Source organism: Pipra filicauda, unplaced genomic scaffold (genome assembly GCF_003945595.2).
Source record: "Pipra filicauda isolate LSUMZ 115617 unplaced genomic scaffold, ASM394559v2 scaffold646_size190468_pilon, whole genome shotgun sequence".
Taxonomy (NCBI): Eukaryota; Metazoa; Chordata; class Aves; order Passeriformes; family Pipridae; genus Pipra; species Pipra filicauda.
The window spans coordinates 99,522-156,189 of NW_024104805.1; the positions used below are offsets into that span (position 1 = coordinate 99,522).

General features: G+C 53.7%; 2 protein-coding genes across 6 annotated transcripts; one reads left to right on the forward strand and one right to left on the reverse strand.

Moving 5' to 3' along the window:
* Positions 1 to 10,576: 10,576 nt before the first annotated feature.
* WSCD2 (WSC domain containing 2) lies at positions 10,577 to 34,643 on the forward strand. Its single transcript, XM_027714862.2, has 9 exons — positions 10,577 to 10,618; positions 20,298 to 21,230; positions 25,383 to 25,497; positions 25,941 to 26,125; positions 27,073 to 27,194; positions 27,771 to 27,945; positions 28,826 to 28,990; positions 30,777 to 30,977; positions 32,753 to 34,643. Exons 2-9 carry the CDS (start codon positions 20,855 to 20,857, stop codon positions 33,103 to 33,105), a joined length of 1,692 nt encoding a protein of 563 aa, XP_027570663.2. The 5' UTR covers positions 10,577 to 10,618; positions 20,298 to 20,854; the 3' UTR covers positions 33,106 to 34,643.
* A 4,158-nt stretch (positions 34,644 to 38,801) lies between these two features.
* On the reverse strand, positions 38,802 to 50,334 carry CMKLR1 (chemerin chemokine-like receptor 1). 5 transcript variants are annotated; one of them, XM_027714869.2, is made up of 4 exons: positions 50,139 to 50,334; positions 44,294 to 44,445; positions 42,829 to 42,953; positions 38,802 to 42,367 (listed from the first exon to the last, which is right to left on the reverse strand). In XM_027714869.2, the coding sequence occupies exon 4, from the start codon at positions 42,309 to 42,311 to the stop codon at positions 41,226 to 41,228; it is 1,086 nt and encodes a 361-aa protein (XP_027570670.1). In that variant the 5' UTR covers positions 42,312 to 42,367; positions 42,829 to 42,953; positions 44,294 to 44,445; positions 50,139 to 50,334; the 3' UTR covers positions 38,802 to 41,225. The 5 variants fall into 5 exon arrangements, with proteins under 5 accessions (XP_027570670.1, XP_039244341.1, XP_039244340.1 ...); XM_039388407.1 differs by lacking the exon at positions 44,294 to 44,445 and adding an exon at positions 48,366 to 48,525; XM_039388406.1 differs by lacking the exon at positions 50,139 to 50,334 and adding an exon at positions 45,081 to 45,094.
* Positions 50,335 to 56,668: the final 6,334 nt, after the last annotated feature.

Genomic DNA, 56,668 nt, shown 5'->3' on the forward strand with positions numbered 1-56,668 from the left:
AAGTCTCCTGTGCTCATGCAAGTGGCCACTGGCAGATGGAGCTTTGGCTGCTGTCCCTGGGGCAGAGTGTGATGGGATCAGCGTGGAGAGGTGGGGGCAGCAGGGCCACCCATCCACAGGAACAGCTGCTGGTGGTGACAGCACAGCATTTATTCATCCCAGTTTAGTTTCCATGTCTTCTTCTCCTAATCAACTTGAAACACTTGACAGCATCCTACACAGGAGCTGGGGAGAAAGGCAGCGTGAAGAGGGAGGTGGAGCTGGGTGGTGCTGACATTTAATTCAGACAAGGATTTATGCTAAAATACAGTTAAAAATTACCGTCCTGGTGCAAACCAGCTGCAGCCAAGAGCATGGGAGAGCTGTGGGCACAGGGATCTGCTTTGTCCCTGGCATGGGGGAGGATGTGCACCCCAGGGGGGGATATTCCCAGCCAGGACCTGCTTTAGTAAAGACACAGGGGCATGGAAGGAGAAAAGGTGACATAGGTGTCAGTGGCCAAGCCTAAAGCTTAATAAAAAGCCTCGTGAGTGTTTCCAGCCCTGGGTTGCACTGTGCCAAGTGTGGGACTGGCCCGTGGCACCCAGCAGGATGAGGCTTTGAAGCCTGTTGGCAGCAGGTTGGTTTAATCATCAAATTGCAGGGCAAGGAGACGTGACAGGTCACCTTGGTCACTCAGCCGTCTGTTACATGTCCTTCCCCGACCCAACCAGCAAATTTCATCCTGCACCATCCCTGCTTCCCCCCATCATTAAGGATCCCACATCCCCCCATAGACACCTCCTGAACTGACACCTCCCTTTATCCTCAGCTGCCACCGGTGCTTAACAAGCAGCTCCCTCTGGTTCATCTTATTTTTTGCCCTGGCAGGGGGACGATGGGGTGGAAACTCATCACTCTCTTCAGCTCATGGAAAGGTCTGTCCCTGCCTGATCGGAATTGTGATGACCCAAAACTGCACCTCCTGAAATCCTTAAATACCAATGAATTTGTGCAAGGGATACATCTGCACTGGGGGGAATTCTTAAGCATTAGTGTGGAAAGGAGCATTTTAAACATATCAAGAGATGACTTTTTGCCTCAGTGAGGAAAGGGACATTTTGAAACACAGAGATTAATTGATGTGAGGGTTTTTTCCCTCAGCTTTTTATTACAGTTTTTAGACAGATGCTCCTCAGGGCAGGTCTGACCAGTGCCGTGGATCTATTGCTGCTGAGCACATGACAACAGCATCCAGGCAGCAGGTCCGTGGGAGAAATCCCACGTTTTAGAGCAGCTCGGGATGTGTTCCAGCCCCGAGGCAGGGCAGTGCCGCAGGAGCTGCTTTGAGGAGCAGCCTCCCGAGTCCTGCTCACGAGTCGTCCCTTGCTCCATCAGCAAATGGTCCTTCCTTGAGCTGAATAATTCAGGCTCTGCAGCGCTGCCGGTCCCGCCGGGTGAGCGGGGAATGCCAATGAGGCGGGCGCTGCGGAGCCGCACGGCAGCCGTCTGGGCTCAGAAAGCTGGAAATTAATCCTTTGCCCCCGTCTAAGAGGTACCACCCCGGCCCCCAGGGCAAACCCCCTTCCAAGGAGGACCCAGCTGCACTTTGAAGCCCTGGAGCCGAGTTGGATGGTTCAGGATGCGGCGCTGGTGCAGCAAATCTGCTTCTGGCTCCACTTTGAGATGCAGGTGATGTCGTGGCCTCGGGGACACAAGTGAGGACACGAGGTGGCTTCAGGACAAGGAGAACCCGGGGGCTGGTGGGAAAATAAACCTTGTTCCCAGGTCCTGGTCACTGCACTCCAGGAGGTGGTCCTGAGGCTGGAGCAGAGCTGAGACGCCCTGGGCTGTCCTTGCAGCATCCCTGTCCTTCATCCCTCCTGTCCCTGCCCTTTGCCTCCTCCTGCTCTCCGGGGGTTGCTCCTGGGCTGGGGCTTTGCTGGGGGGATGTTCCTGGCATCACATGGTGCAGAAATAAGTGGAGAGCAGGTGAGTTGATCCCCAAACTGGGAAGCAGGAGCATGGAGGCCACAGCTTCATGCCCCCCATTTCATGGTGTCCCACTGATGGGATGGATGGATGAATGGATGGATGAATGGATGCCAGCTGGGATGGAGGGAGATAGAAACCACCTCTACTCCTCTCTGGGTCTGTTTTTGTGCTGATGGAGCTGGGACTGGGGTCCTGAGCAGCACCTGGCACGTTGCACATTGTGGGGTATCAAAGGGGGGATAACAGTGCTGAGCACCCCGTGGTTCTGGTGTCCATCCCTCCCACAGCTGGTGGAGCTGTCAACATTCCTGCTCCATTTTCTGGATGAACCAGACCGTGGGTGAAATAATTTGCTGAGAATTGCTAACCTAATATGGAGACTTTTGATAAACAGCTTAGCCTGGCTGTGGGAAAATGGGGCTTAGTGATGGATCTGGAAAGAGGGGAAAAAGGAATTGGAATGAGTGGTGGGAGGCTCGGAGAGCACCAAGGCTGGGGTCCCCTCCCAGCCCCCTGAGCTCAGTGATTCTCAGTCCCATCTCTCTCCATCCTGGAGATGGAAAGGAGCAGGAATAGAGTGTGAGCACCAGAATCCTGCCAAGCCACGGGATTTATGGATAAAGCCTCAGGACCACATCCCAGTGCTGCTTTGGAGTAAAAAAGAAAACAAAAAAGCACCTTTGTGGCTACAAATATTGGAGACAGTGGGAAGTGGCACCAGTCAGAAGGGAGTTCGGAGTGAATATTCCCATTTATGTACAGAATTGTGCCAGACAAGCAGGTTTTGCCAAGAAGCTCTGAACAGGCAGAGGGAAAGGAAAGACCACCAGTTTCATCTTTAAGTCTCTGTGCAATTTTTCTGCCTGAATCAGAATTAACTTTGGAGCTGGGCAAGCTCTAACTGCCGATAATTAAGCCCAAAACACATCAGCCTCAACATCAGGTGCCCCCCCTCTCTCCCCATTCAGTCCCTGGCCCTATTATTTTAAATTGATGCAATTATTCATCTTGCAGAGTAATATATTTTAGTTCTCTGGTGCCCAGCAGACCTTAAAGCAGAAAAATGCTTTAATAAACCCAAGACGGGGCTTCCTGGAAGCCAGAGCAGTGGATTATTAAGAAGAGGAGCAGGTTTGGGAATCTTTAATAAATTTTTGCCTAATATTTCTTTCTTGTAATGAATTTCTATGATTAGTAAGTGTTTTCTGTTCGCTGATTAACTTTGTTTATTCCTTAATTAGATTTAGCTCCGTCTGTCTCGTGGTTCCGAAATAATTGTTTGATTAATGGGCCTGAATTTACATTTTCATTAAGCCCCCCAAATCAGCTCTGCATCAATTAACCACCCAGAACATGCAGATCTGGGACATTAGAATGACAATTTTAGCTCATTAAGTAATAACTGGTTGATTGGTGGTATTGATTGGTGATAATGGAGCTGAGGCAGTAAATCCAGAGGCGGGCATTCCAGGGGGAATGTTGGGAATGCACCCCAGCAGCACCATTCCCTATCCCATCAAATCCCATCCCCATTCCTCATCCCATCTCATTCCTCTTTCACCGTTCCCCACGCCCATCCCATTCCAACCCATCCCATCCCCATCCTCATCCCCATCCCATTAAGTCAGTGATTAAGTGGCTTTAATTGGTTCTTTCAATTTGGGCATCCACTGGAAAGGGAGGGCTCCCAGTTAGGGATCAGTGATGAAGGTGGAATCATCATTTCCCTGGATGGGATGGGATGGAAATGGGATGGAGATGGGAGAGTATGGGGATGAAATGGAGATGGGATGGAAATGGGAATTGGAATGGGGATGAGGATGGAAATGGAGTGGGTTGGGATGGGGTGGGCATGGGGAATGGTGAAAAGAGAATGAGATGAGATGGGATAGGATGGGATAGGGATAAGGAATGAGGATGGGATTTGATGGGATGGGATGGAACAGGGATATGGAATGGTGAAAGGAAAATGGGATGTGATGGGAATGAGAATGGGGATGGGATTGAATGGGAAATGGGGAATGAGGGATGGGAACAGGGTGGGGATAGGGATGGGGACAAGGACAGGAGAACAAATAGGGATGGAGATGGGGACGAGAACAGAAATAGGAATAGGAATAGGAATAGGAATAGGAATAGGAATAGGAATAGGAATAGGAATAGGAATAGGAATAGGAATAGGAATAGGAATAGGAACAGGAACAGGGATGGGGACAGGAAGGGCACAGGGACAGAGACAGGGCCACTGCCAAGAAGCCACTTGGCTGCTGATCCCGAGGGAAGGGAGATGAGTGTCTGGTTGTGTCAGACACAGCCTGAAGCGTGTCTGGAGGTGCTTTTCCAATGGGGAGGAGGAGAAAGTGGGGGACAAACAAGCACTTTTCCCCATTCCTAGGGGACACTCCAGGCTGTGGGATGTCACCCTGGCCTGGCTCTGCAGCTCGTAACACTCCAGCAGAGCCAGGGTGGGAGCCAGTTACTATATTTGCTCTCACCACAACTGTGGCTTTTCTTTTTTTTTCTGCTGGATTCTGCTCTCAAAAAGTAGGACACAGCCATTCCACGTGTCTGCTCCAAAGCTACATAATCTCCTGCCATGGGCTGGGCTGGGGCTGGCAGCACTCTGGCCAGGAGCAGGGTTTGCTGGATGCCTGAGGGATCCACGGGCACTGGATCCGGCACTGCCACAGCTCAGCTGCAGCAAGGGGGGGCTGGAGGGGACGGACACCCCTGGGGAGCCCCTTGGATCCCATCCTGTTTGTGGAGCTGGGGTTTTGTGGGACCTTGGAGCCCTGTCACCTGTGCCTGGGGACCACCAGGCAGTGATGGCCATGTGGCCCTTCCTCCCTCCCACCGTGATGCTCTGGCCAGCCATCCCACTGCCCTCATCCCAGCCCTTGGATGCTCCTCATCCTCAGAGAAGCTCAGAGCAAATCCCTCTGCCAGCAGCACTGACCAGGCAGGAGGATGAGAAAACAGGGGGGAAATGGGCATTTTTGAAGGTTTTCGTGAGTTTCCCCATTCCAAGCAGGAATAAGGCTGGACCTGCCTCACTGTGCCCCATCTTTTCCCCACCCTGAGCAGAAACCAGACCCCGGGAGGGTGAGGAGCATCTCCAGCTGCAGCAGCAGCGCTCGGCAGTGCCCGGCACAGCAGGGGGAGCAGCTCATTTATCAGCCAGCGCTAAGGGATGATGCCAAAATCCCACAGCAAAGCCACGGGAAGCAGTTTTGCCTCTGGATTTACTCCTCCACTGAAGCATCGGGACGAACCCGTGCACACAGATGGTTTGTCTGTTCCTCCCCCAGCCAAACACCTGCGCTACCTCCCAGAGCAGCTGCTGCTGGGAGGATTTGGGGACCTGCTCTACTTGGGGATGTCCTGGCCCACCTGGACCAAAATCACCCCCAGGGCCATGGCCAGGAGCAGCCACAGCCTCAGGCTGAGCCCCAGAAACGCTGGAGGGGGGACAAATGGTCACAAGGGCATGTACAGCCTTTCCATCCTCTCCAGGCATGGCTGAAGATCTGTGGAGCTGCCTCTGCCTGGGTCGGAGGGCAGAGCATCACCCCGGCTCCAGCCACAGCATTTCCCTACATCCATCACCATTATCCCTGGCATTTAATCATGCATGACCCATGGATTTGCTGCAGGCATCAAGGATTTATTTCCCTGAATCCCAGATGCTCCAGTCCTGGGTGTGCTGCCCTCCCAGAGTGGGTCCTGGTGGATCCCAGCTAGGTCTGGGCAAAGCCTCCATCAGGCAAGAAAATTCCCTCCTTCAGACACTTTTGCTCCAAAAGCCTGAAGTTTTCAGGGCATGAGAAAATTCTGGGGGCTGTGAGGAAGGGTTTGGTGATGGTTTGGTGATGCCATTCATGGCAACAGGGCACAGTCACATGCTGGTGCCCGCTGTGCTCCAACAGGCAGCTTGCAAACTACAAAAACACATGAAAGACAAACCCAGATCCATCAATTAGCGGAAATAAATGGAAATTAAATCTCTTTTTGAAGTTTAAGGGAAGGTGCTGAGCTGGCTGTGTGTGACAGAGGCTGTGGGAGTGGAGGCTGCAGCTCAGGACGTGCCTCTGATACTCATAGAGCACCAGGAGATACTCAGGACACCCCTGGGAGGAATCTTCATCACATTTGAGACCTCAGCAGCCCTGAAAAGTTAAGCATTGAGCCCAAGGTCACCCTGTAGCAGCCCCATGGATTGCAAAATGCCCATTCCTGGTGAATTCCTGCATGGCTCGATGCTTTGTATTCAGGGGGCAAATGGCTCTCACGGAGGACAAGGAGCTTTAAACTAAAAGAGAGGAGATTTAAATTGATTTTTAGGACGCAATTCTTCCCTGTAAGGATGGTGAGGCCCTGGCACAGATTGCTCAGAGAAGCTGTGGCTGCCCCATCCCTGGGAGTGTTCCAGGCCATGTTGGATGCACCATTCCCTCCTTCCCTGAGCCATCTCCTGCCCCAAACCATCCCCTCCTGCCCCACAATGCCCACCCACCCTGTTCCAGCCCAGCAACACAGGCCCAGAGTGTTGGGTTTTAGAATTTATTAGTAGGACAATCTGATTTATGCCCTGCTGACAAATGGGATGTTGTATTTCAGGAGTTTATCCCAGGAGAACAAATAAATAAACAACGATGGAAACCTCATGAATTTTTTAAAGAGCTTATCAAAATCTGTTTTTTTCCCCCTTTTTCCACTGGCAGAGTGGCTGAAAGGGGAAAGATCCCCTCCATCTGCATTCTCTGCACTTCTTTTCCCTTCAATCTCTTAATCCTCTTCTTTCCAGCTTTAATCCACACAGTTGCCTCTTTCTTGTTTGGGTGGGTTTTTTATCAATTCCCCCAACTCCAAATAATCACAAAATCAACACCAAGGCACCGTGTCCATCCTCTCAGCCCTGCTGCTCCAGGGAGCATCCACAGAAGCCTGGCTCAGTGTTACATCATCCCAGTTCCTATTTTTTTCCCTTTTCTCACCCTAAAATGACCCTTGGGGTGTTTCTTGAGCTTGGCCATCCATCACCGCCAGGTCCCTCCCCAGGGACTCACACCCCTGTCCTGACATCCTAATGAGTTAATTAAGGAAAACCAGGGCAGGAGGGGTGTGAGCCCTCTGGGGGATGCTTTCTGGGAGATGAATCTCCAGGAGAGGCTCCCGTTATTCCCAGAGGACCATGGCCACCACCTGCTTCCCAGGGAAATACCAGAATTGAGGAGAACTCTTGAGCACCTCACGGCGGTTGGAGCAGGATCACGGGTGGATTCCCATGCCAGAGAGCCACTTCCCAACATTCCCCCGCAGCTGCCAAGGGCTGGTCAATCCTTTTCAGCACTGGGGATGGTGCCAGGGATGCCAGTGATACTCAGGGCACTGAGAGCCCCTGCCTCCAACCTCTCCAGAGCCCAAATTTCACCCCTACAAGCAATTAAACCCCATCAGAACAACCCTGCTTGCCCTCATTTCAGTGATTTCAGCTTGTTCCCAGCAAAGTTGTAACAATGGGAAATGTATATGAAAAAGAAGAGTGGGAAAGGCGCCAGCATGGCCAGCAGGAGCTGATTATTCCACAGCATTCCTTATTTCTGGGCATTATCCCCTTTTCCTGCCCCACACAGCTGAGGTGGAGCAGAGACAGGCACCAAGAGCATGGGATTTGCTAATTATTGACTTTTAATCAGCTGCTCCACGATAACCTGGCCCAGCTCCCCAGTCCAGGAGAGCCAGGATTGCAGGGACATTTTCCACTCCCTGGGAGGTGGAAAAACACAGAGAAACACACCGGGGGGTCAGAGAGGATAGAAATAAGTAAATGACTCAAATGAGGCTCCTTGTCCTGCCTTTCCCTGGATGTCACTCCTTAGTGATCCAGTCTGCAGGCACCAGCCTCATCCTCAGAAGGAAGGCAAAGCCTCCGGGAGACTCCCAGGGCTGGAACGCTGCTGGTTCCTGGGGGCCAGTGGGAGAAAACCCTCTTTCAGCTTCACCTGCACCCCCCAACCAGGAAAAAATCAGCCACTAAAAAATTGACATTTCAAGTCACAAAAGGCCCAAACTGTGACTTCAAACCCAAACTTGTTTTTCCACATCCCTGCTCATTAGTGGAGCAGAGCAAGAAAGCACCGAGCGACCCATTTAAATTTTAGATTCTGACCTTTCTGCTTAAGATCTTTTCAGACATTCTGTTTACAGCTTTTTTTTTTTTTTTTATGCTGGCACTTCATAATCCTCAAAATGAGATTTGATGCAGCTTTTTTAATATTATAATGCACCTCATCCTCTTTTTTCCCAACCCTCCTGAGCCAGCTTTGTAATTAGGAGTTTCTAAAAAGACCATAAATGAGGGCTGCAGCCTCCTGCTGTGGTGGGGAGGAGGGGACAGTGACTCCAGTGTCCCCACTGGAATGGGGACCTAGAATTTGCCCTTATCCAAGGAAAGCCACTCCAGTGCCAGGGCACTGGGAGCCACCAGCTCCACTCCTCTGGATAAGGCTGTCGCCAGGAACCTCCACAATCACTTTTGGCTCAAGATCCAACACCCCTGACGTAGGGATTTATCTGGGAACACTTAAGGCTGATGTCAAAAGTCCCTTGTCAACAACCAAAAGGACTTTGGGGTCAAAACCACCGTGGAAGCCCTGCAGAACTGTGTCCTTCTGGTGCAGCATCGCTGGGAAAAGTGGAGTCACTTCCTTTGCACCACAGTCAATAAGGAAAATAGATTTGATGTCTCAGGAGGATCCTGAGAAGCCAAACTTTTTTCCAGCAGATGCTGGTCTCAGGGGGAACTGCGCATCCCATTAGGAGACCTGGAATTGTGAGCACCCCTCTGGGGAGCTGCAGAGGGAGAAGACAACCCCGTTTTTATAAAATACAGGGCAGAATTGCTGGTTTGGGAGGGAATGTGGGACTGTTTGGAAGCAGGGAAAGCCCTTGGGTGTGGGACCCACTGATCCAGCTGATGGCAGGTCTCATCTCCCCCCATTCCCAGCAGTCTCCCACAGCCTTGTCCGGAGGGAGGGAATGCTGCTGGGGCTCTGCATGGCCAACCCAAGGAACCAAGTGCCAGGAGGATTAAAATAGTACAAAGAGCTCCTCAGCCCCCAGCCTGGAGCTGAGGCAGCACTCCCAGCCTGGTTTCCTATGGAAACGAGCCGTGGTCCATCCGCCTGCGCCTGCCTGGAGGGGTTTGGGATCCTCCTTGCACATGGATGCTCCTGCATCCAGCATGGATAGAGCTGAGGATGCAGGTTCCCTCGGCAGGGACAGCAGCAGGATCCAGCCTCCCCTCAGCTGCTGCTTTCCCAAAACTCCCACCTTGGGCTCCAGGGCTGGGGGCTCCCAATGGGATGCATGAACCACCGTGGGCACGTTCCTTGGGGTCCCCCCACTCCACTGGCACCTGGAAAATGCCCCCTCCAAGCCCATATCCCTGTTTGCAGCAAAGCTGAATGTGGGAGAAGAGTCCATGGCCATGGAAGGTGCTGCCTTAGTCATGTTCAGCACAAGGTTTTCCTCTGGATCCTTTTTTAATTATCTCCTGACCTAAAGGGACTCGGTGTGTGCCACAGCCTGGAATGCTGAGGGAGAGGAATCCCCAGCACTGGACAGGGGATGGGGCTCCCAGCTCCCCCAGCACCCCTAAAAATCCTCCCCAGTGCTTAAAGCTGCCAATAAAAGGGGTGAGGAAAAAATCCCCTCTCACCATAATATCTTTAGAGTTGTAATTTTTCTTATTCCCAGAGCCTGGTCATTTACAAATTAATTTTCCATTGATCTGACACACAAAAAAAACCCCCAAACCCAACATATATGCATACTTACACATATATATCCCATTATATATATTTTTTATCTAGCTCTAATACGTTTATTTATAATGCTTATTAATATTATTTATGCACATTTCATCCAGACATCTCTACATTTCTATATTTCTATCTATATATTTCCATATCTCTATATTTCTCTATTTCTATATATATAGTTATATTAATATTTACATTAATATTTATTTATTTATTTATTCATTCATTCATTTATTTGTTGAATGTCTTTTTTCTCCTTGTTGGCCCCGCTCAATAACTCTCCGGCCGATCCCGAGTGCCGGGACTGGGACAACGCTGGGGATGGAGCCGGGTCCTCGTGGGGGTCCAGCGTCACCCACCGCCCGCATCCTCAGCATCCCTGCCCGGGAGCCGCTTCCCGGCACATCCCGCCTCCCTAAAAAAAAAAGAGGAAAAAATATAAATAAATTTTAAAAAAATTGCAAACGAGGTGGCGCGGGGGCGGGAGGGAAGGGGTTAAAAGGCAGGCGGGCGGCGGAGGGAGCGGAGCCGCTGGATGGAGACGTTAAGTACCGGCGCCCGGCAGCGGCTGCGGGCAGAGCCGAGCGGCAGCCGCCGGGCCGGGCCCCCCCCGGCCGGCACCGGCACCCCCGGAGCCCCCCCGAGCGGCACCGCAGCCCCCCCGACCGCGGGGCCGGCCCGCAGTGCGCGCCCGGAGCCCCCCCGGCCCCGCCGCTCCCGGGGGCGGCCGGGGATGGAGGGACGGAGGGATGGATGGAGGGATGGACGGATGGAGGGATGGATGGAGCGGCGGCGGCCGGGCCGGGCTGGGCCCGCGGAAGGTAAGGAGGAGGTGTGGAGGGGGGGGATAAAGGGGGCTCTGCGCTCGGGGTTGGGGTGTGGGGAGGGGGCACCGCGGTAAAACCGCGGGAATTGCGGGGAAAAAAACACCAAAATAACAACCAGAAAAAGAGAGGACGAACCAAAAAACACCCCCACCCCGGGAAATAAAAAAAGATTTTAAAACAAGGAAATTAAAAAAAAAAAAAAAAAAGAAGGGAGAAAAGCGCAACACGAAGCGGCGGGACTGGGGGCAAGGGGCGAGGGCGGGGGGGACAGGGGGAGCCTCCAGCCCGGGGTGGTGGGACCCCGGCCCGGCGGGAATGTGCGTGGGAAAGGGAAATCGCGGCTGCATGTGTGGGAAGTTGAGGTGGGGAGGGGGGACCGAGACCCCTGCTGATGTGCGGGAGCCGATGATTCCCGCCTCATCCCGGCAGGGATTTTTCACTGTTTTCTGCTGGTTTCGGGAGGGTTTTGCTTTGGAGAGGGAGAGAGGCGGGAGAGAGCTCCCCTCTTCCTCCTCCTCCTCCTCCGGAGACTTTGTGCAGGAATATCTCTGCAAGGGAAATGGAGAGCAAATATAATCTGTTCAAAAACCCCTTCTCTATTCATTTTCTTCTTTCCATATCCAAGCTGGCAACTTAAGGGAATATTTTAATATAAAGTTAAGCAAACCATATGTGCAGGGAGAGCAGAGACTGTTGCAGAGTGGCGTGAAGGTAACCTTGAGCTGAGCCTTATAAACCCTTTCCTCTGTGAAGGCAGGATTAAATAAACTTTCCTGGCAATCCAGAGCTGGGAATCACAGCCTGGCAGGGGGGGGAGCTCCCAGCCCCGGGGTGTCCCCACCCAGCCTGGCCCTGGCCCACCTGCACCTTCTCATCCTGTGAGTGTTGTAACCTTCTCCTCTGGGGGGATTTGTGTCCAGTTATCCTTTATAAGGAACTGTCCCTTCCCTGGGCTTGGGAAAGCTCTCTCCTGGCTGAGTTGGCCCTTGGAATGTCCAACACAGTTGAGCACGAGGGGCTCCTCTGAGATGGGGTTTGTTAGTAGATTTTTTTAATATATGTTATATTGTATATATTATTAGCAGTTATTGTGGTTTTTATAAACATTATATTATAATCTATATATTATTTGCAGGTATTAGTTTTTTATATATTGTTCTATTCTATATATTATTATAAGCAGTTATTGTGGGTTTTATATACATTATATTATATTCTCTATATTATTAGCAGGTATTATGGCTTTACATATAGTATTGTATTCTATATATTAGTCACTATAAGTTTTATATACATTATATTACAATATTCTAGATACTATTAGTTATGCTGCTCATGCACGGGCCTGGGGCGCCCAGGAAGAATTTTTGGATGCCTTTCCAAGACTCTGGAGCCCAAGGAGTCAGGTCCAGCTGTAGCATCAGGGCTGCAGGTGCCTGTGTCCAGCACAGCAGTTCCCAGGTCTCCCTGTGTTTTAGGCTCCCTGATGCTCAGGGGACAGGAAAGTTCCCTTGGAGCCCTCGTCCCCTCACAGCCCAGCTGGGGCACGTGGGTGATTTTCCTCTCCTAGAAATAAAAGGTTTGTCCTTCCTGGAGGATCTTATCCCCAACCCTGGCAGCAGACTGGGTGCCACCAGCCCTTGCTCTCACCATGGCCTCCACCCCACGGGCTCCAGCCAGCCTGGAATGCTCCCTCCCCAGCGCTGTGCTCTGAGGTTTCCTTCTCCATGATTTCCTTTCCCTGTTCACTCCAACTTCACTGGAGCCAAATCTCTGTTGCCGCTGTGTCCCCAGGGCCACCCCTCAGCACCTCCAGGCTCCCATCCAGAGTCACACTTCCCATGGCTGAGGCAGGATCCCCTTCTGCAAGGTACAGCCTCCATGGGCATTCAGCATCTCTCCCAGCTTGGTCCAGATCCCAGGAAAATCTTTGCTTCTCCTAACCTCCATCTCTCTTGGGACTGCCAAATCCTCAGTCTCCCTGAGCTGTTCAGGGAGCTGGTTCTGCTCTGGGATAGGAATCTCTGTGCTTTGGTACCTCTGTCACAGTGTGTTGGCCCCCTCTGGAGCCAGGAGCTCAGCCTGGGAGCAGGGAAGGAGTGTGGGGCAGGAGAACTTGCTCTGTGCTGCTCAGCCGGGGGTGAGCCTGCAGCACTTGTGGGAATGGCAGATCTCTCCCCAAACTGGGCCTTCCATCTCCTCCATGCAGCAGGATGCAGGAAAAGAAAGGAATCAGCCCTCCTGGGAAAGGAGGTTTTAAAGCAAGGGCTGCAAGAAATCATCCTTCTCACTCTATTAATGGGCTGCGAAGGCATTGTCTGCTGCCTGAAAAGCTCGTTTGTTAATTGCCCCAGAGCTGCCTCTAATCCTGGATTAATGAGGGCTGAGGGAAATCTCCATGGAGGAGACCTGAGTGTGGGCTTTGCAGGCAGATTTGGTTTGGTTCTGCCCCACCAGGGGGTCCTTGGAGGGTTCATCACGGACTGAATGTGGTGGGTGCTCCCGCAGCGCCCATGGAAGATGTTTCGGTGGAGCTGAGCCCCGTGGGGGGGAGTCACACTTCCCAGCTCCCCAGTGATGTCCCCATGGATCCCATCATGGTCTCTGTGGGATTTGTACTGCTGTAAATACCACAAGGGGTGGTCTTGTAGGTGCTGCTGGTGGGGTGCACCTGGATTTCCCTTTGGGAAATATCCTTTTGATGCATCTCATCACCTTTCCGAATCCCAGAGCCAGGAGTGGCTCCGGTGCTCAAAACCTGGGGATAAAACCACTCGGCTGCTCTGGTTTGGCTACGGGGTTTGTTCCTCATCATTAAACACAAGGAGAAAAACAGCAGCATCGTGGCTTTCCCTGGAACAAGGAGCTGTCAGGCTCTGGATGTGCCGGCAGCTGCAGCTCAGGGCTGCTCTGCCACTGTCACAGGGATGGTGCAGGTGTCCATGAGTGCCAATAATGGAGTGACCAGAGAATTTGGGAATGATGAGCATCCTCCAGGGATGGCTGCCAGTCCTGGCACCACCTCTGGAAGAGGCCAGCCCTTAGATCCTAAACCTCCTCCCACAGGATTGAGGCAGCACTTAGTCTGGGGGGAGTTTTGCTGAGCCAGCAGCTGGCTGGGATCCAGCTGTGTCTCCCTGAGGGACAGCCCCGACCTTCCTCCCATCCTCCTCCTCCTCCTCCCCCCATGTGAGCACACCCCCTCCCATGCAGGGCTCGGCTCACTAAGTCTGACTGAAAACCGTAACTGGATTTTGCAGCCTGGGCATAAAATACCCAGAACATAAGACACATTAAAACTCATTAGGTTAAGCCCTTTCACAGACACTCAGAATCGTCTGAGTGAATTAAATCACCTTTTTCACAGGGTTTAAATGTCCAAAGGGACATGCAAGGGTGAGAAGAAGGGGGAGAGGGAGACTAGGGAGTCAGGCTTTATGTCCCTGAGACCCCCAGCTCTGGGGTGACCTCTCCCAAATACCACTGTGTGTCACCCCCATTCAAGCAGATTTCCTGTTCTGGCCTTGAAAGGAAAAACAGGGAAATCGTAGGGAAATGGAGGTTTCTCAGCCTTGCACATGAGAATGGGGTTGATGCTGGCAGCAGGGCTGCTCAGGGAGGGATGTTGGGGGTCAGCAGGGATGCAGCAGGAGAAGGTTGGGCTGATTATTCATTTTTATTGCTGACAACAGTGTGGAATCCTGCTCCCAGCACCCAAATTCAATCAGCCCTGGTACTAAACAAAGGAGCTCCCTGCTCCTTCCACAAACATTCTTCCAAAAGAAACCCAGCAGATGGGATAATGCTGATGGAGAGAATCAGACAACGGACACAATTGGAGTTGTTGCAGATGAATTAATTAAAGCGAAAATGATGTTGTGAATTTGGGTGCATTTCAGCAGCTGGGATGGGGATCCTGGGTACCAGGGCTGTGGATCTCTGCTGTGCTGGCTAATTTACATCATTCCATGACTCCCTATATCCTCTCCCTGACCAAATCTGTGCAATACTTGGCTATTTCCTTCCCTGCCTTTGGCTTTTTAAATGATTCATGGCTTAAACTAGTTTTCTTTATGAGCTGCTTTCACACGTGTGAGGGGAATTCAGCCTCCAAGAGGCTGCAACGTGTTTGGATGGAATTGCAGGTGGAGGAACAGAGTGTGAAGCAAAAAACACCCTTTTTGGCTCTGCTTGGACCATTTTGGAGCAAAATACACAGAGAAAGCAGCAGAGTCGTGGAGGTGGGATTACCTGGGAATCAGTGGCCTGAAGGTGACAGCATTTCTGTGCTTCCAGGGGCTGGAAACACCCTGGATTTGATTTGTTCTGGGAGCCACTCACCTGCCCCTGAGTAAGTCCCCTACCCCATGTCATCTAATGGCTGTGGGGTCTGGGATGAGCATCCCTTTGGCAGGAATCAGCATCCTTTCTGTAGGGCTCAGCATCCCTTGGGCTGGGGTCTGGGATACCTCTGGGAATTTGCAATGCCAGCTCAATGCCATGTTTAAAGATGGAGTTGAAGTTGCTTAAATCAGCTTGATTAAACAAAATTGCCCCTCTGGGATGTGCTGCAGGCCCTGGGCTTGTGCAGCACTGTCCAGTCACCTCGGTGCGCTGGAATAACCCAGGGCAGGATCCAACCCCATGATCCTGGATTTATTTATAACTCAGCCCTTGCAGAAACGGGGCTGGTGCCCTGTGGGTTCCATCCCTGGAGAGCAGAGGCAACACGAATAGAAGGTTGTGCAATCAGCACGACCTCGTTTCTGAGGAGCTCCGGGCCTTTTGCAGCCGTTAATCAATTAGTCTGGGGCAGCCCTGTCCCTCTGGATGAATGATCTGCGATCTCTCCAGAGCTGGAGTCTCATAACCATCTGGACTTGTGACCATGGCTTTCCCTGGCCCTGGGCAAGTGCTGAGACCTTCAATAAGTCTTCTGCAGAATATTTAAAAATCAGGTTTTGCCTATAAATGAAAATCAGCCACCTAATTCCAGTCCAAACCCTTCCATGGATTCCCAGCAAGGAGGAAGATTTACAAACCCCCCAACATGCTTGGAAATCCTGCACAAAAATCCATTAACAGATAGGCAAGTCCTGCCCTGGATTTACAAATCAGGCCAATAAGTCCCAAATAAGAGGGTTTTCCTTGGTGGTTTGGCCTATGGAAGGGATTTAGAAGCTCCACAGGGAAGTACATGCCTGGGGATGTCTCACTGCCGAGGAACAGGATCTGATCCCGGCGCAGCTCCTTGGGATGAGCCGTGACATCCGAAAGCTGCTGAGTCAACTGTTCTTAAGCCTTTCCCCGGCAGAGGGGATGCACAAACCCATTTCTCAGCAAAATTAAGGCAGAGAGGAGCTGAATAAATAAACTTTGCTTTGACTGAAAAGCTCAATGTGCTCTGCTGGCCCTGGGAGAGGCATCGGAGAGTGCTGGAGGCTCCAAGGGAGATGCCTCAGATGGTCCAGGTGTTCCCTGTTGCAGTGGAAACCTCCACGTCCGATGGTTTCATTCCCAGCCATAACATATTTAAATTTAAAGAGTACTTAAATTCTGCCTGATGCATCTCATTTGCTGCTTCTGCTTTAGAGAGTGAGAAAGGGTGAAAATCCATTTCCATGGGGTTGGAGTAGACGGCAGCAGCTTCGTCTGGGAGCTCGAGCTGCCCAGTTTCTGCCCAGCAGCAATTCCAAGCTCCCACTGCAGGGCAGTCCTAGGGGGGGAGGCTGAAAGGCTTCAGGGATGCCAGCACAAGGTGCCCAGTGTCCCTGGGGTTTCATACTGGTGTTACTGGTTGGTGCCGTCACACCAGGGAGGCACAAGGGTGTGAGGCCACAGGAGCTGCTCTCTGTTGTGGAACCGAGGGTGGAGATGGAGGGACGTGGGGCTTTCTGGTGGTCCCTGCACCAAAGTAGGTGGCTTTTGGGTGACAGCAGCTCAAGGCAAGCCCTGTGGACTAGGTCCTATATCCCATGGACTGGGTCCTGTATCCCATGAACTGGTCCTTGTACCCCATGCTCTGAGTCTTCACATCATCCCATTTCCAGGTCTCAGCTGAAGAATTTTGGGGGGATACTGTACTGTGCACTCAAAGATGCTCAGCTGAGTGCAGGACCCTTCTCCCTCCACTCCCTGAGGTGTGGGACTGAGGTTGGTACCTGCGTCACAGCCTTCCCGTGGGACAGGGGCCCCCATTGTTGTCATCAGACTCCATCCCCCTGTATTTTAAAGCCCTATTCTTTCCTTGTCCCTCTGATAAGAAATGCTAATGATGTGATGAAATTGGATAGTTCCATCGCCTTCTCCTTCTAATGGAATTCTTGTGTTGGTTAATTTGCTGTTTTTAATGGGCTGATTGTTCTCCTGCCCTGGGGGAACCACGTGAGCCGGCGGCGAGTTTGGCTGTGGTCAGATGTGAGGTGGTGCTTGAAGACAACTGAACCTTGGTGCCCAGTAATTGCAGAGCAATTTGAAGACAAGACCTAAATGTATAATTTATTGGTGCCTCACTCATCCCAGTCACTCGCAGTGGCAGAGACGCTCCCTCACTCATCAGAGCCCCCCTGGACCTGTACCCACCTCCCTGTGCATGGGAGGGATGGATAAACCTGGAAAATTCATGAGGATTTCCTTGCCTCCTTGGCCTCAGGACTGCTGACACCGCAGAGGGAGGTGGGTTGGGCGTGGAGCAATGCTCAGTCTGGTATCTCACTGCTGGGATGAGGATTTGGGTGTGGAGTGATGCTGAACTGGGCATCCCACTGCTGGGAAGAAGATTTGGGTGTGGAGCAGTGCTCAGCTGTTTATCCCACTGCTGGGATGAGGGTTCCAGCTCTTGGCAGGAGTGTGGTGATGGGGGTCAGCGAGGAAGCAGCCCCTCATCCCGGCTGGACCCACTGCCCGGGGAAATGTTCACCCTCAGCTCTGCTGTGCTTTGGTTCTGGGTGCCAAGGGCGTCTGGGGCAGCTGGGAGGGACACCCCAATCCTGGCATTGCCAGCTGGGAGATTTTTCCAGCCACACAATTCCCCGGGGCTGGATCGATCCCGTGGGATCCAACCAGAGCCCCATGACAGGGACAGAGGGTCACAATCAAGTGAGGGCTTGGGAATAAATCCCTCCCTCCCTGGCCTGGCTGTCCCAGCAGTTTTCCAGACAGCCTTTGCAGCAGCCGATGGAAGGCCACGCTGAGGACATTGCGCTGTGCTGGCTCAGGAATGTCCCCGTTTGCTTCATTAGTTTGGATGCCAAAGTGTGTCACCACTGTCCCCCAGCCATGCCACGGGCTGGGCTGGCACCAGCGCTGCTCCCCAACACAGCCTGAGTGGGATGCAGGCAGTGGGGGACAGGATGGAACCCCTGGGGACACTCCCTGTGACAGGTGACAGTGGTGATGGGGACCCAGAGTGGCTGGTCCTTCACCCAAAAGCTGCTGCACTCAGGGATGGATCCACCCCTACAACACAGGGAGCGCAGGTGGGAGGCAGGGAGTGATGTTGTGGGGAGCTTCCAACATCCACATCCATCAGCTCCCAATATGCCCAACCCCTTCTGGGATTGATGCCAGTACTGGGAGCGTTGGTGCTGATATTGGGAGCATTGGTGCTGATACTGGGAGCATTGATGATGACCCTGGGAGCATTAACACTGATATTGGGAGTGCTGGTGCCCATACTGGGAGCGCTGTTGCTGACACTGGGAGTGTTAGTGCCAATATTGGGAGCGTTGATGATAATACTGGGACTGCTGGTGCCGATACTGGGAGCACTGTTGTTGATACTGGGAGCATCAGTGCCGATACTGGGAGCACTGATGCTGACACTGGGAGCACTGGTGCCAATCTGGGGAGTGCTGGTGCTGACACTGGGAGTGTTGATGGTGATACTGGGAGCACTGGTGCCGGCTGTATTTGCCACCCTCACTGCCTGTGAGGCAGCCGAAGAGTCGGAGCCGAGCCCATTATCTCCCACAGACAATTAGCAGGAGCATTAATGGAATATATGCAAATGTGCAGTAATTGACCTGCGACTCCACGGTTCATGATGGAGAAGGATGAGCTCCAGATGCTTAAGGAGAGTCATTTAAGCTCCTTCTTTATATGCTGCTCTTCCTTGCCGAGCCTGGCAGGCTCCAGCCTGGGAGGGGAGGAGGGTGGGTGGCAGTGGGAACACTGGGGAGTGGGGACAACCCCCCAGACATCCTGTTTGCACTCCAAACCACCTCACGTTCAGCTCCAGCAGGTGGGTTTGTTCTGGCATGGAAGGGGAAGCTGTAAGATTCCTGTCCAGGGCCAAGCACCCTCAGGTCCGCTGAACCACTGGGCTGGGGATGTTTGCCCTCTGTGGTGGGGCTGGACCACCCTCCCTGCCCATGTCAAGGTACCACCTGTTCCTGTGTCCTGCACAGAGGTACCTACACATGGAAAAGCCCAAATGCCAATCTCCTTGCTGGGCTGCCACTCTGAGTTTCCTCAGCCTTTACTCAGGCCGTTTTGGCTCCAAGGGAGTGGGTGGTGTGGGTTTGTGTCCACCACTGCTCAGCCCCTGCCTGGCCCTGAGCTCCACCGAGTTCACCAGGCAGAACCAGAGGTATTTGAATAACCACTGTGGGAACCCAGATTAAAATATTGATGCCATATGTTCCACCAATATTTTTTATTTAATCAACTGAAGACAGATGGCAGGAACACGGAGGCCATTAAACTAATGGTACTTTGTCTTTCCATTTATTTCCGTCTCCTTTCCTAAAATAAGATGAGACCGTGACAGGCAGCACACCCCGGGCATGAGACCATCCCTGGCACACTGATGTGTCAGCAGGATGTGGTGGCACTGCTGTTTCCCATGTGGTGTTATCCCAGGAAGGAATGGAGCAAATTTTCCATAGCTGGGGGAAAAATACAGAGGAATCTCATAGCTGGAGAAATCCCATGAGGATTCCCATAAGGGAAGTCCAGCCTGGCTGGGCTGGAGGAGATTGTCCCTTCCCTGGGCTTGCCTGTCCTTCCTGTGCCAAGAGCCACCAGGGATGGCCCTGGGTAGCCCTGGTGTTCCCAGGGCAGTGGGGGGTCCACCCCAGCTGGCAGGGTGGGAATGGAGATGGTCCTGGCTGGAGGACAGAGGATGTCATGGCAAAAGCCTCACTGGGGGCATGAGGGGCTGAAACACAGGCACAGGGAGAGTCACACATGGATGTCATGCTCCCATGGGATCTCCCAGCCCTGGGATGCCAGGTGCCGGAGAATCCACTGGCAGCATCCTCCTACCCTGTTGTCCATCCATGGATTTCACTTGGAGTGCTGGTGAAGAGATGTTTGGATCTAGGGGTGAAATGTGCATGTGCGTGAGTGTGGGTGCAGAGCTCATCCTCCTGTGGGTGAAACTGGGAATTCTGCACATGTCCCAGAGCTGTCCTGGAGCTCCTCTCCTGCACAACAAGGCAGAGACCTGTGGGCTCTGTGGTTTGAGTTCAACCCCACAACCCTGTACCCATCGCTCCCACTGCACCCAGTTACCTGTCTGGGGGAGGTGGAAATGCCCCTTTCCAGGGCTGGAAGGCAATGGAGAGCCTGGGTGTCCTTCCTCACCTCACAGAGGGGGAGGGACCGCCATCCTCCCCCTGTGTGTCCTGGGACACTTTCCTGAGCGTGCCTCTCTCTGTTTGACTTGCAGGTGGAGATTTCTTGCCCTGGGAGTGAGCTGAATGGGGCTCCCTTAGACAAAGGGTCCCAGTCAGCATTCCAGGCTCCAGACGCGTCCAGGGACTTCTCATTCTTTGTCTGAAAGGGCAGCGGTGCCGTTCCCATTAGAGCGATGCCTGACGGAGCCGGTGCCTCCGGCGAACGAGAAGCTGCGGCAACCGATCGGCTTTCAAATCACCTTCAAACCTCGATTTCCTCAACATGATCCCTCCATCGGCCCAGTCTCCGAGGCACAGCCGGGGGGCTTTGCCGGGAGGAGAATAACCCGGTGACAGCCAGCGCTGGAAAAGCCCCGGGCACGACGAGGGGGCTCAAAAACCACCTTTCCCAGCACTCCAGGACTTTTTAGACTCGGGCAGTAGCTTTGCACGGCCTCACCCTGCAGCCCTCACTGTGATTTCGGGGCACCCATCTGCTCCCTAGGATCCAGCACCAATCCAGAGGGGGTGAAGCCCCCCTTGGAGCGTCCCTGGGGCCGAAGAGCAGCTTCCCCGCGGCGCCGGCTGCCGGGGGAGGGATGAAGACGCTATGGCCAAGCTATTACTAAAACTCCAGCGGTACTTTCGGCGGAAACCCGTGAGGTTCTTCACGCTGCTGGCTCTGTACCTGGCGGCCGGCAGCTTGGTTTTCCTGCACTCTGGCTTTTCCGGGGAGCCCACGGTCCCGGGGAGCCCCCGCAGCCCCGCGGGGGGCGAGGGGCCGGGGCTGCCCTACCTGGGGGTGATGCAGCTGAGCCGCGGCTTCAAGGCAGCGGCCACGATCCCGGGGAGGGTCCGGCGACACGGCCCCTGGTTCAAAAGCACCTCCAAGGAACCGGCGGAGAGGGGAAAAGCCAGGGACAACGGCGGCACCCGGAGCCGGGCACTCAGGGGCAGGAGCGGCCGCGAGAAGGAGGAGGACAGAGGTAAGGGCTGGGGACACACGTGTGGGGGGGGTGGTCCCTTCTTTTTGCCTTTCCTAAGGGAACATCATGAGCCGGGGCAGTGGTCACTGAGCTGGTTTGGCTGTGTATGCCTGCCAGGAACACATTCCTGAGGACGCACCACCAGGAATTGTGTATTTATTTATAAACTATGTGCATGTGCTATTCGAGCGCTGAGGTTTTCCCCCCACATCCCAAGGGGCTCCCTGGGGTGCAGCACCTCACTTTGGAGACCACCAGTCCAGAGGATGTTTCCAGAAGGATCTTCTTCCTCCTTCCCTCTCTTCCCAAGTGCCAATAATCCACTTTTATTTTTCCATCTTCACTCTTTCCCCCTCGTGCATTACCAAGCTCCAAGTTGCCCCTTGCTTTTTGGGGGTGCCAGCTGAGGGGGTGCTTCACCCCACCTTCCTCCCATCTTTGGCTGTGCCAGAGGCCAAATTTGATTTTCATTGTGTTGGCTCTAATGAACACAAACACCAGATTTATGGGCTGTTTGCACTGTTGGGGTGTCAAGGCAGAGGTTGGCTGTGATTCCCATGCAGGCATGCAAGTGCAAACAGGGCTGGGATTTGGACTCTGGAGTCAGGAGATCCCTGCCTGGCTGCTGCCTGTGGTGTCTGAGGTGTTGTCAAGTGGGTCCATTATTAATGACCAAGGATAAGCGAATGTAGTCGTTCCCATCGATTTTTAAAATGCCATCTATTTATCCTGCAGGCAGCCGTACACAGCTGGAGCTGCACACTCCCATGGAATTCGGGTGGCTGGGAGCTGCCATCCTGTCAGGTTTGGCATCCCTGAGGTTATCCAGCCCTCTGGCACCCATGAGCACCCAGTGCCAGTCACCCAAACACCCCCTGTGTCCCCTCTCTGCTCTGCAGCCCCACTGGGGAAGGACCATCTCATTCCCCTCTCCCAAGGTGCAGGGTGTGGGAATGCATATCCATGGAGACCCCTAATTCCTGTAATGGTTGCACCAGTCCACACCCCAAATCCAGGCTTGCTCCAGAGTTGCCTCATGGGCTGGGCACTTACAATTCTCTGAGCATCCCAGGCTGGGAGATTCAGCTTTCTGGACTGTTGGTGGGGCAGGAGGTGTGGATGGAGGGAAGCAGGAACCCCCAACCCCGTGGTTTCACAAGGGTCCAGGCTTGGTCCCCCCCAACCTGGGCTGATTCCAGGGCATGAGGTGCTCCTCCTCAGTCACCAGCCCCACAGCAGGTAAAATCCTCCATGCATGATCCAGGCTTGGAAACCAAAGTAAAAATATCTTGCAGGACTTTCTCCTGCTAAAACGAGCTGAAGATGGTTCCCCTTTTGTATCCCTGTGTCGAGGGGTCTCCGGGGGCATTTCAGTGGTCACGTCACTCTTAATGCAAATTGACATTTAGTGAATCCCAAGCAGATGGTCCCTGAGCTGTCAGACACCATAAGGACCCCAAGCAGGCTCCAGTCCAGGCCATATGCACCGTGTCCTCCACAATTGACCCCGTCTGGCACCGCCACCTCCTGTGCCCCACCACAGGGGACAGTGACGGGATGCAGGGCTGAGCTTCAACAGGTTTAGCTGCTCCCATGTGGTCTAGAAACATCATTTCCCCCTTTTTAATCATTCCATGAGCATCTCGGCAGCTCCCGAGCAGGATGGTGTGGAGAAATTCTACGACTTGAGAAATCCCACGTGCCTGCTGTGCCTGGTGTGCCAGCAGGGCTGGGGGAGCCTCAGGGGATGGGCTGAGCACCCCCTCGCTCCCCTGCTCTTCTCCAAAGCACCGGGATATCTGGCAGGAGCAGGCGGATTTAATGGTGCTGGTAATTAGGCAGGGGACAGCTTAACAAGGCGGCTGTGGAGGCTCTGCCACGTGAGATTGTTCCAGAGGGAATACGGCTCCGAAAGTCAGCTCTGCTTTCCTGAGTGTGATGTGCGGCTCCCTTCTTCCTCCTCCTCCTCCTCTTCCTCCTCCTCCCTCTGCCGGCAGCGTCAGGCCTGCCAGGGAATGGCTTCAGCTCACCTGCTTCCCCATGGGAAGGAGCATTCCTGTGGGAATGTGCATCTCCTGCCTCAAACCCGGGAGAATTTCGAGGCAGTGAGGCAGGGGAAGCAGACACTGTCCCCAGCCCTCAGCCACATCCATCCCTGTCTTTTACTGGACATTTCCAGCCATTCCCAGCTATGACACACAACCAAGCAATGCCATGAGGAAAGGGGGAGCAGACACTCCAGGCACGCAGCCAGAGCCATCCCTATATCCCTAGCTCCTGGAAGAGTGGGATGTTTGGAGAATTTAATGACAATTGCTGTGCTAATCTGTCTGTTCACACCCTTGTTTCCAACGTGCTCCAAAATTCTTCCTGATTCCATGTGAGCCGCGTGCTGGGGCAGCCCCCCCTCTCCTTGCAAGCTGTGCTGAACCCACCACCCGCCTCTCAGCATCAACCCCTTCACTTCTGCCCTCTTATGTCCCTAATTATTCCGGTTGGCTTCCCAATAAGTAACAGCACACATATGTCAAGAGCAATGGATTGAAGGTAATGCACATCAGTCACAAGCTCGGTGCAAGTGACTGGAGAAATCCTGCCCCCGCTGGATCTGTCAGGGCTGGAATGCGCTGACCAGCCAAAACCTGCCCAGCCCTGAGGAAATGCCACGTTCTGCTGGGAGTAATTGGGAGCAATGAGTTATGGCCCTGGTGGTTAAAGTTATCAGACACATTTCTCTCTGTCTTCCTCCTCCACCTTCCCCCAGGCTGGCTTGGGAAGGCTATTGTAGCACTGGTGGGGAATGGGGGGGGCTGTGTGGGGCACGCCATGGATGGGGTGTGCTTGGTGAGCTGGGTCAGATGTGGAATGCAGGGAGGAGGTGAAAAGTATTATCCCACAGTGTGATTTCGAATTGGAGTGGCACAGATTAGATATATGGAACAAATAATTCCCTGTGAGGGTGGTGAGGCCCTGGCACAGGTTGTCCAGAGAAGCTGTAGCTGCCCCATCCCTGGAAGTGTCCAAGGCCAGGGTGGATGGGGCTTGGAGCAATCTGGGATAGTGGAATAAAAAGTTAATTATTGCTGTTATATTCACTGAGGTTGCACACCTGGAACAGGGAGTGAGGTGAACCAGACTGGTTTGGGCTTCCACACCAGTTCTGCCATCACTGCTGGGCCAGTAAGACCCAGCCACTGGTCCCAAGTGCTGCCCTAAGCTCTCCCTGGAGCACCCACTGGGTGTCTGGCTGAACAACCTCTGCCAGAACATGTTAATGGACACCTCATTAGCTGATTACTGATGGCTCGTCCCACAGCTCCCATACCCCGTTCTCCTGGAGCAGCAGTGGCAGTGAGGACGCTGAGCATCCCTGGTCCAGCTCCACATCCCTGCATTGATCTAAGGCATCTCCTCGCAGCAAACACTCGGGTGGGAGCAGGAGCAGGGCACTAACGAGGGTGCTAATGAGGGCACCTAACGAGGAGGCTGAGCAGGGACAGCTCGTGGACCATCTCACTCCTAACAAGAGCCTACAGCCGGCACGGAACGTCGCCGCAGGCATGCAGGAGATGGCTCTTTGTGCTCAGGTTATTGGGAAAGGCTACATTTGTCAAGTAAATGATTTTAGTGTGACTTCATTCAGCTCTATTCCCTCTCTCCTGGCATCTTCATTTACTCTCAGCACAGGCATCAGCCTTTACTTTGCCAAGTGTCAGTGCTGGACAAACATCCTCTGCTCCCAGGCTGGGGCTGGGGAAAATGAGCCGCTGGTTGAGGAAAATGTGTGTTAAATGATATTTCTCCATTCTGCCCAGCCCTGTGCTCCCAGCAGGGCAGGGTGAAGGGGATGGGTTATTTTCCTATGTAGCTCATCTTTTGGAGCAGCTTTGCTCAGCTTGGAGGCTAATGTGGAGGAAAAGGAGGAAGAGGAGAACCCTCAGTGCAGAGCCACAGGATTCCTTCTATCCATGAGGGTGTTCCTGGGCATTAGACACCTTTCCCTGTTTGTTGTACCCAGAGCACATGTTTCCAAAGCAAACAAACAGGGTACAATGCGGCACATCCCTATTTAGGGAATAATCAAGAGGAGGTGGGAATGGGTGGGCTCAGCCCCAGTGGGTTCTTACCCCCCTCTCCTCTCTCCACCCCCAGCGCGATACATCGGCTGCTACGTGGACAACACTCGCCAGCGGACCCTGCGTGGGATGTCCTTCTTCGACTACAAGAAGATGACAGTCTTCCGTTGCCAGGACAACTGTGCCGAGCGGTAGGGCAGGGCACAGTGTCTCCAGGAATCCCTGCACACCTTCTCCATGAATCCCTACACAACATGTCCATCAATCCCTGCACAACATCTCTGTCAATCCCTGCACACCATCTCCATGAATCCTTGTACACCATCTCTGTCATTCCCGGCACACAGAATGCAATGTAATAATAAGATAGGATGGGATGGATTGGAATAAGATATGATAGGATTGAATAACAGGATAGGATAGGATATGATAGGATAGGATATTTTCAGTTGGAAGGGCCCTACAATAATCACTAGCCCAAAAATGAACCCTTGGGATGCAGCGCTGCTTCCACCACTGGCCATGAGCCGGTTGTGTCACAGATGCTCCTTCAAAATCCCCAGGGAGTCCCCTGTCCCCCTCTCCACAGGAGGTATCCCAGGAATGTCTGAGCCCCCCATCTCCCTCTCCACAGGGGGTACCTCTATGCAGGACTGGAATTTGGCGCCGAGTGCTACTGTGGGCACAAGATCCAGGCGTCGAACGCCAGCGAGTCCGAGTGTAACATGGAGTGCAAGGGGGAGCGGAGCAACACCTGTGGTGGGATCAACCGCCTCTCCATCTACCGCCTGGAGCTGGCCCAGGAATCCGCCAGGAGATGTAAGTCAGTGGCATCCACACAGCTCCTGGCTCAGCCCTGGAATGGGAGAACCCCTCGCGGTGCTGGAGGGGTGATCCTGACATCCCTGTGCCGTGTAAGCCGGGTCGTGGCTCGGTAGAAGTGGTTTGAGAGAGGTTCAGGTCTGGGGGGGGTGTTTTTGCTCCTGCAAACCACAGGAATCCCCCTGTGAGGAATGCTGGATGGGGCAGGTTGGAACAGGGAACTCCAAGGACCCCAGCGGAAATTCAGGGCATTTTGGGGGACTTCAGGACACGATCTCTTTCCTGACCATCAGTGCATTCAGTGTGTGCTGCAGGACGAAGGATGTGCCGGAGCTCTAGACAGAGCCGAGGGTGCTCCCTGTCAGAGTAGCTCGTTTAGCTCCCAATTAGGCAGCTCTATAATTACCCACATTTGCTGCTTGTCTTTCCTCATTCCCAAACAGTGGGAAAGAGGGTGGAGCAATTAGAGCTCCCATCACCAGGAATCCGCAGTGGGGCTGAGGTTGCCCAGGTACCGGGAGTGGTGGGATGGGACCCCTCAGGGCACGGATCCCGGAGGGACCAGCCCAGCCCCAGTCCTGCAGTCCTCGCTGTTTCCACCCCTCCTGCAGCCCGGGATCACCGAGTTGATAAAAATAGTGAAGCAAAAATAAACCCGACTTTGCTGCCGGGGTTTTGCTCTGATTTTGCACCGTAAGCAGCCGGGCGAGCGCGTCAGCCAACGCGGCTGCACCGCCGGAGGGGGCCGGGAGCCGGGGAAAAGCCGATGGAGCGGCGGGAGACGGGAATGCTGTGTCACGCAGAGGCTCCTGCTCCCGAGCCTGGGGGCACACAGGGTGGCAGCGGTGCCATTTTGGAGTGCAGTGATGTCATTTTTGGGGTGTGGTGGTGTCATTTTTGGGGGGCAGTGGTGCCAGGGTCACTGTGGCCTCTCTCCCTCGCAGATGGCAGTGCCATATTCCGAGGGTGCTTCCGCCGGCCGGACAACGTGTCCATCGCCCTGCCCGCCAGCCAGCTCATGCTCAACATGTCTGTGGACAAGTGTGTGGACTTCTGCACTGAGAAGGTACCGGGGCAAAGATGCTGGAAGGATGTTGAAAGGGTGCTGGAAAGGGCTGGAGTGAGCTAGAAGGATGCTGAAATGATGCTTGAAGGGTGCTGGAATGATGATTGAAGGGTGCTGGAATGGGCTTGAAGGACAGTGGAATGGGCTGTAAGGGTGCTGTAAGGATGCTGGAATGATGCTGGAAGGGTGCTGGAAGGATGCTGGAATGATGCTTGAAGGATGATGGAATGTGCTGGAATGATGCTGGAAGGGTGCTGGAATGATGCTGGAAGGGTGCTGGAATGATGCTGGAAGGGTGGTGGAATGATGCTGGAAGGGTGGTGGAATGATGCTGGAAGGGTGGTGGAATGATGCTGGAGTGGCCTGGAGGGATGCTAGAATGGCCTGGAATGATGCTGGAAGGATGCTGGAATGGCCTTGAAGGAGGCTGGAATGGGCTGGAATGATGCTGCAAACCAGCCCGCACCGCACAGTGGGACCAGGTCAGCGAGGACAGGTATGAGGGGCAGAGGAAGGATCTGCCATGGGGAACAGGGGCAGTGCCACTGGCTGCCCTCCATGTGCCCATCCCTGCAGGAATACCCGCTGTCGGCCCTGGCAGGGACCTCGTGCCACTGCGGATTCCCCACGACGCTGTTCCCGCTGCACGAGCGCGAGGACGAGCAGCTCTGTGCCCAGAAGTGCCCCGGGGAGGAGTTTGAGAGCTGCGGCACCACCGACTTCCTCCTGGTCTACCAGACCCAGGTGCAAGGTGAGCTGGGACAGGCAGGGACCACTCCAGCACCCTTTTCCCACTCCCTTCCTGGGAATGCTGGAGGAAAGTGAGTGTGAGCTCGCAGCATCTTCCATTAAAAATTAACATTTCTTTGAATTTCCTGGGAAATCGGTCCTCCCCTGAACAAACAGCTGTAGTTACTGCCTGACTCAGCTGCAGGGAAGAGCAGTTTTCCATCTGCCTCTGGCAGGATCCCTCCTTGCCAGGGCTTTTCCCATCTCCTTGGCACCGGCTGGTGAACCCACAGAGGGTTCACCATCCAGAGGGGATGAGCTCCAGGGAATAATATGGGGGGGAAAAAAACTGTAACCAGGCAGAAATTTCCCAGGATGCTGCACAGAGAGGGCTCCTGTCCTCTGGCATTGGGACCATGGAGACAGGGAAGCACAGGGAAAGGGGAAAACTTTTACTGGGAGAGGAAAGGGCTGAAGGGAGTAAGTGAGGACCCAAATTCAGGTGGTTTTGGTTCAGAGCAGGTCAGTCTTGTCACGATCCTGCCTTCAGTGTTTGAGGCCATGCTGGAAATGTTCGTTCATTCATCCATATAAAAAGCAGGAACGTTGCTAGGCACACGCATCCCTGTTACTCACTCTTCTCTAAGGATGCAGGCAGCAAGGAGCTGGTAATGGCAGAGAACTATCTTCTCCTTGGGACTTTTTGGGGTGTTTAGGACTCCTTGAGGTGTTCAGGACCTTTTGGGATGTCCCTGTGTGCTTTGGGCAGGGCACCTTTCCTTGTAGCATCCGCCTCCTCACTGCTGCTCCTCCATCCTCCCGGGAGGCAGTGGGACATCCCTATAGGAAAACCATGTTTCCATGACACATTCCTGATGTGCCATGACTGATTCTCACTGCAGACAACCGTTGCATGGACAGGAGGTTTCTCCCCAGCCGAGCCAAGCAGCTGGTGGCCCTGGCCAGCTTCCCTGGAGCTGGCAACACCTGGGCACGGCACCTGATCGAGTTGGCCACCGGCTTCTACACCGGCAGCTACTACTTTGATGGGTCTCTCTACAACAAAGGTGAGGGGGGGGGGTGTCATTGCTGGGAGTGCACCAGTCCCATCTGAGCTGGGAAAGGTCTTGGTGACATCCCGTGGGTCTGCAGGAAGGGTGTGAGCGATGCTGCTCCATGGGATGGTTGGACTGAGGGTGTCCTGGTCAGATATTAGGAGGAAATTGTGAGGGTGGTGAGGCCCTGACAAGGGTTGCCCAGAGAAGCTGTGGCTGCCCCATCCCTGGAAGTGTTCCAGGCCAGGTTGGACGGGGCTTGGAGCAACCTGGTCTAGTGGAAGATGTTCCTTTCCAAGAGGGTTGGAATGAAAGCTGTAAGGTTCCTTCCAACCCAAACCATTTTGGGATTCTGGGGTTGTGATAACCCACTTCATTGCAAGGGGAAGGAAAAACACCAGTTCCCCCATTTTATAGCCTTTTACAACAGTTTTATTTGTGGACCTTGAAGATTTCTCTCGCTCCTTCTCCCCTTCCTGCACCTTTGAGAAGAAATCCTCTGCTCCTCCTTGGCTGTGGTGAAGCTGGGATCTGTGCCTGGGGTACTCACAGAGCTGTTGGGGTACCCCTTAAACCTCTGTTTGCCCAACACCACAGGAATTCCTTTGAATTTGCCAAACCCAGCCTTCCAGAGATGGAAATACTCAGCCCTGATTGAGGGAGCGCAGACTGTTCCAGCCCCTGGCATTCAGTCCTGGGTGCAGCCACATCTCAGGGAGCGGAGCAACCCTGGGAAAAAGCCTTGGCTGGGTTTTGCTCACCCACCCAAGTGTAGGTTATGTGTTAATTCCGTGTCAGAGGGGCTGGGAGGTATCCAGGCAACTGGCAGGTCAACCAGCACAGCCCCGCGTCGCCCGGCACAGCCCAGAGCAAATTACACTTCTATAATTGATGTCATACAGCTCCTTCCAGCTCATCTCCCCTTTGGCTCTGCTCCAGGTGGTTGTGCTTTGCAAGGATTGGGAGGGATGCTGGACTCAGCCCTGATGCTCCATGCAGGGTACAGGGGGTGGTGGTCCCCTCTCTGGACCCCTCATGGCATCACCACAGCCCTGGGCTCCTCCACAGCCCCACAAAAAGGGGGGGTTTCCCCCTTCTTAGTTTAATGGGAGAGTTTAAACGCTGTGGTCAGGGAGATTATAGCTATAAAATATGTTCTTGACCCCCCAAAACAAGCACAAGAGCTGAGCATGGCCAGGGAGATGCAGCTCTGAGCAGCCCCTGTGCTGGTACCCACCCTCTCATGAATTTTATGTGACTCATAACTTGGGCAAATGAATGATTTCCATCTGGGAGAGGGATGTAAATCCTCCTTCACGCCCCAGCTGCTTTTATCCAACTGTACTTTGCAACCTGATATCTCTGAGTCGTTCCCTTTCACAGAATCCTGGAATCATTTGGGTTGGAGAGGACTTGAGATCATCGAGTCCAACCATTCCCCCAGCACTGCCAAGGCCACCACTAACCCATGTCCCCAAGTGCCACATCCACATGGCTTTTAAATCCCTCCAGGGATGGTGACACCATCACTGCCCTGGGCAGCCTGTGAAGGGCTGGACATCCCTCTCCATGAAGGAATTTTTCCTAATATCCAACCTGAACCTCCCCTGGCACAACTTGGGGCTGTTTCCTCTTGTCCTATCGCTTGTTACCTGGGAGAAGAGATCGAGTCCCACCTGGCTCCACCCTCCTCCCAGGGAACTGTGGAGAGCAACAAGGTCCCCCCTGAGTCTCCTTTTGTCCAGGCTGAGCCCTCCCAGCTCCCTTTTATTATTCCCACTGGGCTCTGTCCCGGCAGGATTCAAGGGCGAGCGGGACCACTGGCGCAGCGGGAGGACGATTTGCATCAAGACCCACGAGAGTGGCCAGAAGGAGATCGAGTCCTTCGACTCTGCCATCCTGCTCATCAGGAACCCCTACAAGGCCCTGATGGCTGAGTTCAACCGCAAGTACGGGGGACACATCGGCTTCGCCGCTCACGCCCACTGGAAGGGCAAAGGTAGGCCAGGGGTTGGGATCTGATGGGAGAGCTCCAGCCTGGCCACCAGAGCTGGGAAGTTGGGTCTCCACTGGGGAATCCTGGGCTGTGCCATCACTTTGGGGTCACCATGTCCATCTCCTGACATGACCCACAGCATCATCTTGCGTGGTCGAGGGCTTCCGCGCTGGGTGGGATGGGGTGGGATGAGGTGGGATGGAATGGATTAGAATGGGGTGGGACAGGATGGGATGGGATGGAATGCATTAGAATGGGGTAGGATGGGTTCAATGGGATGGAACAGATTAGAATGGGGTGGGATGGGACGGGACACGATGGGATGGAACAGCAGGACCACGCTGCCCAGAGCAGGGATGGGCATCTCCTGTCCCCAGTGTCATCAGAGGGAGTGGTGGCTGTCACAAGCCCATCCCTATGGGCAAGGCGGTATCCGGGTGGGATTTCCGTGTGCCCGGCTGCTCCAGAGCCACCACCTTTCCCATGCACAGGCATGTTGTGCAGGCTGGTTAATTACAGCAATTTACAAATTGCTGTTGTGGGATTGACTTCATTGGAAAGAGTTAAAATATTTAGCTTGATTGAACATCTGCTACCCTTAATTCTGAGTTTATTTAAGGGGAGCTTTTGCTGCTGTGGCTGTTTTGTGTCTGGATTTCGTTATCTCCATGTGCTCACAGAGCCAGAGACAGCCCAGCCCTGCTCTCCCTATCCCATAAAACCAGGAGGGAGTGATATCCCCCAATCCTTGTCTCCCTGCGAAAGTCCCTGGGCTGCCATTGCCCCACCATGGTGGGCCAGGAGCCTCTTGGTGGATTTTATCCCTATCCAACTGCACATAGAGCTGGAGAGGGGATGTGGGACCATCACTCCAGCACCACAGGGACCATCCTGACTCATCCAATCCCAACTCCCTCCCCAGCCTGTCCCATGCCTCATGCCTCCAAGGGGAGGGGCAGGCCAGGCAGAGAGGGGACCATTCCCTCTGCCCAGCACCATTCCATTTGAATGTGCAACAAAATACATCACCAAATTCTTTCTGGAGGATGTACAGCATAACTAGGTTAATTGTCAGAACTTGCTGGGAAAGATGGAGATCTTCCATTGTTTGGTTGGTGAGCCCCATTTTGCTGATCCCATCTGGGCTCAGCCTGGCTAGACTTGGCCATGGAGGAGGAGGGTCCCATCTGCAGTCTTCCCTGCAGCCCAGCTCTCCAAATAATTTCCTTCTTTCAAGAACTAATTTGGGGGCAAATTTGGGAAAAAAAGCACCATGACCTCTCTCCAGCCTCACCCCCAGGTGCTGGTGCAGGGAGGGGGGATTTCCTTCCCCCCCATTCCCAGCCCTGCAGAGGCCAAACTCCTGTTTGGTTCCATGACGTTAATTTTACGATATCCCTGGAGCGGTTCCAAAGCAAAGTTTTATGTGATATGATTACACAAGGTGAATTGTCCTGGATCTGCTTAATGAAACAGATCCTGTGTTTAATGATTCCTCAGGGAATTAAACTCAGCTCAGCAATTAACCAGGCACTGGTTTTGTGGCAAGGACACGAGGAAGAGGCCGATGTCCAGAGCTTTTATGTGTTGTGGATGGGTCTGTGCGGCACCATCAGGAGAGTTGTGGCTCATTATTGATGTTTCCTTACCCCTTTTACCACCAGGTTTCTATGGGAGGATCAATTAGCCAGCAGGATAGCTGAGAGATCTCAGCAGGGGTGTGGGAGGGCACAGAGCACACCCACCCACCCACTGTGTCCTCTGCTCCTTCTTTCCAGAGTGGCCAGAGTTCGTGGCCAACTACGCGCCGTGGTGGGCGACCCACACCCTCGACTGGCTGCGCTATGGCAAGAAGGTGCTGGTGGTGCACTTTGAGGACCTGAAACGGGACCTCTTCGTGCAGCTACAGCGGATGGTGGGGCTGCTGGGCATCACTGCCTGCGAGGACAGGCTGCTCTGCGTCGAGGGCCAGAAGGACGGCAACTTCAAGCGATCCGGCTTGAGGAAACTGGAGTATGACCCCTACACCCCCGAGATGAGGAAGATGATCAGTGGCTACATCAAAACAGTGGACACGGCTCTGAAGCTCCGGAACCTGTCGGGAGTCCCGGACGATTATTACCCGAGATGATGGTGATGATGGCGGGGGGACCTGACCCTGCTCCCGGCCTCTGCCTAATTCCACCCAGTGGGTGGCTCTGCTTTTAATTCTCCATCTGCTGCTATAGCTGTTGATCAACTCCCTGCATGAGCGACGAGTGGTCCCCAGCCAGTGCTGAGCTTGTTTGGCCATCACAGACCCCGGCAAGGCGGCAGCGCCGAGGGGACACGGGTGCCTTCACCACCACAGGGTTCCTGCTCCATCCCACTCCTGTTCTGGCTGCCACAGCCCTCCTTGGAAGTGCAATGGGTTTTATCTGTGGTCCTTGGAAGTGCCCTGGGTTGTTTGTGGTCTCCTTGGGCTGGCTCAGGGACACAGGCTGTGCCTGACAGACCCGGTGCCACTGGAGCTGAGCTCCCAGGGGTGGGTATCCCCAAACTCCCCTCACTCCATGGCCAGCCCTGGGAGGCATCTGCTTGTCCCTGGATGGAATCCATCAGCCTTAGGCCAAGGGGTGGTATTGTGTGGGTGTTGCTTCCACGGATCCCATCATTCCAGATGGGAATCAGGAAGGCTGTGCTGGGGAGAGTAATGTCCCCAAACAAGGTGGCTGTGCCCCCATGAGCCAGCCCTTGGCTCCCTGGAGCAAGGCTGCATTCCCCAGTGCTGCCCTAGAACCAGGCAACATCGCTGGTCCAGCCCTGGAGGAGTCCATGACCCCCACCTGGGTGGCTACAGGTGGGATGTCCCCCCTCCATGGGGATGATGCTCAAGAGGGGGACGTTGGCCCTGGACAGAAGAGCTTTTGCAACCCAGGAGCTCATCTGTGCCTCATTTCAGGAGCTCATGAGCCAGAACAGCCCCCCAGCAGCAGTTTTGGGGGCCAGGAGCTGCAGTGGGGAGCAAACCCTGGGGCTGAGCTTTGGGGGGGCTGAGCCCCCCTGAGCCCCAACCCAAACCAAAGGATCCCGTGGGCACAGGAAGGTGCCGTTTCCAGGCTGGCTTTGTGCAGAGCTGCATGTGATCCCCAGCCATCCCCTCATCCCACGCTGCCCTCCCAGCCTGTCCCTGTCCTGGCTTTGCCCCAAACAAGCTCCCCAATATTCCCAACCTGTGAGTTCCCTTTGGATGTAGGTGCAAAAGCCATATATTGTACGCAGCCTTTTCTAGATTAGATGTTGAACAATTGGCTTTTAACTCTTGATCTTGATAGAAACACAGGCACAGGTCAAATCGAGACACACCACTCGATCTATATTTAAAGAGAGAAGAAAATTCCATGGAGAAAAAGGAGAATTTAAATAAAAATATATTTTTCTAATGTGCTTGAGGAGCAAACACGGGCTGGGGGGCTCCTGCTCCCTGTTTCTTTTGCACGGAGGCAGGTGAATGTGTTCAGAGGGAGCAGCTGCCCTGGTTTTAACTCTTCCCTTGACAAATGGCTGGAGGTTTTTTGGGAATGGAGCTGAGCCCACGCTCCTTCACTCACGGCAGCCCCAGGGCTGTTTACCTCGGTCAGAACAAATCCTCAGGTCAATCCAGCTATTAAAGGAGAGACTTTGTTGCTATTCTGCCTCCCCGTGTGTTTGTGGGGCCACCTGAGTACCCCCCACCCATCCCAGACCAGGGTGTCCCACAGGATACGACTCCTCTCCCCCACCTTTAATCCCAACAATGTGATTTCTGTATTTAAACCAATGACAACACAACCAAAGGGGCTCCTTCTTGGGAGCTTTAGTACCTTTATAGTGTCCTTCAGCACAGGTTTGTTGGGGTCCACAGGGAGATTCACTGCAGACTTTATTCCTGGTGCCTCCCAACCTTCCTCAGCGCTGGAGCAAGAGCGGGTTCGGTGCAATTTATTCCTTATTTCTGATCAAGAGTTGGTGAAATCCCTTTTTTTATAGCAGCACTGGGTGTGCAGTGATGAAGACACACGTCAGGCGTGATTTGTTCTGACAGGCCGTGGCTGCCAAAGGGGCAGCGTTCCCTTCCGCCCCTCGGAAATAATTAAACCCCAAAAGCCAATTAATCTCGGAGATAAAACAATTAAGAGCTGACATTGCGTGCAGCCAACGCGCTCAGAGCCTGGGCTGCAGCTTGTCAGGAGAAGGAGGGGCGTGGGGAGGGGGACCCCACATCTGCCCCACCGCCCCCACAAACCCCTTCCCAACCCACGGCAAAAGGATTGATGGAGCTCCCTGAGCACCAGCAGATTCAATTTCCCTCTTTTATTTTCCCACCCCTGCCTTTATTGCGCCACAATTGCTTTTTTTTAAATTTAATTTGCACTGAAATGGAGCACTTGGAAGTCATTAGGTCCCTGTCAGCGTGTGCTGCACATCTGGATGCACCTCTGGATTAGGGGGGGTCCCTCCTTCCCTTCCATTCCACTGACGCAGGAGCAGCTTCTCCCTCCTGCCAGGAGCTGCTGTCCCTGCACGCACAGAGCTGAAGCTTCATGCTCTCATTTATTTTTATTTATTTATTAAATGCCGGGTTATATTTTTACCACGTGGGACCGGCACGCACTAATAAAATCTCCATTCCCCCTGGAAAGAGGAGCCAACCATCCTTCCTGCATCATTTTCCTGTGCAAAGCTCTTGACATTTAATAGCCTCCCTGCTCGGCTGCCTCTGTAATGCCATTAGCCCGGGGTAGGCAACACTCAGCCTTTCCATGAGGACTGGAAAAGCAGGGAATCTTTCTGCTTGACTCAGCCCCAGCGAGCCCTGAGCAATCCCTGGGGGGGCACAGCCATCTCGCCCTGCCCCACCTGGGGTTGGGGAGATCCTGACCCCCCTCCCTGGATTCCTGCACTGAAAATCATCTATTTCCATCAATCTCTCATCCCCGGGAGTGTTTCCCTCCCTCCCGGTCCTGCGCTGGCGGAGGCTGCAGCATCCTCCCTCCTGGGCTGGATGGGTTTCTCAGCGGTTGCTGTGGCAACGGCGGCTGCACCAAAACCGCCTGCATTTCCCCCAGTTCTGTGCGGGTTTTGTGCTCAGCGGTCCCTGCAACAGCGGCTGCACCAGAATCACCTGCAGTGCCCCCAGTCCCGGGAGGGGGTTTGTGCTCAGTGGTCCTTGTGGTGCAAGAGATGATTCTGGAGATGATGACCAGAGCAGCTCAGGTTGGGGGTCCCTCCCTCATCAAAGGCAGTGGAAGCCCCTCTGGGGTGAATTCAGGGGGTTCTGGGCAATGACCCCAGCGATGCTGGGGGGCTCAGAGCAGCTCGGAAGGAAGGGGCTCCCCTTCCTCCCAAATTAAATCCCATGAAGTTCCTGCCGCGTTTAAATGAGAGGGAAATCACCCCCCTCAGCAGCACCACCCAGCAGCACTGTCACAAAAGCCCCTTAATGGGGAGATGTGTCATAAATCCGAGAGCAGCAACATCCATCACTGATAAACCCAACATGCTTATTTATCAGCTTTGCTGTTTTCCCCCAAATTTACAGCTGACAATCTGCCTGAATACAGCAGAGATTATTTAAACATGGCTCCAACCTGCCTGGCTCTGAGGAAAGGGAGAGGGTAACATGTTTATTTCTTTTTTTTTTTTTTTTTAATTTAATTCCAGCTCCAAATAAAGGAGTGATTTATGGGTGAGGTAAAGCATGGCTTTATTTCAGGGCCGTGACAGCCAAGTGAAAAAGAGCCGTCATTAAGGCCGGTAATGTGCTCCACAGAAATGGGATTGGAGTATTCCCAAGTCATTTCTCACATGGAATGAGACCCAGCCCCAGGTTTGGAGGGGTGGGAAGAGGACATGGTATGAGGTAGGTTTGGGATGTGCACGGTGAGGACTGGTCCTGCCCAGGCTCCTGGTGGGCTGCAAAAGCATCGGGGTCTGGGTGTGCTGAGCTCCTCAGCACCATGGGATCATGGGGTAGGGAGGGGTGGGATGGCTGGGGAACAGGATCTGAGGTTGGGGATGGGGGGGTCACAGGGTTGTGAATGGGGGGTTCTGGGCTGAGGGTCAGGGGGTTCCTGGGATGTCCCAGGGCTGGGGATGGGGGCCCTGGAGATTGGGGTCCTATGATGAGGATGAGAGTCCTGGGCTGAAGGTTTGAGTCTCAGGGCTTGGGATGAGGGTCCTGGGATGGGAGTTGGTGTTCCAGCTCCAAAACCTGCTGCTCTTCCCCCACAGGCCCTGACCTACCCTAAGCTCATGATCCCCACAGCTGCCTTAATTGCAGCTTTAACGGGGTCGGTGGTGGCTCTGCATCCCACTCACCCCTAAACTCTGAGATACTAAAGCCTCTGCACCCCTAATTACCAGTTTCACCAATTTCAGCCCCCAAAGGGGCTGGGTGGTCACACTCAGGCCAGCACAGATCTGGGACACCAGCCCTGGAGCTGCAGCCCCCACTGAGCCCCTTCCCTGGATGTTAATTCCAGTTTGTGCACGTCCCCCTGGAGCTGGTCATTAACCTCCTGCTGTCACTAATCAAGAGCACTTCGTTAATTCATAGAGGACTTCATTAATTCATAGCTAAGGACATCTCCATCTGAGCGGCCCAGGGGGACCAGGGTCACTGGGATGCATCCAAGGATGCTCAGTTTAATATATTGGACCTTCCCTTCACCAACACGGCAACCTGAGCCCCCTCCCCTCCATGAACAAAATAACCACCACTGCAAAAAAAAAAATGGAAAGCTGACAGGATACATCTCCAGCACCCTGTGAGATTCCTGCTCCTGCAGGATTTAGGCAATATCAGAGGAACTGGGATAATATTGAGCTGCTTTTCTTTGCCACTCTGCCAAAAAGGGAAGAAAAAACCTGGCTGAAGGGGCTTGAGCTGCTGAAGTTTTAGGAAGAATATTTTTGTCCTGTTTACATATATATATATATATATACACATTTTTAATGTTCTCTTTGTGATCTGTTTGCTGGGATCAGTGGGTGACACGGGAACAGGAATCACTTATATTCCCTGGGGATTTATCGTTATTTCCTGGCTTCTTCAAAATCTGGGAGGTTACAGGGTCCAGCTGCGAAAACTCAGTCCATTTTTCCCTTTTTCTCCCCATCCTCACCCCAAACCCTGCCAGCATGGGGAGAACCAGCAGCAGGAGGGGATGGAGCAGCAATGCTGGTGTCAGGTGGATGCTGGGATGGAGCACCTGGAGCCCATTGGGAAGCAGGAACCAACCCCTTCCCTGCTTCCCTGTCCCCCCAAAACAGCCTCGAGGACTGGGGGGAGTGGGAGTTGAGGGGTCATGGGGTACAGGAGGTGATGGAGAAGCAGCCCCTGCTGGGGGGGATGGAGGGAGATCCCACAGACAGATCCCACACAGGGACCAACTCAGCAGTGGCACTAATAATTCCTCATTCAATTTGGAATAACAGAGCATTTGCTGGATGTGATCCAACAGGGATCCACATGTGGACACGGGGAAATTATGCTCTTCCAGCTGCTTTTTACACACAGACACGGGTTTTTTTCCCCTAAAGGGCCATTTAGTCTTTTCAGGGACAAATTAAAGTGGGAATTCCCCGGAGAACATCTTTGGGACATTTCCCATCCAAGAGGCTCAGAGCACCACACTCCCATCTCGGTCGCTCAAGCCCCAGCCCTGCAACCCCTCTGCTCCTGACCACTTTGACAATTCCAAATTCAATAGCAGGGATCAGGAATGCACACTGGGAAGTGACTGCTCAGTGGAAAACCCTGAGATCCTTCCCACTCCATGTAATGATCTTCAGCACATACCAGGGTATTTGTATGGAAAACAGATTCTTTTATTAAATAAGTAAACAACTACAAGGATGAACTCAAACATTTGGGAAACTTGGGATTCCCAAGCTGTCATTATAGTGATGATTTAACCCCAGGTTAAGTACCAAGTCACTGTTTTTTTTGGAAAGCTGTTTGCAGGAATAATAGATGGGCTTGCAAAATCTAGCCACCAAAATTAGTGAGGAGCATCCCTGCTCCAGCATCTGCCATGGTTATGGATTGTGCACTGGTTTTAGGGGAAAAAAACATGTGGATTTGGGCTGAGAGTAGCCCTGGGCTTGACCACAGGACACGGTGTGGGCCAAGAATATGGCATTGCTCCCTGGGGAAGCAGCTAATTCCCAGCTCCCAGGAGATATGGAAACACCTGGAGCCAGGTGCTGCGTGTCCTACGGCCCCCTGCATAGTGAGAGCAGCATCCAACTGTTGAAGTCACTAATTTTATGTTAATTTCCCATTAATTTCCTTTATAAACCTCATCCCGTCCTGCGTTTCCCTTCAGGGCTCAGGCAGGATATTCTTAATTTTCAGGATAAATCTCCCACTTTTAGCAGACTGGATCCACAGTGGTGGGAAGGAGGTCACCCCTCTGCCCTGGCTTCGGGGACAAACTTGCCCCAGCACAACTCACACCATCAGCAGCACCAAAACCGCATCCAAACACACCAGATCCATCAGGATCCCTGTCCCAAGACACGGATGCTGCAGGCAGCCTCATCCCAGGGAAGGATAGATCCAGCTCCTATGGTGTGGCTGTTCCCCTCTCCCCATCACACTAACGAGGTTATGCAGATCAAGGCAGAGCAGGGAGGCAGTGCCAGGGTGGAGGGGATGCCTGATAATCCCTCTGAAATCCAGCTCCCGCTGCAGCATCTGCTCTGATCCGCAGCATTCCCACAGCTCAGGGCGGCAGCTCAATTACCGGGGCTTTGTGGTTCGGTTTGTACCTGTCTGGCACGATCTGCTGCCACCAGGAGCCCGTAAATAGCTCTCTGCCTCTGCCTGGGAGCTGCCTCTTCATGTTTTTTTCCGTTTTCTGATTTTCAAGAAATGCTATAAATAAATATTTCAGCCTTTGTGGGCACCTGTGAGCAGACTTTCAATTGCCAGCATGTCAATCCCTGCACAAAGCTCCTGTGGGGACCTCCTGAAATGTCCCTGATGCCACTGGGGCTGCCCAAACCCAGCTCCCAGGGCTCCTCACTTTCCTGGGAGAGAGAGGCTGTGGGTGACACGGAGAAACCAGCACATAAATAAGCGTGACACCGGTGTCGTAGTCAAGAAGCCCTAATGGAGAAGGAGCTCCCAGATTAACTGTGTGTGAAATTGGATGGAGACAGTGGCTCAGCCCACCCTTCACCTCAGAGATTGGTGTGTGGCGGCAGAGTCTCCCACGAGACTCCCAGAGTCTCCCAAGATGGGCTTGCTGCCTGGTTTGAAGAGAGAAAATCATCCCATAGGACCAACCAGTCCCACCAGGGAGCTGCCGTCAATGGAGCCAGTTCCCAGGGCCATCTGGATGCAGGAGAGGAGAGCAGATCCTTTGCAGGAGCTCATTCCCAGCCCCTGGACCCATACCCTGGTGCCAATCAGGCCCTTTGCAAGGAATCACTGGGACTCCTGGTCCCAAACATCAAATCACTCTGCAAAATGTACCGTGTGGAATGTGCCCATCAAAGGGAGTGTTGTTCAAAACACACTTCAAATTGATCTTTCCCTCTTTTTTCTCTCAGTTTTCCACATCAGTGACCCTGTGCACGAGCCCAGTCCCCACCCCCTGGGTCTGGATCACTCAGGAGACATTTGAGACTTCCCAGTTCATCGAGGTGGGATATTCAAAGCTGGTATGAGGACACTTCCCAGGGCCTCCTGGGGTGCAAAGTGCTCCCAACAGTTACAAACACGTTGCACTTGTACCAAAATACCTCAGGATTTAACACAAGTAGCCAAACAGAGACATAGGAGAGCAGTGTCCCCAGTTTGGCCATAGCAGGTGTCACCTGTGGTGGTGCCCACCCAGCACACATCTCGGGAGGTGCCTTCCCACACATGTCCCCCACCCCATCACAATGTCTCTGGAAACACCAGGAATGCCCTTCCCAGGTCAGAGAGTGCAAAGGTTAGACAGGAACACCCTGAAGTGTTTCCTTAAATAGTTTGGTGCAACAATCTTTGCAATGACAAAGATTAAGGGTGGTTGTGTCTTCTCCACTTGCACATAGTGGTGGTCTCCAATCCCTTCTAGCCTCCAGGCAGCAACGCCAGTCAAGGAATAGACTATAGGACAGTGTTGGACCATGCTTGTCCCACATCAGGGACCACTACAGTGGTGGCCAGCATCCCAGTGGAGGGCATGGCCAACACCAGAGGACTATGTCCCCCCTGAAGGCACCAGGTTGAATTTAGAGCACTGTCGTCTCCTTCTCAGTCATGGAAGAGATCTTGGAGAAGCTCCTGTGAACGATGCTGGAGTGGCCTGTCTCCTCACTGAGGGCATTCACCAGCCTGGAAAAGATGGTGACCTTAAACTTCTTGAAGTCCTGGCCCATGAAGACGTAGAGCACGGGGTTCATGCAGCTGTTGGAGGCAGCGAGGGCCGTGGTGATGGGGATGCCGACCTCAAACACGGAGGGCGGGACCATGCCCGGCTCTGTCTCCAGCAGGTTCAGCAGGTGGTAGGGACTCCAGCAGAGGAAGAAGGTGACTATAATGGTGACGATGATCTTGAAGGGCTTTTTGGACTTGGCCAGGCGGTTCCGACGCAGGTTGAAGACGATGGCGATGTAGCAGAAAGTGATGATGGTTATGGGGAGGATGTACCCGCCGAGGAACCTGGTGATGTTCACCGTGCGGTGCCTCATCAGTGCCAGGGCTTGGTAAGACTTGTTCCTGGAGAGGGAGAAGTTGCTGAAACAAATCACGGAATTTCGGGTTTGTGCCGTGTCTCGGAAGACAAGGGAGGGGCAGCTCATGATGATGCCGATGGTCCAGATGATCAAACACGCTAAATACGCCAGGTTGGTCGAGCGGTGGTTTTGGGACCACACGGGGAAAACCACCGAGATGTAGCGGTCGAAGCTGATGGTGGTGAGCAGCAGGACGCTCGTGTACATGTTGAGGATGAGGAGGAAGGAGTTGAGCTTGCACATGACCGTGCCGAAGATCCAGTTGTAGCGCATGGCCGTGTACGCGATGTTTATGGGCAGGAAGATGTTGAAGAGGAAGTCGGCCACGGCCAAGTTGAGGAACCAGACAGCATTGACTGATTTCTTCATCTTCAGGGTGATGATGGCGATGACAAGGCCGTTGCCCAGGATGCCCAGCACGCAGGACACAGTGTAGATGATGACAGAGAGGATCCTCGCAATGTCCTTCGGGTCGTGGGACGGGTCTACCCACACACTGGTCACGTCCTCGTAGATGTAATCCTGGTAGTCACTGTAGTTATCGACATCATCCAAGAAATTGGACAAATTGGAAAGGGCCATTATCTGGATAAATCACGGCCTGGGCAGCCCCAGGATCTCCAGCTGGTGATGTTTCTCTGCTGGGCAAACACATGGTGTCAGTCACAGTGGGAGGGTCACAGCCCCCTGACACATGTGGGCAAGAGGTGACAGGGAGCACACAGGTGTGGGGGATCCCGTGGGAAACCCACAACTGGCCCCAGAGAAAGATGTTCCTGCAGCTCCTCACCAAGTTCCCACCCCCTGACCCTGAGACATCAGGACATGATTCAGCCCCTCATCTCCACCAGGATGTGGCTGCAGCCTCATCCTGCAGAAAATGTCTATTACCCGCCTACTTCCAGCAGAAAATCCAGGATAACACTTATTAACAGCTCATTATCAGCTTTGAGACCTTCCAATCTGCAACACGTTATTGCTCTTCTGTATTTTTTCTCCTGAGTGCACAGTAAATTAGACTGAAAATCCAGCAGGCAGCTCCCCATTTACCCCATTGATGCCTCCCCATTTGCCCCATTGATGCCAAGCACTGTCTCACCTCTCACCTCCCCTCTCCTCTCCTCTCTGGTGTGGTGGCTGTGCTCCAGCAGGATGGGGAAGAGGCAGTGGTTCAGTGTCCCACAGCACAAAGGCAGTTCCCTCCACACAGGCCTAGGGACGGAGCTGTAACATTAAAGCCAAGATCAAACAAAGGCCATTAACCCTCCAATGTGGAATTAAGGGAGGAAACAGACTCGGCCGCTGTAATTTAACCCTGTGCAGCCTCCTCTGGGAGGGCTGTGCTGGCCTGGGGACCCTTCTTGCCACCAGTCTGGTGAAGCTGGGGTCCTATCCTCATCTCACCAGCTTTTGGAGTAACCTAGGACAGAAGTCCTGTACCGTACACTCAGTACAAGCACCAAACAGGAGCAGCATCAGTAGGTGCTCACAAAGAACCGACAATCAACCCCACAGCCACGTTACTATAAATAAAGACATAAATGTGCATGAGGTGCATTACCTGCATTATCTATTTTGCACCCTGGACTCTCATATGGTTATCTTTCCAATTAAACTGGTGTCCTGTGTGTATCCAAATGTTAATTGTGATACCCAACAGTGTCGTTTGCCATCATCAGACTCCAGTCTCCAGCAGGTACTTGGAGCCCTTGTTCAACAGGTTCAACCACCCCCTGTGAGCCATCACAGTGAACTAAAGCCAAAAGCCACCAGTCTGAGCAAGCCTTGGCAGAAGGAGCAGGATCTGTGTGAGCCCCAGCACAGACCATTGCACCCGGATGTGTCCTGGAGGAGGGATGTGGCTCTGCCCGCCCAGGGACACTCCCTGTTCCCAAGGCATTTCACCTTGAACGTCCCCTCAGCGTCACCCTCCTGCCAGCCCTGCTTTGAAATTCCCATGGTGTTTGTGTTGGAACTTATTGTTTCTCCCTGGGCTTTTCCTCCTGTTCCTTCCTGCCATTGCTGCTGCAAAGTTCCTGGCCAAGGGGTTAAATCCCACCCCATCACCCCCCCGCTTGCTGAACTCCAGCGGGTGATAAGAGGCCAGAATAAATGAGGTACTAGTGCAAAGTTTGGGAATTAGCTGGAGCTGGAAGGAGGTCTTGTCCTGGCAAAACCTTGATGGTCAAGAGATGAATTAAAGTTGATGATCCGGTGGAAGGAACAGAATCAGCAGAACTGACTCTTAATGTTAATGTTCCTGGGTAATGAGTCGCTACTTTATGGAACAGCAGCTTTCAGGTCATCACCTTCCCAAAGAAAGGTGGGAGAACCCAAAACCACACATCCATCCCACCCCACCCCATTGCCTCATATCCCATCCCACTTCATTGCATCCCATCCCACCACACCCCATTGCATCACATCCCATCCCACCCCACTTCATTGCATCCCATATCATGCCATCCTATCCTGTCCCATCCCACCACCCCTCACCCAGAGAGCCTCAAAGCTCCCAGAACTTGCTCTACCACTGTGGAGAAACCTCCAAAAATGCCACCCACCTCCAGTTCCACCATGGTGTCACCTGTGGGATGAGAGATGACCAGGGCTGGACCACCACCCCTCACCACCACAGGATCACCCAGACCCCACGTTCAGCCCCTGCTCCAGGTGGGTAGGAACAATTTCTCAGCTTCACAGGCTCCTCTTCTCACTGTGACCACATATATTTTTAACACAAAATCTCCCTTTCATTATTATTTTTAACTGCTGAGCCTGAAGACTTTCAGACATTCCAAAGCTTTGTTTAATAGATTATTTATTTTGTCTATTTATTTTGCTCCGCCATGTTGGGCATCAGGTTGGTCTCAGTCCCCAGCTGGGATGAGGATGACAGAGATCAACGGGAACATCAGGATTCTATTTCCCCATGGGATTTGGCACGGGATGGGTTTGTCTCCAGGGCTCGTAAGCAGCAATCCCAAACCCCACAGCAGCAGGCAGGCAGCTGCCAACCCCACCATGAATGTTCCAGATGGCTCTGGAGAGCTCAGGGGCAGGATGGGCACCGGGAGCCCAAACCCACTGGAAAATCATCCAGCAAATTCCCACCTGCCTCCCTGAAATCCTCCCCAAAATGGAGAGGGCAGCTGCATGAAACCTCCTCATTTCTCACAGCAAAAAAAACCAAAGTCTGGGGAAAAAAAAAAAAACCAACATATAATACTACAAGTGTTTCATTGCTGCTCTGCGGGATGAAAATTCCCGGCTCGAGCCAAAACCACTGTTCTCCCTTCAGTCTATTCATCTGTGTCCTCCTACCTCAACAAAAATGAGCACAGGATTTACCCAAAATAGCCTCTTGGTCCGACATTCCCGCAGCTGTATTTGTCTTGGTACCCAGGGAAGGCCGAGCCCAAGCCGGGGCGCCGGCTGGGATTCCCGACGGGCGGCACACGGGCAGCATCCCGCGGATGAGGTCAGGGATGTTGTTCTTGGGAAGGCAACAGGAAGCGGAGAGAACAGCAGAAAATGTTCAAATCCAGCTTTTCTGGGCGAAAACTCTTCCGTGGCCAGCCCAGACAGGCGGGAGACGGATGTGAGTGGGGAAACGGGGGGAGCTCAGCTGGATTTGCCTGCCAGGGACACAGAGAGGGCAGGGGATGCTCGGCACCCTGGCAGGAGGGACCACCGGGCACGGGCGGTGCCAGAGCCCTGCACCGGGATTTACAGGGATGGGCAGGCTGCCAGCACCGCCTCCTGCCCTCTCAGTGCCCGCGGGCCAGACTTTTTACTGGAGGAACCGGTACAGGTTGCGGGAATAAAAGTAGAAGCAAATCAAATCAAACCAGCAGAGCAGCTTTTGAGCACATCAAGTCCTTCCTGAGCTGTCAAAGTGCATCACACTTTTATCCACATCATGCAGTAGTGAAATCGGGCTGGGACCTGCTTGTGCCGAGTCTGCAGCCCTGGGGAAACTGGGGGTGCCCCTGGGTTGGTGCTTGTCCCCCCACAGCACCCGCGGGGTGCAAGGGACACCCGGGGACAGGACGAACAATCCCCTGGGAAGCAGGTGGGTGTCAGGGTGGGCTCTGCTCGCCCCTCCCGTGCAGCTGCTCTGCCTGTTTCTCCTTCGAGCACTTCCCTCCCTCCTTCCAGCAGCGGCTTCCGAGTTCCCAGCACACCCCAAAACCCCAATCCACTTCCTCCGGCGGGTGAGAGGCACAGGAGCTGCCCACGCAGCCCCGGCACAGCCCCACTCCCCGGGAGAGGGGAATTGCCAGCAGATGTTTGGGGGAACAAGCGGTCTCTCAGCTGAGGAGTTTTGGGAAGGGCATGGGGCAAAACAGGATCTCTATGTCCCCCCGAACCTGCTGGTACCGGCCCCCACTGAGCCCTGGCGCAGTCCTGGATGTGCCTGGAGGGCAGGGATGTCCCTGGGGACATGTGGATGCCGGTCTCAGTCTCATGGGGGCTGATTGCTCTGGTTGAGTTTGAGTCCCACCCTGCAGGCTGGATTCCAAGCATCCCTAGGGATTCAATGGGCCAGATCTCATGCTACAGGGAAGATGGATGCAGGCCCCATCCCAGGCTGGCACCTGGAGCCACCCCCATCCATCCCTTCAGCACCCACACTTTTCCAGCCCAGGGTTACATGGGAGGGACTTCCCTGCCGGGATCCAGCTCCCACTCCCACACGGAATTGCCAGGGCTCAATGGAGCAAGACACCAAAAGGAATGGGAAAGCAACTCTGGGGACCCAGCTCCAACTCCCCCTTATTTTGGCCAGAAATCGCCATGGCAACAGCTGCTGCAGGGATGATGCTGTGCAGCATCCCACTCCCCACCGGGATGCCCAGGATGGAGCCCCAACCGGGATTTACTCCCGGGTGTAAATCCACCACCAGCCCATCAAAAGGGAGCTTAGACTTCACCAGTGCAAAACCCTGAGCCCTGGCCTGCCCAAAGCTGCTCCTGGCCACAGTCCCAGCCCTGCCACCATCCCTGATCCCTCAGTCCTGCTCCAGCAGGCTGAAAGGGATGCAGGATGCCATGGGAGAAGCTGCAGCAGGTTGAGCACAGGCTTCTGCCAGTGAGGATCCAGGCTGGAAGCTCTCCTGATGAGCTGGGAGTTTCCAGTGCAAAGGGAGGGGTACAGCCAGTCCCCATGGGGGAAACTGAGGCACGGGGCTCTTCCCCAAGGCTGAGAGTGGTGGGAAGCCTGATCCCTACCTGCATCCACGGCACTCAGACACATCCCGCTTCACCAGCACAGAGCCGGGACTTGCAGCCTTCGGCATTCCCGGCTGCTCCAGACATCTCAGCTAAGGCTTCATCTCCCGCCCCGTGTGAACAGCACAGGAAAAAAAGGAATAGCTGGAAAAGGCAGCCTTAAAAAAGTTGCTGTGCCCAGGGTGGGACAGAATAACATGAGTCAGTGTTTATCTGGGCAGCGCCGGCCGGGCTGTGCGGGATGGGACGGCTCGGGATGGGATGGATCTCATGGATACCCCCCAGCCATGGTATGGGGTCACCTCAATAGGGAACACACCCCAGTCCAGGCAGAAACTGGTGTTTAACCTCAAAAATCGGGTCATGAAAGGCTCTTGCCAGGGTGAAACTCCAGCAGGATCCAGGCAAAGGAATGTATCCTTCCCTGGCACAAAGTGTTGTTAATAGCCGCCCTGTAACTAAAATCCCAGCCTTTTGCTCCATCCATTCTGTTCTTAGGGAGGTTTGAGGATTAAAGGGGAAAATCTTGGGCGTTTGTACCTACACAGGCAAAGATTTTCTTTGAAAAGGGCAGTTTGTGGTTCTGAGCTGCTTAAGATGACTTGACTTCCAAGATAATAAAAGTTCTTTCATCTCCTCTCTTTTTTTTTCTAATAATCCAAGGCTCTCCTGGCACTTTTCAGGCAATAAAAAGAGCAATAAAACTCCCTTTTTTGCAGCATCCTCCCTGCTACATCCCACCAGCCCAGGGAGGGATGTCCCTGATCATGGCTTGGGCTTCATCATGGCTGCGTGGGGACAAAGCCTTGGGGACATCACTCCGGATTTGGAGGGTACAAAGAACAAGGAAAGCAAGAAAAAGGAAATAAGTCTGCTGGGGGACAGACGTGACTGTGAGAGGGACGGATGGGGCAGCACAATCAGCCCCCTCGAGTGAGAAAGTCCCCCCGGATCCGCAGGAGCATCCTTGCAGCTGTGTTTGGCATTCCCAGCTGAATGCTGATCAGCATGGGAAAGAAAAGCCCCCCTGTTCTCCCTGTCCCCACTGAGGTGACACTGCCACACTGTAAGGACATCACCCCCCCAAATTCACGTCCAGCTCCTCTCCCTTCCATGCAGTTTTCCCACCATTAAGGGTTTCTATCACCACAGGCTGCAAAGCCCAGCTCCAAAAGAGGTGGGGATTTCATGGAAAATTAGGGAAAATATGGGGTTTGAGGTGGAGGACAGCAGGGATCCTAGAGGTTCTCACCACCCACCATCCTGTGCCATCCCAAATCCACTTTATAACAACAGAGGAGCAAAAAACCGCAACTGGTTGCAAATCTACAGCAAAACCCTCCTCCCAAATCCCTATAAAAATAAAGAAATTAATACATATATAAATCCAGAGGTGTTTACCTGAGATGGATAAATCCCCAAGGATTTTTCAGCATCTGGAGGCTGGATTAGACATCCCTGCTTCTATACCCACGTTAGGGCTGGCATGGAAATGACCCCAGGGTTGGGTCAGTTGGTGTCCAAGCTGGAGCTGACAGGGATATTGTGGAAGCTTCTCATTCTGGGGACATGCACAGGGAATGGGAAGATGAGGAAAATACATGCAGCTGGTGGGATAAACCAGCTCGGCACAGAGAGCCTAGGAAGGGGGAAGCAAAGCTCTGCAGGAGGATGTGGGATTCGGACCATGGGTTCAGCCGGACACGAGAGGGGATGTGGCAGCGGCTGCCCTCGGTGACGTGTCCCATCCACCACCCTGTGCTGCCCACAGTGGCTTGGGAGCCCCATGGGACCCCTCAGGAAAGGTTTGGCCATCCCTCACTGTGGTTTTGTTGCTCCTGCTGAGCACAGCCAGAAGGTCCCCTAGGGCTTCTCCACCCCTGGATGCCCCTCATCCCTGTTCCCCAGGACCCCCATCTCCCTTCCCCACTCCTGAGATGCTCTTGGCCTCACACATGCAGGAGTGGAGTAACCCAAAGCCATCCCTGGGATGCATGGAAAACAGGGATTGTGTCCTCGCCTCACCAGGTCCTGCCTGTTCCCAGCTGTTCGTCCAGCTGGGTTGAGGTGGGATCCAGCAGCGTGTTCCCAGTGATGAATCAGCCTGTCCTGGTTTGCAATGGGACCCCAAGCAGAGGGTCACCAGCCAAGGGCCATCCTGACCTGAACCCTGTGAGGAGGTGGGAATTGCTGGTGGCACTCACGGTGCATCCGGTGACCCAGATCAGGCTGAGCCTGGAGGGACACAAATCCCTGCCCTGAGCCAGGAGAGCCCATCCAGAGGGAGATACCAATGCCTGGACCAAAAGCTGGTACTGTGCACCTGCACCAGAGCATCACTTCAACCACAGCAACCCCCTGCTCCCACCACAAATATCCATGAGATTTCTGATTTCAGACACACACAAGGGAGATATCCCAGTTTCCTCAGAGCCGCTGGCACAACCGGAAAACCGGCTGTGAAAAAAAAGCCAGGCGTGAAAACTGCCATGACCCAGAATCAGCAGGTGATGCCAGTGGAGAGCGATTCCCTGTGGGAGCTCACAGCCATCATGTCCCGTGCAGGCGGGGACAACGACCCCCGTGCACGTGGCTGAGCTCCCACAGGAGCCGAAAAAGAGGAATTGGGGCCGGGGCCCACTTTGCACAACGGGGCCGTGTCGCAACATCCCCGAGGCTGAATCAGGAGGAAAAGTGCTGATGTGCCAGATCACTGGGGCCAGCGCGGGGAAAGGAGAAGAGACCCAAAACTCCAGACGTCTGCACCAGGGGGGATGTGCCAACTGGGCAGCTTGTGACTGGCACGCTGGGGTCCCTCTCTCCCAGGAGCCCCAGGATGGGACGGCAGCTCCATAGCGTGCCAGTGCCAGCAGCACTGCGGGATGTGCCACACTTGTGGCATCTGTGGCAGGTCCCCAGTGGGGTGCAGCCCCTCTGCCCGGGGGGAGCAGTGCCCCCATGACAGTGGAAAATGCCACTCACTTCCCAAAGTAATAAAAACCAGGAGAAGTGTGGTCCTGGGCTGGGGGAGTCACAAGGGCTGAGTCTTCCCCATCGCTCTGCTGCAGGTCCTGTCCCATCCACTCCGCAGTAACACACCCCAGTCCCCCCAGTAACACACCCCAGTGCTCCCAGTATTCCCGCAACAAGCCTTCCAGTCACCTTTCCAAATACCTCGTGTGGTGCCAGGCTCTCCCACTGTTCCCTGTTGGGTAGGACGAGGTCAGGATGCCCAAGGTGTCCAGGGTGGCACCAGGATCCCATTCCCAGGTGGATCCCGGTGCGGCAGGATCAGGCGCAGGCACGGGGCCGCTCCCCGCCGGTTTTAAATGCGAGGGGAGTGGGAAGGAGTCCTGGTTGCATCCATCACCAGGGTTTTCTTGGCAGCAGGATGCTCCGCGAGCAACAGCTGGGAGAGGGTGTGACGCCGGGAGCTGGGAACGCTGGCCCGGATCCTGCCACGGCCCAGCGTGAGGAAGCAACAACTGCTTCCCAAGGGGCCTCCTTTCCTGTCCCGTCCCCCAGGCCGGGATCACACCGCCCTAAGGAGGGATAACAGAGCACAGAGCGCTCCACGGGGATGCTGCTCCTCCAGCGGGAGGCAGGTGGCTGCCAGCCCCCCCCCGTGCTGTCCCCACCCTGGGTCAACCGCTGTCCTCTGCCCCCCCCACCGCCCCCAACTCCTTCCAAGACGTTGAGTCACTTCCCCTCGGCAAATCTGGCTCCCAAACGCTGCTGCTGCTGCTCAGGGGCTGCTTTCCCGATGGATTTCATTAGCACCAGGATGCTGCAGCTGCTTCCAGGCAGCACCCCCAGCCCGCGGGGGCTCTGTGGTGGCAGCTCAGTCCCCCACAGCCCCAATAACACCTGCAAGGAAAGTCCTTTGGGGGCACAGGGCGGGCTGAGAGGGGCACTGGGTTGCCCCAGGCAGGAGGGATGGATAAGGCTGAATGCAGGGATGGGATTCAGGGGGAGCCTGGCCCCAAACAAGAAGTTTTCTGGGGCAGGCCCCAGTTTGGGAGCACTGAGCAGCATAGCCCCCACCCACACCGAGCAGGAGGTTTGGATAACTCCACATTTGATGTGGCACTGGGAAAATTCCTTCCCTCCCCACGCAGTCCCTGCACTCTCCAGCTACAGCCATCCCAGTCCCAGGCTCAGCCCAGTGGGATAAGAGCCAGTGCAGGGTTTGGGTGCAAAGGCATCACCTTGGAAAGACAAGGAAGCTTGGGGGTGACACCCCCATCTTATCCCCTCCCAACTTGCAGAAGGGGCAGGATTTGCTCCAGCACAGGCCCAAGCAACACTGGCCCTGGGCTTGCCCCAACCAATTCAACCCTCTCCCCAGCAGAAAGGAAGTTCATATATTACAGGTGATTAATTAAGGTTAATTAAGGCCACAAACCATCCTGTATCCAGCCAGCAAGGGAGAGAATTAACCACAAATTGATGTTATCACCTTTGGTGTGTCCTGAGTCAAAGGGTACCACAAAGGGACGCGCATCCCAGGCAGCTTCGAGTGGCACCATCCCCTTGTGTGGGGTGAGAAACGTGCTGGGACCTGGGGGCTCCTCAAAACCACGGCAGGGTGTGGTGGGGCTGGGAATGACCGAGCACAGATGCTCCTGCATGTGGCCTTGCCAAGGGCTGATTTTGGGGCATGTTAACACCCAGGGGTCCCGAGCCAAGAGCTGGCACAGTCCCAGTGTTCCCAGCAAGGCTGAGCTTTGCACACCCACAGCACTGGGGCAGGACCTATCCTCTTGGCACTACTCCTTTCCCAGGCACCTGCCCCTTCCCCTGGTCCAGACAGGATGCAGGATCCTTCCCCCAGGCCCTTATCCCTGTGCTTAGCAAGATGGTGAAACAAAAACACGCTGACTGGGGACTCAACGTCGCCTCCCGAGCATTTGCCCTGGGCTGTGGTTTGGGGTTTCCCTCCGGCATCGCCTGCTCAGCAAAACACTGCCGACAGCAGCGCCTGCACCAGGACAAACGCCCCATTCCCAGGGATGGTGTCGGAGCAGAACCATCCCGGCACTGCAGGAGCGGCCGTGGGGAGCAGCCGTTCCAGGCACCGGAGCCAGCGGAGCCTTTGGCAACCGCCCCGGCCTTGGCGAGCACCGAGTGCCACCCACACCGAGCAAAGCAATTAGAGCTCTAAATTGATTTAGGCTCATTAAAACCCCCGGAGCTCCTCCCTGCCGAGCCGGGATGCACAGACGGAGCCCGGCAGACCCGACCCCGCCGGCACAGGCGCTCGCCCTCCTCTGCTTTCCCCGTGGGCGCTGGGAACCCGCCTGACTCAGCCCAAAACAGATGTCACACTTAATGGGGAAGAAACTGCGTGAAGCTTTTCCCTCTCCAGGGGAGCTTTGTCCGTCATCCAGCAGAACTTTCCCTCGCCCCGGGCAGAGCCGTAGGGATAAATGGGAATGGCTGGAAAAGGAGGTGGGTTGAGCTGAGAGGACACAGCACAGGGCTCCTACCACATATCCCAGTGTTTCAGGGCTGGGTTTATCCCCTTCCTTTCCCACAGGGAGCTCATCCCTCTGGCTCCCAGCTTCACACCCACTGTGGTCCCGAGCTCCGAATCTCGTCACTGCCTCCCGATCCAAGTGGAAATGAAAAGTCACTGCAAAAATAAAGAGCCCACATACAGGATGTCAAAGAGACATTTCATGTTCCCTATTTCTCTGATTTGATACAATAATGGAAAAAAACAGTCCCGACCTTGTGCAACTCGGGGCTTATAAACCCGGCTCCATGACCCCGGAACACGGCGTGGCTGGGATGGGGCTGCCAGATCCCACTGTGATCCCGAGGCTGCTGGCACCATGTCCCACTGCATCCCACCACTGGCAGGGGCAGGTCAGGGCACCTCTGCCTGGTTTGCACACAGACCTGCTGGTTCAGCCCCAAATCACCCTCCCAGCACCTTCCCCACCTGAGCGTTTTCCCATAAATATCCCGACGCTGAGCGTTTGGCCGAATCCTTTGGGATTCCTTCCCAAATTTCCCTGGCGCCCTTTGCTTGTCTGTACAATGCTGCAAACTCCTTCATTCTCTTCCCCTCATGGAGTGTGGTTTGGAAACACAAGCGCCTGAAAGCTGGATTTCTGAGTGTGGTGCTGCACCTTCATTTCATGGCCTTGATCTAATTTTAAGGAATTTTATCCCCCAGTTGCTCGGTGGAGGCGGGAGCCAATGTTCCAAAGGGCAGAGGAAGCAGCACATGGGGGATGCTCTGTGTGTCCTTGTGCTTTATTATCCTTAAAAGAGGTTCCTGACCAGGCAGATTCCAATATCAGCCCAGGTATTCCCTGCTCTGCATCCCAGTTTCCCCCCCCGATTGTTAGTTTTGCCAGAAATGAGTGTTTTCTCATCACCCTGAGCCCTTTCCTGCAGCAAATGTGTCATCCATCTCTTTTTCTCCCACTCATTGTGGGTTTTTTTAGTGTTACAGCTTGTGTGGGAACCATGGAGGCCAGGACTGCTGGTGTCTGCAGCTCCAAGGAAAAAAAAAACAAGCTCTGGGTTTGGAGAATGGGAGCAGGAATGTGGGGGGGGCAGAATCCCTGAGCTCCCCACTCTGCACTCAGTGGCACAGTGAGCACCAACCCCTGGGCCTGGGGGGATTTCAGATGAAGAGAGGATAATTTAGGATGGAAGAGGGTTAAACAGCCCTGGCAGGGCTTCAGGTTTGGATGCTGAGCATCCCACTGGGAGTCAGGTGGTGCTGAGAGGTCTCCAAGGCCTTGTGTTGGCTACAAAACTGCTGGAGCTTAATTCAGGCTCATCCCTCACCCTAAAACCCTTCGGCATCACCCTAAAATCCCTCTGGATATGTTTTTCCACAGCTGGTGTCCCATGTGCCAGGATCACAGTGAGCAGACACTAAACACAGGCAGAGGTGAGTATTCCTGAAATCTCCTGGAAACAATAGACCCATTGATGGGTCCTGGCTGATAAAGCCCTCGGGAAACACCCAATATTCTTTAAGGCACCAGCAGGATTTGTCTCAATAACAAAAACTTAAAACCAAAAGGCTTCAACTTCCCAAACATCCATAAGAAAACCTGCTTTATTTATGATTTTTATAACAAATAAACCCACTTTCCTTGCAATGAACATCTGGGCGAATCACTGCTCCACAGAGCAAGGCTTCGCAGAGACAACTGTTTTGGAGGTGACTGTGCCCTCCTGCTTTGCCAATCCTGCTGCCCATCACTGGGATGGGCTTGGGAGCTGCCCGGCTCCAGACCGGGAAGTGGCTGGTTCCTTGCAGGAATCCTCAGCATTCCTGCCAGCTCTGAGAATGCAATGCCATTTTCAGGCCTTTTTTGGCCAGGGGTAGCCTTGGTGCAGGTCCCCTGAGCTCCAATTCCCCTGGAATTTTTAAAAATAACAGCAAAATATTCCTGAGCTCATGCCAGTGTGGGGCTATTTCTGGAAGGAGAGAGTTGCTGGGCAGTGCCAGGGAGATGTAGGGGCACCTGTGCCCTCACCAGGGTCCCCCCACAGCATCTTCCTCTGGGCAGAGGCATCTTGAGCATCCCAGTGCTTAAAGCTCATCCCGTGCTGGATCCAACCCTCTCCCAGGATTGCCACGAGAATCCCATTCCCGAAATAGCCCCCTTATCTGAGAATTACTTACATAAATATATAAATTTTGGGATCTGTCGAAAGGGTGCTGTTGATGGGAGCCAGATCCAGAGTTTGCCTTGGAAAACAAACAAATCCAAACTCAAAGGGAGCATGAGGAGGGAAAGCTGTGCCAAAGAGCCGCGGAAATGTTCCATGTCACATTATCCAGGATTAACGTTCCAGATCGTCTGCGAGAATGGAAAGGTTTTATCCTAAAGATTCAATTAAGGTTCCTCAGAGCCTGATCCATCCTGGGCGGGACTGGGGGGATCCATAAAACTGCACAGCAGTAAGAGGCAAGAGGATCCCCAGAGATGAGGGATTTAGGGTCATAATTCCTGAGGGAGAGGTAAAGCATTTCCATGGGTATCCCATCTTGAGTGCATCACCCCCAGCCTGGCATCAGCTCAGCTGTTGAGGAGCTTCTGCTCATGGAAAACAGTGAATTAATGGGATTTAGGGGGAAGAGGAAAGAGGTTGGATGTAATCAGACCCAATTAGTGGATGGGTCAATAAGAGGAGAGGTCGTGGGATCATTGGTGGTCCCCAAGTCCCATTGGTGGATCAGATCCCAGGTGCTCCTTGTTTGGAGGATCCCACTTGCTCATCCCCCATTACTGCTCCTGGAACCTTCCACCAATAAGGGTTTAAATTAGTAATTTATCAATTACATGTAAGGTTTGGCAACTTAAAATCTGTCCTCTTGTTTAATTAATAGGGCAGCTTTATATTTGGCAAATTAGGGAGACTCTCAATGAGCTAATTTGTTAATTAAGGGAAGCCTGGAGGCTCTTCCTTCATTAGACTTTGGCAAATCCTTTAATCCAAAGTGTAGCTCCTCCTTTAGGACTCCCAGGCTTAGACCAGGGAATGGCCCTGGCAGCGACACTTGCCATGGGAGAACTCCTGGAATGGCCCTGGTTTCCTGGGATTTATGGCAGCAGCTTATTTCCCTTCCCCTTCCTCTTCCTTTGGGAGGATCTCTGTTGAGGAAGAGCGTGAGATCCCACAGCCACGGCTGCTGCTGCCAAACAAAGCCCAAAGCTGCCTCCAGGAAGGAAAGAGAGAAATACATTTATAAAAAAAGAAGGGAAGAAAATCTTCTGGCCCAGTTCAGAGGGAAATTTCACTTCATTATTTAGGACAGAGCTCCCTGTGAGCGGAGTTAATGAGATAATTAACGTTAATTGGGGGTGATGGTCAGGGTGTCTGTGCTGTGGAGAATGGGGGAGAAATCAGTGGCGCTGCTGCCGGAGGGTAGAGGATCCAGAGCTCATCCCAACAGATCCAAGTATCTCATGTGCCCCCTCATGCCAGGCAGTGCCCACCCTGCCCATGGCCAAAGCCACTGACTCCCAGGGCAAATAATCCTCCAGGTATATCCAGGCTCACTGGATCAGCCCTTTCCCCCATCCCAGGTTGTAACAGGCACAGCCACTCCCAGCAGCCCCCTCCCACTTGGCTTCCAGTACAAACCAGTAGGTGCCAAGGCTGGGTGGGCTCCACTGACCTGCTCCAAATGATGCCACCAAGAAGGATCCCCAAAAAAACATTAGAACCAACCCCAGGGAGAGCAGGACCAGTAACACCAGTAAGAGCAGTACTGACCCGTGTGGGCAATCACACCACGTGCCTCGGGATAAATACCCCGTTATGGATGCAGTGCTGCAAATCCCGCTCCACGTTAAAAAGCCAGGATAGTGATTTCCCAGGGTTGTAAGATGGACCATATCCCTCCAAACCAGATTATCCCAGACCCGATGGAGCAGCTCACTCCCTATTTTTAGCCATTGGTGCCTCTGCACTGGCCAGCAGGTTATCACATAAACATGGGAAAGCAGCCTGCCAGGAGAGGACCCAGAGACTCCCTTATCCTTGGTTTTAATGTATTTATTTTCAGCCTCTAAAAAGAAACACCAGGTTTGCTTTATACTGCACAAGTTTGCCAAGTTTCCAGCTTTCACTGGAACTTTTCCACTGTGACAGGTCTGGGACACACAGGGAGCAAGCAGAGAGGGCAGAGATGGCTGAAAACAGCAATAAAAATATCACATTGA

Bases quoted from the DNA above. Each gene is read 5' to 3' on its own strand.
- CMKLR1 (XM_027714866.2), bottom strand. From the start codon at position 42,311: ATGGCCCTTTCCAATTTGTCCAATTTCTTGGATGATGTCGATAACTAC.
- WSCD2 (XM_027714862.2), top strand. From the start codon at position 20,855: ATGGCCAAGCTATTACTAAAACTCCAGCGGTACTTTCGGCGGAAACCC. The intron at 25,498-25,940 runs GTAGGGCAGGGC...CCCTCTCCACAG, and splicing joins CAGGACAACTGTGCCGAGCG to GGGGTACCTCTATGCAGGAC. The intron at 30,978-32,752 runs GTAGGCCAGGGG...CCTTCTTTCCAG, and splicing joins CGCCCACTGGAAGGGCAAAG to AGTGGCCAGAGTTCGTGGCC.